At 32.6% G+C, this 72,089-nt stretch overlaps 2 protein-coding genes across 3 annotated transcripts; one reads left to right on the top strand and one right to left on the bottom strand.

Moving 5' to 3' along the window:
- Positions 1–19,552: 19,552 nt before the first annotated feature.
- LOC127707704 (telomere length regulation protein TEL2 homolog) lies at positions 19,553–71,043 on the bottom strand. Of its 2 annotated transcripts, none has more exons than XM_052212389.1 (20): positions 70,851–71,043; positions 59,893–60,084; positions 58,809–58,963; positions 58,264–58,411; positions 57,381–57,483; positions 56,461–56,529; positions 54,845–54,986; positions 48,259–48,395; positions 47,751–47,830; positions 47,366–47,479; positions 46,396–46,484; positions 44,787–44,878; positions 43,414–43,530; positions 42,492–42,563; positions 26,956–27,197; positions 26,249–26,348; positions 23,582–23,646; positions 21,823–21,938; positions 21,322–21,404; positions 19,553–20,154 (listed from the first exon to the last, which is right to left on the bottom strand). In XM_052212389.1, the coding sequence occupies exons 1-20, from the start codon at positions 70,871–70,873 to the stop codon at positions 20,128–20,130; spliced, it is 2,166 nt and encodes a 721-aa protein (XP_052068349.1). In that variant the 5' UTR covers positions 70,874–71,043; the 3' UTR covers positions 19,553–20,127. The 2 variants fall into 2 exon arrangements, with proteins under 2 accessions (XP_052068349.1, XP_052068348.1); XM_052212388.1 differs by lacking the exon at positions 70,851–71,043 and adding an exon at positions 62,447–62,879.
- Positions 63,102–69,608, top strand: LOC127707746 (dynein axonemal light chain 4-like). Its single transcript, XM_052212481.1, has 3 exons — positions 63,102–63,263; positions 65,453–65,536; positions 68,963–69,608. The coding sequence occupies exons 1-3, from the start codon at positions 63,189–63,191 to the stop codon at positions 69,125–69,127; spliced, it is 324 nt and encodes a 107-aa protein (XP_052068441.1). The 5' UTR covers positions 63,102–63,188; the 3' UTR covers positions 69,128–69,608.
- Positions 71,044–72,089: the final 1,046 nt, after the last annotated feature.

The following is a 72,089-nucleotide window of genomic DNA, read 5'->3' as shown; positions in this document are numbered from 1 at the left end:
TAGAACAACCGCCTGTAAAACAAACTAAAGCAGTGGAAGGAAGACCAAATCTAAAAGAAAAAGAGCTAAGACAAAAGGAGCTCCGATTAAAGAAATGGGAAGAAGAGCTTTAACAACAAAATGCCACCAACTCAGAAGTTTCAAATGAAAATGCTAAACTTCAAGCATATATCATGAAATTAGAAGCTAAAATCAAAGAACTAGAGAATAGCAATAGAATTCTTAGAATTAAAGTAGCTGGACCTGTAGATAGTACACCAACTAAAGATATTCCAAACCCAGACTCGCTCCACCACCATACAGAGCATATCACAGGAGGTTCTCCAATGCACATAGAAACTCAACACCTACAGTCTAAAATACAAAGTATGGAAAACATCTATAACCTTAATAGAAGAGTTCTGACCTTGAGTACTACTCCTTAAAGCAAAGACTAGATGCACTGGAATTGTCAAAACAACATTGGCCATCTCCCCAAAGTAATAATCTATACCATGGGTACCAGAATCATATACCAGGTCCACATGTAAATGGGTATCAAAATCATATACCAAATCCACATGTAAATGGGTACCAGAACCATATACCAGGTCTACACGTAACTGGGAACCAGAATCATATACCAGGTCCAAATGGAAATGGATTCCAGAATCATATACCAGGTCCACATGCAAATGGGTACCAGAATCATACACAAGTCCTAGTGTAAATAGTTACTACAACAAATTACCAAGTCCACAAGTAAATGGGTACCAAAATCTTATACCTGATATGTATATGAGAAATGTACAGCCAATGCCAAACGTACCATTTAGTGACTCACACCCACCAGGACAAATACCTCTGAAGGTGAACATGCCACATATGCATAACTATAGATGATAGTTAGGCAATGTGTATAAAGACAACTGTTCAGCCATTACATTTTATATACAACTAACGTATTTCCGCCCAAGGCGACGTCACTGACAATACGACGTCGACAATGGACAAGTACAATAGTACGGACGTTATGTTCCCGCGACAATCTCAACATACTGGGGCCGCGAAAAGTAAAAAATATCACAATTTTCTAAATAATCTCAATTATCCATTGATCAATCGTTTCACTGATAAATTACTGTCCATCAATAAATAATAATACTTTGAAATTGTCTCTCGCGTTGTGTTTTTCTTTGAAATACTTAGTACATGAAATCATTTAAAACGGAAATTACATTTAGCAATTAAATTCAATTAATGTCACTCATGAAATAAGAATAAAATTCAACTTTGCACTAAAACGCGTAATTGTCTATCAATTACATCACTAATGGTCGTCTTTCACATCATTGGTGTATCCACTTCCGTATGGTCTCGCGGGCTTTAAGACTTGCTTTTCGTCTCGGTCTGTTCTCCATATTTTCCTGCTGATCATCTATTGGAACGTTAGAATTGTTTGTCATCGTTTGTGTAACTTCTAATGGATATAGTTTTGCGATCGGTCTAGTTGTTTCCCCATTGTTGGTCCTTATTCGTGCAGATCTTACAAGTCCGTCGTTACCTCTCGCCAGTTCGGTTACGATCCCAATTTTCCAGTTTATACGCGGAGATTCGTTGTGAATTTGCACGATGTCTCCTGTATTTATTAATTGTTCATTTTTTCCGGTAGTCCTATGAAATTCACGTAACGACGTAAGGTATTCGGATTTCCATCTTTTCCAGAAATGTTGAATCAATTGCGTTTGTCTTTGTACACTTTTATTAAGATCGTAATGTCCCATGTAAGTCGGGTCGGTGATGTTATCGATTTCTGGTTGTGGGTACGGTAATGTTGAAATGCGCCTTCCGTATAGTAGATGAGACGGTGTTAAAGCTTCACAGTCTTTGATATCGGACGATGGATAAGTAAGCGGTCTGTCGTTTAAGATAGTTTCTATTTCCGCAACAATTGTTTGTAATGTTTCCATGTTAACTTGCGATCGTCCAAGCACTTTTTTCAAACTTGTCTTCGTAAGAGCAATCAAGCGCTCCCAGAATCCACCATACCATGGTGCACGTTTCGGTATGAATCTCCACTCTACACCGTGTGTTGATAAAGTATCTTTTACTATATCCGATTCACATAATCTTTTTATTTCCTCAGATCCTGCAATGAATGTAGATGCATTGTCAGATACTAGAATTTTAGGCAGAGATTTACGGCTAACAAAGCGTCGAAATGCCTGAATAAATGAATGTTCGCTCATGTTTGGAACTACTTCGAGATGAACTGCTCTAGTCGATGCGCACGTAAATAAGCATATATACGCTTTCTTTAAAGTTCCTTCTTGATCCCTTACGTATAAAGCGCCTGTATAATCGACCCCTGTGACGGTAAATGGCGAGGCTTCCTGTACTCTTATTTTCGGAAGCGGTGGCGGGTCCGGTTTGCTGTAAGATTTTCCCATAACTTTGCGGCAAGTTACACACTTATTCAATAACTTCTTAATAAATTGTCGAAATGTCGGTACCCAATACGATTGTCGTACAAAAGTCAGCGTAGCATTAAGTCCAGAATGGAGTGAACGTTCGTGTGCGTCTATCACAATCAGTTTGGTAAGTGGATGATTCGCAGGTATAAGGTACGGAAATTTGGTATTCTCTGAAATCGGTGCATTGTGAATTCTTCCATTGCATCTCACAAGACCATCGTCATCTATGAAGAGTCCTAATTGTCTTATTCTTGGAAATTTCATTGTGTTTTTATTTTGTGTGTCCTTTAAACTTTTTATTTCGGCTGAATATGAAGATTCTTGGCAATCTAATATCCATGAACGCACCGCGGTATTTATATCATATGTCGTCAAAATTCCACCTTTTCTCCGATGTTTGGTATATAGGCAGTTAGATATGAACCGCTGAACGTAAGCAGTTACTCGAATCAATTTCCTGAAAGTCCCATATTTCGAAATGTCTATAACGTTACTAATACCATAGTGATCAGTATGAACTTCATTGTTTAGAAATTCCTCTTCGTCGTTTTCTCCTGTAATTGTCATTACCATTTTACTTGTGGGAGTTATTTCTGGCCATTTTGTGCGATCCGTTAACCAATTTGGTCCTTTTTTCCAAATGACACTATCGATGTATTGATCGGCGTTAATTCCTCGTGTTAAGAGATCGGCTGGATTGCATTCTGTTGGACAATATCTCCATTCATGTTGATTTGTAGATTCCGTTATTTCTCTCACTCGATTCGCAATAAATCGTTTTAACGGTTTCACTGATTTTAACCAGTGCAATACTATGCAGCTATCCGACCAGAAAACCACGTTTTTACATTCGAAAGTCGATTGTACATGTGACGCTAGTCTAGTTCCAATAACTGTGGCCATAAGTTCTAGTTGCGGTAATGTTAGGTTTTTCACTGGCGCTACTCTGCTTTTTGCCATCAGTAACGCAGTTTCGGTTCCGTTGTTCAGATATGCGGTCGCTCCATACGCCTTTGGACTGGCATCGCAAAATACGTGTAGTTCAAGTTGTTCCGAAGTAGAATTACCGGAGAAATAATATCTCGGAAAGACGATTTGTGTCGCTTTCTCTAAGTCGCTTGCTACATTAATCCAAGTAGCCTTAAAGTTTTCCGGAACTTGTTCATCCCAATCCAGTCCACTTTTCCATAGATCCTGTATTAGTGTCTTTGCTCTTATTGTTACCGGGCTGATTATTCCAAGTGGATCGTATATTTTCGACGAATGTTTCAAAATCTCCCTTTTTGTTACAATGTCTCGTATTGGAATATCACATTTCTGGTACATCAGATCATCGGATTTGCTATTCCATAACATACCAAGTACTTTTGTGTTTATGTCCATATCTAGTACATTTTCCGTCTTGGCTAGCTTGCGTATATTCTGACTGTTTGACGTCCACGATCGTAGGTTGAATCCGGCGTCTTTCATCATTGTTCTCGCTTCCTTATAATACGTATCAGCCTCATCCTCGTTCTGTAAACTTGTCAGAATGTTGTCCACGTACAAGTCTCTTTCCATCAATGTAGCTGTTTTACTGTTGTAACGTTGTAAATGTTTCAGTATTGTGGCGTTTAGTATAAACGGTGAACAAGTCGCTCCAAAAAAAGACGGATTTGAACCTGTAAGTCTGTAAATAACTTGTTGGGTCGGATGGGTTACTTAGCCACAAGAAACGTGTAGCGTCTCGGTCATCCTCGTTTAATCCTACATGTAAAAAGGCTTTCTCAATATCCGTTGTTATGGCGACAGGGTTGGCTCTAAATCTCATCAGAATTTTTGTCAGGTCGTTTAGCTTCGGCGGTGTATCCAAGAGGCAGTCATTCAAGCTTTGCGAATTAGGCGACTGGCGACAACTGCAGTCGTAAACAATTCTGATAGGCGTAGTGCTTGATTCCTTCTGTACTGGATGATGAGGAATGTAGTGTAGTTTTTCGAAAGTTTCTGCTGTTTCATCCACCTTCTCTATGAATCCCCTACGTTCCTGTTCTTGTATGATGTTCCCGTACTTCTTTAACATATCTGGGTTTTGAGTAAGTCTTTTAATGACGTTTTCTGTCCTTCTCTTCGTGACTGCTAAATTTGTAGGCAATTCATCATGATCCTGTTTCCATGGTAACCTAGCGAAATATTTATTTTCTCGGAACTCAATTGATCTGTCCTGATAGGCTTTAATATATGCATCACCGTCTTCGTCTACCTCCTTACTATTTATGCCTATTGATTCTAAATTCCAAAATCTCTCTAGATTGTATTCTTCAACTTTGTGTGATATTAGAACATTAAACATGCTAGTTTTCGACGTGTTAGTTTTCTTACCGTATGTAGGTCCCGAAAGCAAATATCCGATCTTGGATTTCACGGCGGTCGGACCGTTTCCCCGTACTATATGGTCTTCTACAATGTCCCAATAGTGATCTGCGCCTACTAACAACGATATTTCGAATGAATCTTGCTGTGTCATCGTGTGCGCTAACTTTAAACCACGCAAATAACCATTTTGTGTATCAATATTACGTATGTGATTCTGTAGAGGCATGGCTATCATCGGTACTATCAGTACTTTGATTGGCAATACGTGTCCTGCATCGGTTTTCAGATAGATTGTTGTCTTTTCTAGGTGTCTCGCGTTTTTCTCTTCACCTCCAAATGCCGATAAATGTATTATCTCTGTTCCCTCTATCTGTAATTTGAGTTTATTCGCTAAGTTCTGCGTTAAAAACGATCTTTGCGCTCCTTCGTCAAAAAGAATGTTTGTCTCGGTGTAGAGCTGATTCGACCCTACTTGTGCTACGGCGGTTTTCAAAAGTACATTTGATCGCGATTCTGTCGATTGTGAATACAAAATGGTAGTATCTTGTTCCGTTGTATGACTATCATTTACGAGGTGAACGTTTGTCGAATTTGAAGATAGTGGGTTTTGCGGGTTGCTGCTCTGATTATCTTTCGCGCGGAAATTCGTATGTGCTGAGTTACTACCCCCGTTTCTATGGCTTACCTCATGGACTGGTTTTATGCTATTTGTTAGACGTACATTACACAAGCTTGTATGGTGTTTCTTATTACAATGTCTACATGTGTGTTTAGATTTACATTCGTTTAGTCTGTGTTTACCAAGGCAATTAAAGCATAACTTATCACGTTTTACTATGTTCATACGGGATTCTGTGTCGGTTATTTTACTGCAATGGGTAGGTGCGTGTATTTCGTGACAGAAAACGCAAGGTCTAGTCTCAATATTCTTGTAAGATTTGGACTTCGGCGATTTCGCTCCGGCAAAGAAAGACGATGTTGTGGGCAAATTGTGTGTTGACTCTATCTCTTGTCCTGCGTCCATTATATCTATCTCGTCTAATATGCTTTTACGGAGGTCCCGTAATACCCAAGTTTTTGTTCTGTGTTCTCGCGCGAGATGTTTTCTGACTTCCCCGGGTAATTTGTTCATAATAATGGGAACAAGTAACGTGCCGTATGTTTCCTGTGTTTGACCCAAAGCTTCTAATCCCCTGACGTAACCTTCCATTTTATCGTAAAAACTTCGTAAGCTTGTTAACTGATTTCTAGGCGAAGGAATTTCTAATAATGCCTGCATGTATGCATTTATGATTTTATCTTGTTGACCGAACCTCTCTTTTAACAAATTTACGGCTTCATCGTAGTTTACATTTGTTAGTGCGAAACCTGCTATTGATCCTAGTGCTTCATGTTCTAGCTGTGCTTTCAAGTAATTAAATTTTTGTACATTTGTAAGTGACAGATTAAGATGTACGGCCGACTCATATGAGTCCCAGAAAGTTTGCCATTCTAAAATGTTGCCTGAGAAGGTTGGAAGCGAAAGTTTTGGTAGGCGGTGACTCTGATTACTAGTTGACGAAAATGTACTTTGTTGCGTGTTAAATGTGTGACTGGCTTGTACAGACGGGTTTTCAAAGGACTGTGCGTTGTGTGGGTTGGTTATGTTGTGCGTTGGAACAAACGGTATAGTTTCTGGATTTAACGTGTGAGTTGTAGTATGTGATTCAATATGACGGGACTGCGGGGTTTGGACATTTTGTATGAACTTACGTATGTGTCGAATCTTCGTTTCCATAGTCACTGAATATTCATCTGAATCAATAATCTCATTTTCCACATCTTCCGGTTCTGTTAACTTAAGAATTTGTTCATTTAAGTCCTCAAACAATGTTTGTTTTTGCACAAGTTTTCCGAGCGTTGCAAAGACTTCTTCTTCATCGAAATTCGTATTCTCCTTTGCTTCATCTAACCTGCGGAATAGTCTGGTAACAGCGCTTCTGTTCCCAGATCGAACTGATTTCAATTTTTCGAGATCCATTGGTCACGGTACCATAAATATAGATGATAGTTAGGCAATGTGTATAAAGACAACTGTTCAGCCATTACATTTTATATACAACTAACGTATTTCCGCCCAAGGCGACGTCACTGACAATACGACGTCGACAATGGACAAGTACAATAGTACGGACGTTATGTTCCCGCGACAATCTCAACAATAACTCCATAATTCACACTTATCCATGGAATTTACCACCACCTTGCTACATGAATACGCAAGCAAAGTCTGGCACAAGCTCTGATATGGAAACAAGGTTCTACCAGAAACCACCGACAATGAAATGTAATGCAAGTTCAATGAAAAATCTTGTAACAGGCCTCCCTCTTCATCTTAATTCCGCCATGCCTAACAAGCTTACAACTGATCCACAACCTACAAATGATGCTGGATGTTCCAATATGATAACACAAGAATTAGATTATGCAACTGTAGAAACTAAAGAAATAGCTATGTATCATGAAAAAATGATTCAGAAACCGAGAACAGCCATGAATTGAAATCCATATCTAACCAATCTGTGATAAGTAGTTCTACCTTAATTACTGCTGCTAACATAGACCCGTCCTCACAAGACCTGATGAGAAATAATAATCTTCGCATTCAGGAGGAACATTTTTTAGGAGTAACAAAGCCTCAGATGGACCATGGATAGATCCTCAACCATTACAAACTTTTCATATTGTGTCTTTCAATTGTAAAAATGTGCGTAATAATATGGACTGTATAAAAGATATTTTATTTAAGGAAAATGCTAACATTATCTGTCTACAAGAACACTGGCTTTTTTTAATTTTGAACAAAATAGCTTCGACGAATTATTTCCGGAGTGTGATTGGACCGCAAAATCAGTTGATGAGCTCAACCCAATTGAACCAACTCAGCGACCACGTGGATATGGTGGAGTTGCCATACTCTGGAGAGAAGATATCAAACATTCAATAGAGAAACTGGAGGAGGGCAGTGAGAGAATCGTTTGTGTCAAAGCGGATGTAACTCCAAAACCCTACATCCTGATTTGTGTATACATGCCATGCAGAGGTTCCAAGTACGTCAATTCCGAGTTCAGTGATATATTAGACCAATTAAGAGAAATAATAAATAAGTACTCGCCAAAATATCAGTTTGTCTTGTGTGGTAACTGGAACTGTGATATATCTAGTAGATCTCAAAATAACAAATTGACAGGTAGGCAAGAAGCCCTGAAGAATTTTCTCCAAGAGACACATCTTACTTTCAATGAGACTGATGTAACCTTTATACATCCGAATGGCCAAGAAGTCTCCACAATTGATTATATCTTCAGGAGCCATGATATAGACCCAGGACTAAATCCAACAAAACGCCTAGTTATGTTACCTTCAAATACCTCAGATCACCACCCCATCCATACCATGCTACACTGCCATTTTAAATCAAAAAATCAAAAAACAGGGAAAAAACAGTATCCATCAAAAGTAAATTGGTCTAAAATAGATGTGGGAAAGTATCAAACTGAAATTACAAATAAAATCAATGAGATGGAAGCTAAAGAAAAAATATTGACGTCAAAGATCTCATCCATGCGTTAACTATAGTGCAAAAAATCCAAACCTTACAAGCGGTAGCAAGGAAAGTCGACTATAACTATAAACTATAACTTACTGTACAAGGAAAAGTATATGATAACTCTGCAGAAGAAATAATAAAGGGGAGGAATGAACCCTTTGCAAATCTGGCTACACCTACTGCTACTCCTGAGGATGACTATACCAACAGGGAGGCTGACATTGATGTTATCATGGAATCCTGTCTTGATGACTAAATCCCAATTTCTTTCTCAACCTTAGAAGTCCAAAATGCCATTAACAAGTTAAATAAAAATAAAGCTCCTGAAATTTATGGAATAACAACGGAACATTTCAGCCATGGAGGACCAGACCTGGTAGGTGCATTGACAAAAATAATTAACAACATCTGTATATCATGTGATATCCCAGATTACATCAAGATGGGAATTTTATCACCAATTTTCAAAAAGAAAGATTGACCTTCAGATCCTAAAAAATACAGAGGAATTACAGTTCTTCCAGTTATTGGCAAAATCCTAGAAATACTCCTTAAGGAACACCTATGGCAAATTATTGCAGCCATCCAAAATCAATTTCAGAGAGGATTCACGTCTAAAATATCACCATTATTTTGCGCTCTTCTACTTAATGAAGTGATTATCGATGCAGTATACAGGAAAACACCTTTATATGTAGCACTGCTTGATGCAAAATCAGCTTTTGACGTCGTAAACCACAGTAGTCTATATAGAAAGTTATACCTAGCAGGGATTTCTGGCTCATTATGGCTACTTTTGCATGATCTGAGTGTTGGTGCACAAACTTCAGTTCGATGGGAAAATCTGGTCTCTGAACACTTCGATATTAAGCAAGGAGTTAGGCAGGGTAGAATACTAAGCACAGAATTATACAAACTATATATTAATGACATTCTTAACCAAGTAGAGGACAGTACACTTGGATCCTATATTGGACACATATAAGACTGTCCTACAAGTGAGAGGTTTAGCGCTATAAAACCAGGTTCAATCCACCATTTTCTACATTTGAAAATGCCTGTACCAAGTCAGGAATATGACAGTTGTTGTCCATTCGTTTGATGTGTTTTGTCATTTGATTTTGCCATGTGATTAGGGACTTTCCGATTGAATTTTCCTCGGAGTTCAGTATTTTTGTGATTTTACTTTTCACTGTGCTATACCAACTTGCGCAGATGATGTCACACTGGTTGTGAATGACCCCACCAATATGCAAACCCTATTAACAACAGTGGAGAATTACAGTCAACAGGAAAAATATTCTTTACAGCCTACAAAATAAAATTATCAAAACAGAAAATCCTAAATTAGAGGATAACTTCAATTTCACATTAAATGATACACCTATTCAAAATGTTGAAACCGCTGTACATTTAGGAATTACTCACAGCAGAAACCCTCGGTAAACCATCCCAATACATATCCAGGAAAACATCAACAAAGCAAGGAGAACAATGTACAGCTTGATGGGGATAGGCTTGCATGGTAAGAATGGCCCTAATCCTGTGGCATGCTTGCAATTATTCCAAGTTTATGTGTTACCAGTACTCATTTATGGCTTAGAAATACTATTACCAAATTCTGCACAATTGGAACCAATTGAAGTATTCTATCGAAAAAGCACCAAACAAATTCTATCTATTCACAATAACACAACAGACATGGCCGTATATATACTTTCAGGTACAATTCCAGTAATCAGTAAAATCCATAAATTAGCTTTAGGAACTTTCGCTAACATTTCAAGATAGGAAAACTCTATAGAAAGACAAGTTGCCGAAAGACAAATCCTCATTTCAACAGCCGTAAAAGACAGTTGGTTCACAAAAATCAGATCGTTATTAATTAAATACAGCTTACTATCAATTTTTAACATTTTAGATGAACCACCCTCGAAATTAAAATGGAAAAATTCTATCAGGAAAGCGATTGACTCCTTCTGGGTCGAACATGTTGTTACCATGTCTGTCTACTTCAAGAGTATTTCATTTATTTCAACATCTAATTATAAAACTGGTCATCTACACAATGCTCCGGCAATTGTCCAGACTTCTGTTAAAGACATCCAGCGTCTCCCCATCAAACTTCGACTCCTTACTGGTACATATATTCTCCAATGTAATAGGGCAGCTTTAAACCAAGTTGACGTCAACCCCTCATGTCCTGCTTTAGCTTCTGCTAGAAACTATCACTTGTATGAACTTTCACACATTATCAATAACAGTGAGCTCTGCGCGAAATGTAGAACATTAGAGAAATAAATGTGGATTGTGTCCATGCATGGACACAGATGATGCCCCTGCTTGCATATCATATAAAGATATAAAGGGACATAACTGAAGAACGGTAAAAGTGACTCTACCTAAATGTGTACTTGATCTGAGTTTTGTGGTAATAAGCATTGTGTGTAAGTCTTATAACATTTGGTTGAGGTAAACTAAAGTTAGAGAACGGAAACAAACAATTCAGCAATTTTTATGTTTATAAAGGGGCATAACTCAAGAACAGTTAAAGTGACACCACCCAATTTCTAACTAGATCTGTATTAAGTGGTAATAAGCATTGTGTATAAGTTTCATAACATTTGGTTGAGGCAAACTAAAGTTAGAGAACGGAAACGGAAAATTCAGCAATTTTTATGTTTATAAAGGGGCATAACTAAAGAACGGTAAAAGTTACACCACCCAATTTCAAACTTGATCTGTATTATGTGGTAATAAGCATTGTGTATAAGTCTCATAACATTTGGTTGAGGCAAACTAAAGTTAGAAAACGGAAACAAATTAAACTGAGTTTTGTGGTAAAAAACCTTATATATATTCAATTTTTTCATTTGTAAATGGGCATAACTCTAGGACAGTAATCAAAGTGCTTGTAAGCACTGAATGGTAGTAAAGATTGCTTTAATTTATCAGTAGGAAGTAAAATTGAATATTGCATTGTATAAAGCATTGATTGTAGTTGATTCAACTATAATCATGGACAAAGAAAGATAACTCCAATTTTAAAAATATTTGATATTTAGAAGAAAAAATGAAAAATTGCTGCATTTGTAAAGGGCACAAGTCTAGAACAGTAAAAGTGACACCACCAAAATTCAAACTTCATCTGTATATTGTGGTAATAAGCATTGTGTATAAGTTTCATAACATTTGGTTGAGGCAAACTTAAGTTAGAGAACGGAAACGAAAAATTTAGCAATTTTTCCATTTGTAAAGGGGCATAACTCTAGAACGGTAAAAGTGACGCCACCAAAATTCAAACTTGATCTGCATTTAGTGGTGGTAATAAGCATTGTGTATAAGTTTCATAACATTTGGTTGAGGCAAACTAAAGTTAGAGAACGGAAACCAGCTTTGGGACGTACGTACGGACGGACGTACGTACGTACGTACGTACAGACGGACAAGGGTAAAACTTAATGCCCCCTCCGCTACGGCGGGGGCATAATTAGAAATTAGTACACAACTAATATTGGATGCTAGTGCCTTGCTCTGTAACTGTCAATGTAAATGTGGATGTACAGACTTTCTTCATCTTGTAGAATACATCAGTAGAAAACTCTGCTTTGCTCTGCACATTAGACGTAATACGATATTATTAACATTACTGGTGAATAAAAAGAAAGGGTTGCTTGCAACCACTCAGTCAAAGGCGTGAATATTTAAAGTCTAAATTATCTTTTTTTTAAGGTTTTAAAAGCGTAATAAACTTTTTAGTGGGTGTTAAATACATTGTTCTATAGTTTTCGTAAAATTAGACACTGTTACCATTTGCCATTGAACCGATGATAATTAGCGAATATCTTACCAGAACTACTTTACAATATGGATTTCTCGAAGGCAAAATCCCAGTAAACGATCATGATTGCTGTTATAGGCTTCTACAAATACAATTTGGCATAGTAAACTCGAAACAACATTGAATAAAATGGACATTAATGATATGATTCAGACATACAGGTAATTATTTTAATGGCATTCTAGGCTATAATAGCGTTACTAAACTACCTCTTTGGAACAGCATCTGAACATATCATGGGGGTGGAAAGATTTTAACGGATGCAAAATTGACAATAGTACCGTCATAGTGTATAATTGGAAAACATACCATAGGATTTACAACATATTGATAGAAACGGAAAGCAGCCTTCGACGAAGAAAATTTAGACTACAAATCAAAAATGAAGAACAGCAAATACTAAGAAGGAAATTGCAATCATTCTAATGTAGTAGCTAGATATGATCGGAGGTTCATTTCGAATATGTCACCTAAACACATGAGTTTAACTTTAAATGGGGTTCGTTTTCTGTGTAGTGTTTGGTGGACTGCCGTTTGTCGTTTTAGTTTTTTTTTCAATTATTAGTGTTGACCGTCTTTATCGACTTACGGTTTTTAAATGCTCATTTGATATCTTCTTCCGAGTTATGTGTTTACTTTAAACTCTCATTTTCATAAGTCTGTTCAGGGAATAATTGTGTTTGAATACAAAATTTTAAAGAGAGGAAATTACCAATTGCTTGACCGAGTAAGGAAGTATAACCAGGGAGAGGTATAACAGTTTCATACTAATGGAATATTTTGCTTTATTATTTGCAATGAAGAAGTTCAAGAAGTATGGAATTTATTTTGCACGTCGAATATAAGTCTCTTTGATATATTTAGAAAGTCACGCGATGGTCATTAAAAAGTAGTTGTGCCGACAATGAACAAGTTTGTTGATAAATTGGACAAAAAGATAACCGTAAGTCGAAGAAATAATGACGCCGCGGTGAAATCGACGAAAAGACTAAAAAGTCTACAAAGAAATACACAGAATACTGTTTTTTTTCAAACCAGGGACCACGACTTCTGCAAAATTCGCTCGACTGAAAACAAAACTCAAAGTTGATCTGTAACACCTGATGTTTAAACTATAAACAAAACACCTTATCAAATGATTCAGCATTAATAAACTAGATGTTTCGTTTACCTGGCCTTTTTTGCATTAAATGATACAATGCAAAAAGAGTATTCGTGTTGAAATGAATGGTGTGGGCTTTTGCTGGACCGAATTTCTGTCTATACATCATAGTTTACAAGTTGATACGTCAGAATGAAAAAAAAGGTGATAATTGTGATTTAGCGGAACTAATCATGTAAGGAGTCGATTTCATTCATGGGGACTTAATTGAAGATCTTGTGTTGCTAATTATTGCTATTAAAGTTTCATTTTATTTATATAGTTCCAATAAAATTAAAGGTATGGATGTTATTGCACCAGGTTTGCATTTGACAGTTAATGTCTCTTCCGTGATGCTCGCGGTCAGAATATTTGAAAGTCCAAAGCCGGATACAAATGTTGAAGAGCTGATAAAACCAAAAAGGGCCATAAGTAAATCCAAACCAGGACAAGGAATCAGGGCTATGCATGAGGGAGATTTATTCCATGATTCAACATAATTTAGTCGAAATTTCTGCAATAAAATTGAAACACAACAATATCCGTAATTTCCTGCCAGTACCGAAGAACTGGCTACTGGGTTGGTGATACCTTCGGACACTTACAGTCATCCAGCAGAGGCATTGACCCAGTGGTAGTAATAACATTTCTGGTATCAATTTTATTGACCAGATGCGACATAAAGTTGAAACATTAAAATTCGTCAACAATCAGCACTTGGAGTCAATAACTCCTATAATGAGTCTACTGACTATTTCAGTCATTTGAACTTTTTTGCAGATCTTATCTTGCTGATTACGTTTGGTAGCTAGGGGAGTTTAATGTCCTACACAACAATTGAAAACTCTTAATCACACGTTTTTTTTCTTCTTTTTTCTTTGTTATTTACTTACTTAGTTTAACGTCATACACAACTTATTGCTCTTAGTCGCACAGTTTGTTATTTACAATTTCTCTATATCTTCTATGGATTCAAAATAAAAGAAAGAAACAGGTAAAAACTCTTATAAGGAGCTGACTGATGGTTTCGGGTTTTTTTTACTAATTGAACAACTTATTTTTGCTGGTTATTTTGTAATTTACAGTTTCCATATATCTACTAAAGTGTCCACAAAAACACAAAAAGGATAAAATCATATTTCATAGCTAATAGCACCTATACGGAGTGAAATGATGATTCCAGCCATTTGACCTACTTGTAGATCTTGTCCTGCAGATCATTTTTGCTATTTACAGTTTCGCTCTATCTTTTATAGTTTTTAAGATAATAATAGTAGCAAAAATCACAGTAAATTGGTGAAAACATCATTTAAAGGCATTAACCCCAATAAGGAGACATCTTACAGTTTTGGGTCTAAATAGAGAAGAAAGTAGGTTGATCTTGGCAATTTGAACAGATTTTCATTATTCATAACGTTTTGCAAGGTAAAAGACAATACTTGCATTTCATCCTTTGTTCAATTTTTAGCCTTGGTGGCCATGCTGGTTAGCAGATGGGACCAAAGGACACATTCTTTTTAAAAAAATACCCAAGGATGATTGTGGCCAACTTTGGTTCCAATTGGTCTATTACTTTGTTGTAAAAGTTAACAGGCAACAGATGCCAAGTGATCAGAATAACTCACACTGGCACCTTTGGCAAGTTAAAAGTGCAGAAACATTGTGGAATGTTCTATGCCAAGGGCCACAACTTCTGAAAAGTAGAATGCACATGCTGAAATGTCTCACCTGTGAAACTGATTATGAATGAACCATTACAATGAGATCAAGGTTAAATAAAAAGTACAAGATTGACATGAATACATAACAACCATTATACTCATAAAATAGAGCTTGCAATATCTGAGAAACAGACCTCATCGCGAAAACCTTAATGTTGACAAATGAAACAAGAAAATGAAGTCAAGGTCAGAAGAACCCCTCTAGAGAGAAATGTACACATTAAAATCATTCCATGAACAAAATATAGTTTATCTACTGCTTATAGCATCAGAGAAATATACCTTTTGAACACTAAATGTTGATCACTTATCCATGAAATGAGGCAAAGGTCAGGCGAACCCTAACTTGACAGGTATATCTTACTTGTATCGTATATACCTAATATAGTCATGATAACAGAAATAAACTGCTTCGCCAAGCGCAGCTGGATACGACCGCAGAGGTCCAACCCTGAACAGTTGGGGCAAAAATGGACACAATATTCAAGCTTGATACAGGTCTGAATTTGGATTGTAATTAAATATTTGACACATTATAGGTTTCTGACACAGAATAAATGTAGTCAAAGAACTTAAAATTGGTTATATGATCAATTGAAGATTTCTTGCTTTTGTGGAATACACTGTGCTGTTGCGCAATACTTAGTAAATCTGTTTTCAGACTATATACAAAGAATTAGCAATTGTGACCCCCAATTTTTCTTTGGAAATTTGACAATTTCTTAAATCTTGAAGAAAAAAAATTAACACCCCCCCCCCCCCTCTCCCAACCCCCAATAATTTTTTTTTATCCCCCCCTTTTTCCAAAAATAAATATTTTTGAAGAAATTTTCTTAATTTTTTAAATTTTGCAGATAAAAAATTGTCCCCCCCAAACAATTTTTTTTAACCCCTCCCCCCCCCCTTTTCCAAAAAAACATAACTTTTGAAGAAAATTTTCTTTTTGTAAAATGTAAAATGTGGTACATTTTAAAAGACATCAATACACTTAAACACAAGTTATTGTCTGAAAACTAGAAAAATGCTTGTTTTAGACCTTTTTTGGCCCCTAATTCCTGAATGGTTTGGACAATTACCCCCAAAATGATTCCCAACCTTCGACTTGTGGTATTGAACCTTGTGGTACAATTTAAGAGCAATCAATATACTTGTACACAAGTTATTGTCCTAAAACTAGAAAAATGCTTGTTTTGGGCTCCTTTTTGGCCCCTAATTCCTAAACGGTTGGGACCATCACCCCCAAAAACAATCCTAACCTTTCTTTAGTGGTATTGAACCTTTGGTAAAATTTCATAGAGATCCATACACTTAAACTTAAGTTATTGTCCGGAAACCAAATGTCTTTGGACAACGACGACGACAACGACGACATGATAGCAATATATGAGCCCAAAATTTTTTTGCGGACGTATAAAAATCAGTTCACAAAAAGACTATTTTTTTAAGCACTTGCAGAACCATGAAAATTAGGTAGAAGACAACCAACATATGCCAGATGGAAACTTCAGGACATGCTCATCCCTGAGGCATCAAGGCTTCATGTTTTTTCTAATAAACTGTTATCACAGAGATATGTCTTGCTTTTTTGTAATTTCAATAATGCAAATGTTGAAATTAAAATAGCAACACTTTAACATGTAAGTTTTGCAAATATTCAAAGTCAATGAACCATGACTGAAGGTACATGGCTAAAAAATCTCCATGGAAATGAGATGTGCCAATGCTAATACAACTGCATACCAAATACCATTGACTTGTCATTAGAAGTTCCCTTTAAACAAACCTAAACACAAACTAATACATGTAAACTAAGCAAAATTTCAAAGTCAATAAACCATAACTGAGGGGGCAGGGTCAAATAATCTCCATGGTAATGAGATGTGCCAATGCTAATACAACTGCATACTAAATATCATTGACCTACCACTAGTGGATCCCCATAACCGACCTAATCACAAACTAATACATGAAAACTAAGTGAAAGTTTCAAAGTCAATAGACCATGACTGAGGGGGCGGGGCCAAATAATCTCCATGGAAATGAGATATGCCAATGCTTATACAACTGCATACCAATTATCATTAACTTACTACTAGTGGTTCCCCATAAACTGACCTAATCACAAACTAATACATGAAAACTAAGCAAAAGTTTCAAAGTCAATAGACCATAACTGAGGGGGCGGGGCCAAATAATCTCCATGGTAATGAGATGTGCCAATACTAATACAACTGCATACCAAATATCATTGACTTACCACTAGTGAATCACCATAAACTAGACCTAATCACAAACTAATACATTGTTGACGCCGCCGCCGCCGTCACCGACGCCTGAAACAGCATACCTATGTCTCACTTTTTGACTCCGTCAAGTGAGACAAAAATGGATATTTTCAATGTTCATGATGTTTTAGCGATATAAATTTCACAAAAAGTTAATCTAGAACGTAACTCAAACTTGTTCTGTAACTTCTCATAGCACAATTTTATATACCAATTATCAAAACTGACATTTAAAGCAATGTACTATGTTCTAGGTAAAACATCCACAAATCTTCGCTTAAACTATATCTGTAACTTCTTATGATATAACTTCATACCAACCATCTAAACAGTTAGTTCTGGCATTACAGAACTAGAGGCTCTAAAGAGCCTGTGTCGCTCACCTTGGTCTATGTGCATATTAAACAAAGGACACAGATGGATTCATGACAAAATTGTGTTTTGATGATGGTGATGTGTTTGTAGATCTTACTTTACTGAACATTCTTGCTGCTTACAATTATCTCGATCTATAATGAACTTGGCCCAGTAGTTACAGTGGAAAATATTTTGTAAAAATTTACAAAAATTTACAAAATTTACGAAAATTGTAAAAAATTGACTATAAAGGGCAATAACTCCTTAAGGGGTCAATTGACAATTTTGGTCATGTTGACTTATTTGTAGCTCTTAATTTGCTGTACATTATTGCTGTTTACAGTTTATCTCTATCTATAATAATATTCAAGATAATAACCAAAAGCTGCAAAATTTTCTTAAAATTACAAATTCAGGGGCAGCAACCCAACAACGTGTTGCCTGATTGGTCTGAAAATTTCAGGGCAGATAGATCTTGACCTGATAAACAATTTAACCCAATGTCAGATTTGCTCTTAATGCTTTGGTTTCAGAGATATAAGCCAAAATCTACATTTTACCCCTATGTTCTATTTTTAGCCATGGCGGCCATCTTGGTTGGTTGGCCGGGTCACCGGACATATTTTTTAAACTAGATACCCCAATGATGATTGTAGCCAAGTTTGGTTTAATTTGGCCAAGTAGTTTCAGAAGAGAAGATTTTTGTAAAAGTTAACGACGACGGACGACGAAGACGACGGACGACGACGACGACGGACGCCAAGTGATGAGAAAAGCTCACTTGGCCCTTTGGGCCAGGTGAGCTAAAAAGGTGGAAGAATCTAATATTTTCAAGCAATTTTGTATGTTCAAGTACCACAACGTTAGCAAAAATGGCTCAACCATTATGAAACTCAAACTCTATCAGTAATTTCTTATGAATTTTGTTTGTACCAAATATCTATTCAACAGCTTGAAGCATTACAGAAAATAATGCAAAAAATTACCTGGCTGAATGAAAACAGAGGGACTAATGGATTGACAAAGGGCAAACCTAAAGTCCACTTAGGCTTTCCTGGTAGGGAAGTAATTATGAACATTTCTGAAGTTAATTAAGTAAGTCACCCCAATTCATCGTTTGCGGGGGACATGAGCTCTTTTTTAATATAAATGTTAAATTTTCTAGGAAAAATAATTTTTTTTGGAAGAGAAATAAAAAAAATAGTTTATTTATTTTGAAAATTAGTAAAAAGAATATTGATTTAAAAAAAAATCTTATTCCTGTATCTCCCAATCTGTTCTGGTACTCATTTAATGTTAGATCTAGTAAGATGTAAATCCAATGTGCATCTGTTTCAATGCTTACGAAATATCATCTAATTGCATGAATATAACTGATCGATTGATTGATTGTTGGTGCTTAACGCCACTATTGGCTATATTGTGGCATTCAGTTTTTATTGATGGAGGAAGCTGGAGTGACTAGAGAGAACCACTGACCTTCAGCATTTAAAATGACAGTCCTAGTCAATTAAGATTGGAGTTGAACACACCTGCAAAGTGTGGGGTTCGAAATCACAACCTCAGTGTTGAAAGGCTAGTGATACAGAAGATAAACTACTTAGACCACTGGGCTACCAAGGCCCCTGAATAGAACTGGATGTACATGAAAAGTGCAGCCTACTTTATGTTTTTACTTTGTAAACAACAGTTTGATAGACAGATGAACAAACATTAGCGTTCACCCTTTAAGTGGAGTTTGTAGGGATGTGAGAATTAACATATAAGCAAAGTACAGTAAGCAAATACATTTTATTACAAAACTCTCTTATTGAAACTTAACAATATTCTTTAATTCCATTCTTATCATTAAACAACAGTCAGATAGTAGATTTAAAATCAAATACCAGTACTTGCAAATCATTCCCAACTTCAGAATTTTAAGCATTCTAGGTAAAATTTTCATAAACTGCTAACACAAATAGATATATCATGCCTGTGTAAACTAATCCCAAATTTTTATCATTTGTTGATGTCGCTTAGGCTGGAAGCTGTAAGCCTTAGTCTAGCTTCCACAACTTTTGTTGCAGACCAGGAAAAAAACCTATACTAAAATGTTGTGATTAGTTAAAAATATTGGAAATTCAACCAACAGCATGATACTACTTTCATTTCTGGGAATAAACAATGGAATAAATTACCCATAGTCAGATGGAATTTGAAATGGCAAATAACATTAGAAAGCAACAAAATCCATCTATTCCTTTAACTCTAAAAGCTTCATATTCTAGATTATAGTTGTCCAGTTTATTGTCCTGCATAAAATTCATAAACAATATCGTCCTTCAAACTTTCAGAAGTTGTTTGCAGTCTTGGTACCTATTAACTTTTCCTTTTTTTTTGCATACATCAGGCAGGTTCCTCACCTGTAAACTCCTACAATATGAAATCATTACGTTTGTTGAATGCAACAATATAATATTTCATGTTATAATATAAAATAAAATATTTCATGTAGATTTCTTTCTAAAATAAATATGCAATATTTGCCTATATTTTTACTGGTCAACCTTTATATATTTACCTAAAAAAGTAGAACATTTCTGAAGATTTAAAAATATTGCATATTGACCAATATTGCATTCCATTTTCTATATGTAAGGTACAATTAATATTTCCTTAAAGTAAGCGTATTTTCAGCATTTTGTTGAAAAAACCTATGCGCATCAAGTATGCAAAAAAAAATTTCCATGGAGAAAAGGGTTAAAGTTTGGTACCCATTGGAGAGGTTCACAGTAAAACGATATTTACACCCAAGCAGACGATAGATAAACATGATGGTTGAAATTAGCATTGCCTCTATACTGAAAGCATCAGATCTGCAGAATGTTAATGAAATATTTAAAACTATATCAATCATAAATATTGCACTAATATTGATCTTCGGCTCAGAACAATATTCTTCAATATTAGTGCAATAACCCTATTTCTCTAATTCTTTGGAAATTTAACCCTTTCTGGACCCATTGTATAAAAAAATTTAACTAGACATCATTGAGATGGGAGCCATCTCTGTGGGCCCCACTGTGAATAACGTGTGGTAAAAAAATTGTATCTTTACCATAGGACATGGGGTTGTCATCTGAAACCAAAGTTTTTTACCTTGACCTTTGACCTAGGAAGCTGTACATACATTATGACATACCCTCTGGTGTTGGTTAATATACATGTCAAGTATAAAGTATGAAATCATAACGGTTCTCAAGATATAGATGGGACACAATTTGTTACGAACGGACGGACAGACGGACAGACATATACAATGTATATACCTTTCTCACCAGGTTTAAATTCATGCATCAAACATAAGTTCTTCCTTAACATCATTATTATTTATCTGTACAAACTATTTGCACATGTGTTATTTTCGCTCATATTAGGTGATCACGAGATATTCAAGTAATTATTACTCATGCGCAAAATATTTTCACGTTTACAGTAATCTGTAATCAAAATTTTCAAGGATCAAAGAAAATAACAAAATAAAAACCAGTTTAGAAAAAGAATAAGTTTTCTGTGACTATTTGGTTGTTAACTAATTACCTGCTTAATGGTATTTTCTAATAAAACAAGACACTGGAGAGCAAGTCTTTTAGATTCTGTGTCAGGATCTTTCTGGACGACATCTGAAAAACCAATATATATTAACTATGTGAACAGTAAATCAATAAGAATGAAAAAGGATGTGTGGTATACATTTTTTTGTATATTAATGAGGCAGCAAGTGGACCGTAGATGAATTTGGCTTTTTTTTTAAGGTCCCTTTTGGTCATTTGGCTCTACACATGTTTAGGTCTTATACATCCTTAGCTTTCAAATGTTTAGGTTCCTGGTGAAGACAAATCCAGAAAAGCATTTGAATGCACGAAATTAATAGTGTTTTTGTGTTATTTTCATTGAACTAAAAAAATCAGAAATTATATGTATGGTTTTTCCAAAGTTAGTCAGCAGTATCACAGGATTTAATAAAAATTTATAGTAATGATTGACAGGTGGGAGACCTTTGATCTTCGTTAAAAGAAGGCCACTGAAGAATCATTTTACCTTCCAGCCACTGTTTTGCTTCCATTATTTCTGACTGAAGTTGAGACAGTAAAACATGGCCTGGTACTGACAGCATCACCATTGACAAACAGAACAATATAGAATGTCTCACACTTCTAAAAATAAAATATTTATCTTATTTCATATAACATAAGAAAAGTTAAATAAAAGAAGAGAGTTCCAATGTCCCCCCTGTTGCACATATTTTATTTGTCCAAGGCAATAACAACAAAATACCCCAAAAAAACCTTTTACTTTGTTCTTTAAATTTTTTTATAAATATCTTAGAGAAACAAAGGCTTGAGAGCAAATGCATGGCAATTTCCGATATAATTAATATTTCCAAGGGGCATAATTCTTTAAAAAATATTTGAATAGCACTGATTTTAAAAGATGTCGAAGACATTGCTGATATAAACCTTTAATATAAATTTCATATAAATCTGGCAAAAATTGTACACATGAGAGTGCTTGCAATGCACTTTTCCATGTAATTAATATTTCCAAGCAGCATAACTCTTTAAAATATAATTGATCGGCACTGATTTTCGAATTTATCCAAGACATTGCTGATATAAACCTATGATATAAGTTTTATAAAAATCTGACAAGATTGTACACATGAGAGCCCTAACACAACTGGAAGCAAGGATGTAAAGACACCCTGACAGACACTCAGCATTTCGATTTCTCCAGCAATGTGTTACGCAAGTTGGGCAAAAATTTTAAAACTTTAAAAATAATCTATTAAAGAATGAGTTACAGATTTTCATGCACACAACACATACTTCTAGAATAAATTTCCTCCATTATCTCAAAGCCAAAAAGTTTAAAAAGCCAAAAATATAAAAATTTCAGAGCTTAAAAAACCAATAGCACCTAAATAGAACAAACAGAACTGTCTCAGAACAACTTTGCCTGCATGATATGCAAGTGTAGATTGTAAAAATTACATAACTTTATGAACTGGATAAATACAAACAAAATGTATCATTTAAATTCTGCAAATATTATAGCATTGTCTACTGGGTGGAATTTACCCTATGTGACAGATAGTCCATCAGCAGTTGTATCAATCTAGTGGACAGGCAGTAAAAACTTTCTTTTTTCAAATAAAATACAAAAAGACCTATTACACTGTTATTTCATCAAATATGTCACAATAACTTGATATGGTGTTCAGTATTTCAGTATGTACTGGATAAATATGCAAAAAAAACATTTAAGACTAGGTACCCCCATAAGCCTGGTAATCTTATAACTAGTCACATATATTTATAGTTTTATGCTTTTTTTGCATTAAATGTATATGTTTGTACAACATCCATTTGAATGTGCCTTGGTGGTGTAATTCAAAATTTGCTGTAGACAATTTTATTTTATTAGATATTCTTCCCTTGTACTTCAATAGCCTAGCTTCACATATAAAAAGTATTACCATGTTCCAATGACATATACAGTTAAAACAAATTTAGATTGGTAGGTTAGGAACTTTTTCACACAGCAATGTTTTAAACTACTTTCACACAAAATTCCTACATTACCCTGCGTTCTCTAAAGAAATTGTACTTTGAGAAAAAACAATTACTCTATTTTTATTGTTAATTGTTTGGATAACATATATTTTCCAGAAAATTTTTGCAGAGAGCATGCCAAACATGAAGAGTCTCATTTGGAAGGGAGATAATTTGTCACCAGTTTTTCAACTGTATATACTTAATAATTTAAAGTAAATTTTGTTACTTTTAAATAAACTTACTGATCCTGATGAAAACGTAAGATCCAGAGGAATTCTAACAAAACAGTCGCCATCTGTTTGACTGTCTGTAGGAAAAAGAAAAGAAAAACATTAATTATAAAACCTTAAAATAGTTTGGCAAAAAGAAAAGTACAAATTTCCAGTAGCTTTCATCAATTTTCTTAATTTGTCTTTAAATTGTTCAGGCTTACCTGAAAAATAATGGCAATGTCTTGAGCTTTGGGTTGGTTAGAAAAGTGACCACCCTTGTCTAATAGAGATATTGAAATTTCAAAATTAAGTATGTCCACACAAAAATTGTTTATTGTATAAGAAAAATCAATTTCCATGTCATACTTTGGGAAAACATAACTAAAATGCTTGTGCTAGTTTAATCATGAGTGCCACTAGTGGAGCAGAAACTGCTTATCCTTCTGAAGCACCTGACATCACCCCATATTTTTTGGTAAGGATTGTATTGCACTATCTTTTAAGTATTCGTGTGGTGTTTCCTGGACTGTTGTTTGTCTTTTTGACAATTCTCTTTTTTGCCATGGTAATGTCTGTTTTTATCAAGTTGGTTTTTTGATTGCCCATTTGTTTATCTTCTCCATCTTCTTTCTCCTATGAACTGTTGACCTTAGAACAAAATAATGTTATTTATGTAGAACAAACTCTTACTCCTCAGTTAAATAATGAGCCAGAAAAGTATCTTCAAGGAAGGCTGAAAACAAAGAAAATAAATTACCAGGGTCCTCATTAGATCAATCATGTTCTATGTTTGTTTGAAAGCATAAAAACTGAACTTGGCATTTAATGACACATGAAAATTTACAAAAGTGAACATGCTGAAATGTCTCACCTGCTTTACTTATGATTAAATTTAGAGTGAAAGTCCGTAAAATGAAGATTTTACTATAAGTATCACATGAACTTAATGATATCAATGGTCATAAAAATGAAGTCAAGAAGTCAAGATCAGATCAACCATGCCAGACAGACATGTACACATTACAATCATTCCATACACCAAATAAAGAGGTCCTTTTGCTTATAGTACCGGTATCTGGAAAACAGAACAAACCACAAAAAATTTACATTTACCAATGAACCATGACAATGATGCCAAGGTTATCTGAATCCTACCTGATAGAAATGTACACCTTCCAATCATTCCATACACCAAATATAGTTGACCTATTGCTTACAGTTTCTTATAAACTGACAAAACCATGAAAACTTAACATTGACCAATGAACCATAAAAATGAGATCAAGGTCATGTGGACCCTGCCAGACAGACATGCATACCTTACAATCATTCCATAACCATATATAATTGACTTATTGCTTACTGGTATAGTATCTGATAAACTGACAAAATCATGAAAACTTAACATAGACCAATGAACCTTAAATTAGGTCAAGGTCATATGAGAACTGCCAGACATGTACACTTTACAATCATTCCATACACAAAATATAGTGGCCCTATTGCTTATGGTATCTGAGGAATTGACCAAACCACAAAAACTTTGTCTAGTGAACCATGAAAATGAGGTCAAGGTCAGATGAAACCTTCCAGCTGGACATGTACACCTTACAACCATTCCATACATGACTGGTTTTAGTATCTGAGATATGGACTTGACCATTTAAACTTAACCTTGATCACTAATCCATGAAATGAGGTTGAGATCAGGTGAACCCTGTCTGAAAGACATGTAGACCTTGCAATGAACCCATATATCACATAAAGTTATCCTATTACTCGTAATAAGTGAGTATTTTACATGAAAAGAAACCTTTTTTTTTTTTTTGCAAGCAATCACGTAACTATGAAAATCAGGTCATGGTCGTGTGACTGACGGAAACTTCGTAACATTAAGTATCTGCATACAAGGTATGAGGCATCCATCCTCTGAAATATAAAGCTTTATACTAATAGTTGACGCTGACGACAGATTGTAATCCCTGTCTTGCATTCTCAGACTTTTTTTGCAGGCAAATTTATTCCATCAAAAGTGGACCACCTAATATTCAACACACCATATAAAAGGATAATTTTCAACCCTTTTGATCCCTTATAGATAAAAATGATAACACCTACTACAATAAGTACATTAATGATTACTACCAACAAAGCCCTGATAGCAGGGACTAATATTGATCAGTAAGTCTTGACACTCTAGTTCTCTGCAAGTGAGAAACCATATAGTGTTGTGTCTTGATTAACCCCCATTTGACTGTTTGTCCATTTGTCCACCTCCAGGTTAATTTTTTTTAGTAAAGTGTCAAGCTTAAAATGATGTAAAGCCAATGTCATATCATGAAATAATTCACCAGATTGAGAAAAATAATTCATCCAGTTATAATTTTCAACTTTGAAACTTTCCCTGCACTTGTACTGAAACCTACCAATACTTAGTGCACTAACAAGATTTCTTTTTATATTTCAGTTGTCATATTATAATCGGGTGTTTTTACACAGAAATTCAAAATTCCCTTTGCAATATTATAAATATTATTCAGGTACAAGAGACAGTGTTGTCTAAAATATATGTACAATATGGCTAAGTTAATGTGAAAAAAATATTCTTAAATTTGTCTTTACTTTTATATCAAATGCCCAAGCAACAATGAAATGGAGAGAAAACAATTAAGAAATAAATATATCTATTCTACTCACAGGTGAGTTAATAGCAGAATACATGACTACTCCTAAAGTGTAGATTAGTCTGCCTAGTACAAGGCTATCTTCTCCTAACATGTCAAACGTGTTCTCCTTTCTACAAAATACAAATTTAAATAAGGAATTGCAACATTTTGTTTTCTTTATAACTATTTTAAGCCAATATCTTTCCCCCAAATATTCTTCTGAAGCACAGGTAAAATCTGAGACTCCAATCTCATGTGCAATCATTCCACATCTCCTTATTCATTTATTGAGTTAATATGAGGTGCTCGTTGAATTTTTCTCTGTTAATTTCATGTAAATCTGGAAAGACAAACCTTAAATATGTCAAAATTAATGCAATCCTCTTTTCATGGAATTAAACACTGTGTATGTTTGATATATTTTATCATTATTAAGATACAACTTAAAATTGTATCTCCAAATTTTCATATTCACTAAAATCTCATGAGTGACGATGACTCGTACAGTATCAACAGATACCAACAAGTTCTTGCCTCAATGTAGCATTTAAATGCTAAGGTGGCATTAAGAAACAATCAATCTTTCATTAAATGTTCTGTTAGAGGTAAGCATTTATGTTAATGGTACAATTTTCAAGAAAGCATACCAGTATGTTTGAGTTGATTTCAAAGAGAAAAATCAATGCAACAATATTTTCATTCATAGAAATATCCTCAAACAGGAAAAAACCTCTGTACCTGTCAAATCTTGTCATTAGTGGATAGAAAAAATGACCAGCCACTGGAGCAAATCTATTCATAGTTTTCTGTAGTTCTGGCTTACTTTTCCCCTTACTGAACTTCCTAGTTTTACTTTCTATCCTCTTCTGTACAATACTCTGCCAGGTATCTTCCTCAACCTCTACAATCTTTTTATCAGAGGTATTTATGACTGGTTGTTCTGCAGGCTGTGATAGTTCTTGTGCTGCTGATGCTAAAACCTGCAAAAAAAAATTTGATACATATACAATATATGTACATTGTAAGAAAATATAAAATTGATTGTACTCGCTATGAAACAGGACAAAATCTCAACCAGCCTTGCTTTTCTTCCTGTTTCATAGCAAGTACAAATAAATCTTTATTCAACAATGTATGTGTATTGTTTTACCCTGCAATTTTATGCTTTCGCATTCATGGTCACTTTTTTTCCTGACGTCACAATAGCAAAATCAGAGGTAAGCAAGAAAATTTGAGGTCATAATTGAATGTTGACCAATGAAGAACTGAGATCATAAACCATAGGTTGATTATGAAAAAAAAAGTAAAAATCAGCTAAGATTTCGGGAAAATTTAATCAAACACCAGTGTTTATAAATTCATACAAGTACACAGCAGTCATATGTGTACTGATTGATATTTTAGTCTTAGATACATGATTTTTTGTATAATTGTTATTGGCTTTTGAACTAGCTGTCAATAACTGTGAGTATTCTCAGTCTTTTTTATTGTTAGGGATACATGTATATAAATACCCTGCCACGTTTTTGTGAGATTTTTTTCTGCTTTGTATCCATCTGATGAGCTCAGCACTTTTCAACTGATTTTTATAGCTTGTTCTTATGCTATGCTGTAACACCACTGTCCCAGGTTAGGGGAGGAATGAGCACTCACAAGCATGTTTAACCCTGCCACATTCAGGAGCCTGTAGTTCAGTGGTTTGTCGTTGGTTCATGTCTGTCATATTTGTTTTTCGTAAAATATTTTGTTATAAGTAAGGTTGTTAGATTTCTCAATTGAATTGTTTCATATTTTTCATGTCAGGGCCTTTAATAGCCAACTATACTGTATGGGTTATTCTCATTGTTGAAGGCCGTACGGTTGCCAATAATTGCTTACAACCACTTCATTTGAACATTGGTGGATAGTTGTCTCATTGGCAATCATACCACATCTCTTTATTTTTATATATATATGTACTGATAAACTTTATCATATACTTAGTACAGGCGATAGATGATATAAGAGTACTAGTGAAGGAGGGAATGATTTCATAAAAGCAGATTAAGCTATGTTTTTCTCTAGATATTATTTGCTTTTGTTTTGTAGGGTAACTGTCTCATTAATGTATACCCAACAACTTTTATTCACACAAAATGAATGAAACCAGTAATGTTATAGCTGCCAGAAACAACAAATCTTATCAAGCATAAGATGGATTATTTCATATGTTCAACCTTCTCCAACTTGAAAATTGTGGGTCGTCATTTAGATAAAACAAAGGAATTACAATAAAAATTCAATTTTTCTACTTTTTTATTAGCATCAATAACAATTCATAAAAAGTAAGAAGTTATCTACAATTATTATCACAGTAATTAGCACTATAACAGTTCAAAGTTCATTTGGATTTATAAATTGTTTATAACATTGCAAGGGTACGTAAATCAGTTGTACCATTCTTCTTTTTAAAACTTTCTCTGAATTTTAAAAGTTTTTTGACAACAGAATTTTTCCTTTCAACACAAACTTTTTCATCGCTGGAAGTAACAACAGGTTTCTTGAATACTTTATCATCTGCACTAGCTTTTGTTCTACAGCTCTGCATATTGACTCTTGTGCTACTACGTGGAATTGTTTTGGATGAATTGTACAGCGAGTTTTCTATGTTTAAACTGTCAGCAAATATTTCGTTCTTGTTGGTGGATTTCCTTGTTATCATAGACATTCCATTAATAGTCTCATTTGGAAGTAGTTTTGGTCTGGATGCCATCTTATAAGACATGACAGTGACCTTTGACATATGTTTTAAAGAATGGGATGGCCTGTTTGACCTTTTCTTCACAGTTCTCAAGTAAGATTCCTCTAAAGGCACATCAGTTGAGGAATGTTGAAGAGACCATGTAAACACACTTTCAGTATTGGTGTTTGTAACAGATGTTTCCTTTTCGTTCGATACACTTGAAGATATTGGCTTCATCTGAATGTCTTTTATCTTGATTACAGGTGAAAAAGATTGCTTCCCTTTTCTCTCGGGAAACGGAATGTACAGCAACGTGGATGAAGCTTTTGGAATAGATACTCCCCTACATATTGGTTTACATCTCTTTTCAGTTGGTTCTTCAATCATAGTGGAAGAGGCCAGAGGATTTGACCCTTGACCCTTTGATGATCCAAATGATTGTTTCTTCTCTTGGTTTCCATTAACAAAATTCCCAGCAATAAATGAGGTAGAAAACTGTAATGAATCATCAAGATTGTAAACATCCTCATCTTCACATCCTTCAACCTCCCTCTCAAAAAAGACAGTTTCATCCTCCTCATCAGATAGCTCAGTATCAGTGGACATTGGAGAGTGTTCTGCATGACTGCATCCATCAGATTGAAGTTGGTCTCTGTACGATGTGGAGTCATTTAAAGTGTTGATAAGCAGGCATTTCTGGATGTCTAAATCTGTTAATCCTTTAGGTGTAAGCATAAAAGTTGGGGTCATTTGGTCAACTGCTGCAAGATTTTTATTTGGTGTTACAGGAAACTGTGACTGGTTTATCCCAGCAGTGGACAGGATATCTTTGAATTGTTGTCGTAACTCTTCAAAATCGGTTAAGAATTCTTGTTCTTGTCTTTTGATAGCAAGCTGAATAAGAAAAAAAAAAATGTTTTTAAAAAAAGTTGAAGTTACAAAATTTATATGGCTATATCTAATTTCATCATTCACACATAAAATATCTAACTTTATTGTTAACACAGAAAAAATTTCTGATTTCATTGTTATCACAGAAAATATCTAATTTCATTGTTGACACGGATATTATTTGGGTACATTTTGTTTTTATTCCTGGTATGACAAGGAAATTTCATAAGAAATATTGAAAAGTAAAAATATGCAAACAAATCCATTATATAACTCACCATATTGGCTTCTAACATTTGATAATTTTCATTTTGGAAGTCATTCTGCACATCTGCATCTTTCAAAGTCCAATCTAAAAATAGAGAAGAAAATAAAATATGATAACAATTTGTTGTTTTAATGCACATTTAATTCATAAAAAAAAACTGTTATTTACCATGGACTATTTTCTGAACAGTAAAAATTGTAAATACTTATTTCTTAATAAATTTGAAAGATAAATCATTTTTTTTTTTAACCAATTAAATTTCAAGGGAGATCTAAAAAGATCCTACATTTTCAATAAAAGATAAAACTCACCATTTAAATCATTCAAGTTCTTCATGACTAAATCTTCTCAGATATTGTTACTTGTAAGTAGTGAATATGTATAACTTGTAGATTATCAGATAAAGAGAAGAAATTGCAATTGATGAAATATGTAGATTTTAGATAACATTTATACCAAGGCTATAAAACTGTGTGAAAATTACTTACAAGTAATTATTACACATTACATATCAATTAGTACTTAATGCAGTCATCAAGTACTTGTTAATTGTGTATCTTTAGGTAAAATTAACAAGTACTTAATTTAATGAATCAAGTACTTGTAATTTGTACCTTATGGCCAATTGATATTAAATTTTGTGTTAATTAACAATTCTGTTAGTGTTAATTAGCTATAAGAAAGTTGACACATTTTTTTAAGTAAAAAAATAAGTTAGATGTAATTGCATGATTAATTAACAAAAGTGCTTTTAATTTGTATTGTTCAAAAGTAAACATTAACAAAGAAATTGGTCACATTTTGATTTCATTCCTAGCAATACAAGGAAATTTCATAAGAAATGTTTAATCTCTTTGAAAGGTCTTTAATCCAACCATCCCTATTCATGTTTAATAGGAATTGGAAATCAGATAATATTTTGATTCATTTCCTTTCCTCCATCAAGATGTCCTGTCATTTCTTCTTTTAAAGTAAATTTTTTTAATTGATTGAAAAAAGCTTGTTTGTCATGATTTCTCAGATCTCAGCAAGTGTTATACATTCAACTTGCAGTATTTCATAAATTGAGTCTCCAAGGAGTCTGAATAATTCATCTGGATAATTTGGTTGGAAAGAAATGTAACAACATTAACATGACTTATTTCTTAAATGAGATGTTTAAAGTAGGACATTAAAGGGATATAAAAAAAATACTGGCAACTATATAAACAAAAAATTGTGCAAGTTTTGAAAATTTCAAGATTTTAAGATGAAAAGAATTTCACTGGTTATGCTGTGCCACCTCTGTCACAAAGTTTGCCAAAAGAAAAATATTAAAGCAATACTGAAAACTGGGATTTTTCACTGCTATCATGTTTGCTCTTATTTTGTACTGAGTGTGAAAATTGTACATACAAATAAAACATTCAACAAAAAGATTAATGCAAGATTTAAAAAAATAACAAAAGATGAGTAATGAAATTCATCAATAATATTAGCTCATAAATGAAATGAGCATTAGCTACAAGTGAGACAAAAAATTAAAATAGGATTTTTTTCTTTCAAACATTAATAAAAGTTGAATATAGCAATTAAAGTTGGTTAAGGAAGTTTGCTGATCTCATTTTTGACTATTCAGAATACTTTGGGTTTCTCCATGTAGTGCCATTAAAAATTTTGCCCGCTAACCACTATCTTTCTTTTCATAATTTTATTACATATTGTTTAAAAAGCCCTTTTTTAAAAATCTTATAAAATCCTTGTTATTTTTCAGTTTTTGAAAGAAAAATGTCCTATGTTAGATGTTTGAAAAATCTAGAGATAATAATTTGCCGCCAAATTTTCAATGGCTTAAATATCAAAAACCAGGACACAGACCTTTCATTTTATACTGCTTTTTTAGTTCCGTTATTTATATAATATCAATTTATAACAGTCTTTAAAAAGCTTACTATTTTGAAACAAAGGAGCAAACATTCTTTAAGTTTGAACTAGCAATTTCAAATAACTTAAAGAAGTCAAAAATGGGACTTTCCATAGAGGTTTAATGGAAAACTATGTGCAACCAATGCCACCATGATTTCAACCCAAACAACATTGAACAAGGATCACTTGTAAAGGCTCTCCAAATCATCAATCCTGAAAAGTTTCACACAAATTTACCATCAAGTTTCAGAGAAAAAGATTCTTTAATTTGACCAATGCAAATCAAGTATTGAATCTAATGGCCAAGTTTTTAATTTGATCAGACCCAAATGGTGATTTATTGTAAAGAATCTCTCATACATAATTCAGGTAGAGGAATTGTCCTTTATTCTTTCATTTTGGCTTTACAGACTTATTGATGAAGGTTATTATTATACTGTTGTGGTTTCAATCAGTGATTCTGTTAGGTTATTTTTTTTTTTTGGTGGGGGGGGGGGGGGGGGGAGATGAGCACCAATTTGCTAATTTTTAAATTGAAACAAGATTTAAATGATTGTTTTAATTTTTTTTACATTGCAATTGTGTACAAATACATTCAGCATATTTCTCACGATTGTATTTATGACATTACTGTATAAAATCTATTCTGTAGCATTGCTAACGTTTATAGATGGCATGATTTCATATTAGCAGGTTAAGTACTTTGAGTATGTCATCGATAATTAGTGGAGATAACAGGAAAACTGGAAACCCTGGTTAATTAAGATCAGAGAAGAATGTACCTGCAACATGCAGGGTTCAAGCTCACAACCTCAGAATTGACATGTTTGTGATTGCTGTAAATGAACTACTTAGGCCACTTGGCCACCAAAGGCTCCTAAATATTAATCCAAGGACAATAGCTACTAATAGCTCTTTTATAAATTGATCTGTTATTATTATACTGTGTTTTATATCAAATGTTTTAAAGAGGTGAGACTCTAATTAATAAAGTATTTGTTTGATTGTTTGTTTGTTTACTAAAATGTGTGATCAATATCTTTCATTAATTGTCCCGATAAACCAACTCACAAAGATTTTAGATCCCAATGAATCTTTATCATACCCGAACCAATTGTCCCTATATCGTACTTGAACAGGTTCCAGTAGTGTATAAGAGTACATAATTCCAATGGGAAAATGTTTAAGGAGTAAATAGGTTAAGAGTCGGTTCTGAAAAAAACCGACATATTGGCATGTTATGAAGTAAAGTAAATACATGTGTGACTCTCTAATCGTTACTTTTATATTTGTTGCTTTTTTAGTTGTTTTTTTTAGCTTTATATGAATCTGATGAGTCAATCCCTGTTTTTACAGTTAGTTCTTAGATAATAGAATGCCTATGATGTGCCCATTCTGAAATTACTCTTGGAGAATGTGCTCTATAATGCACAGTACACAAGCCCAGACATTCAAAATGAACTGATAAACTTATATATTTACTTGCAAATTAAAGATACAATTATTAAAAAGGTACAGGAGATAACTTTGGAACTTGACATATTGTAAGGACACACTTCTATTGTTTGAATCTGTATGTCGACCTAAAGAAGACTTTTAATTTTGTTGTATTGTTGGCTTGTTGTGTCATTATCGTATACCCCATATCCATCTCCTTTTATTCGTAAAGAATTCAAAATCTTGGAAGTTCACTGAAAGGATTCGATTTGAAAAAGTGATAAATGTTTTTGAGAGCATTTATGTATTTATCTGAACATTTAAAATGACGTAGGTACCAGTAATAAACTAATAATTCTGTAGTATAAGTTAGTGTAAGGCATATTAACCTTATTATGATGAAATGAAATAAAACAACCGCTATTATCTTAAATAGATTTTTCTTGTTCAAATTGCAAAACTTTGATAGCTCCTGTAGTATAAGTTAGTGTAAGGCATAGTAACCTAATTATAATAAAATGAAATAAAACAGCCATCTTGGTTGGCAAGCAGCATCACTGGACACATGTTTTAAACTATAAATCCCAATGATGATTGTGGGCTAGTAGTATCAGAGTATCAGAGGAGAAAATATTGGTAAAAGTTAACGGATGATGACAATGACAGAAGATGGATGCCAAATGATGAGAAAAGCTTAAAAGAATTATTCATTGACATATAAAGGCAATATCAATTGACAATTTTAGTAATGACCATATCTTGTCTTGCTGATCAATATAAAAGGAGAAGATTTGAATTAAAATAATGGATAACAACAGACACCAAGTGATGGCGATAGTTCAAATGGATCTTATGTTCAAGATCGCCTTAAAACTAGTAACTCAAGTTATAGTAAATGGCTAATGTCACAGACTTTGCATACAACTGCCATATGTTAAATAAATGACTTTTTTCAAAATAAATGTACATTTGAATAGAAAGCATTTAAAATCAGTGAAATTCATTCTTAAAATCATCTAAAGCCAATGCATAGATTTTCTTGAAAAATAATATGTTGCTGCTACATTAATAAAAGAACAGAGTTCCAATGTCACCTGTGTTGCACAAATTTTTTCTATCCAAGGGCAATAACTAAAAAAAGTACTTTTTTTGGTTCTTTAAAACAATTTATAAATAACTTATTGAAATGAAGGCCTCAGAGCAAATGCAATGCGATTTCCTTTATAACTAATTTTTCCAAGGGGCACAACTCATTAAAAATATTTGATCAGCACTTATTTTAGAAAGTGTCAAAGACGTTGCTGATATAAACCTAAGACATAAATTTCATAAAATTCTGGCAAGAATTGTACACATGAGAGCGCTAACAATACAATTTTCCATATAAATCAATATTTCCAAGGGACATAACTCTTTTAAAAATAATTGATCGGCACCAATTTTCAATTTGTCTGAGAAATTGATGATATAAACCTATAATATAAATTTTATAGAAATCTGGCAAGAATTGTACACATGAGAGTGCTAAAAATGCAATTTTCCATATAATCTACATTTCCAAGGGGCAAAACTCTTTTAAAAATAATTGATCAGCACCAATTTTCAATTTGTCTGAGAAATTGATGATATAAACCTATAATATAAATTTTATAAAAATCTGGCAAGAATTGTACACATGAGAGTGCTAAAAATGCAATTTTCAATAAAATCAATATTTCCAAGGGGCAAAACTCTTTTAAAAATAACTGATCATCACTGATTTTCGAACTCATCAAAAACACTGATGATATAAACCTATCGTATAAATTTCATAAAAATCTGGCAAGAATTGTACACATAAGAGCACTCATAAGGCAATTTTCCATATAATTAATATTTCCAAGAGCATAACTCTTCTAATAAACAGCTGTGCCATGAGCGCATGATACGCCCATCGTCTTGTGTGTGAATTTTTATGCAATAATCATAAATAGTTTCTGACATACGGCGCGACATGCGAAAACCCCCCTTTTTTTTTACAAAAAACTCGATATCTCTAAAATAAAATTTTGAATCAAAACCAAAAAGTATACAGATCTTTAGATTAATATAACTAAGAAGTGTGTAAAATTTTAAGCAATCATCATAAACCGTTTTTGAGATAAGGCACGACATGTGAAAACCCCCTTTTTTTTAACAAAAAACTCAATATCTCTAAAATAAAATTTTGAATCACAACCAAAAAGTATACAGATCTTGAGATTAATATAACTAAGAAGTGTGTAAAATTTCATCAATCATCATAAATCGTTTTTGAGATATGGCGCGACATGTTTAAACCCCCCTTTTAAAAAAAAAAAAAAATCAATATCTCTAAAATAAAATTTTGAATCAAAACCAAAAAGAATACAGATCTTAAGATTAATATAACTAAGAAGTGTGTAAAATTTTAAGCAATAATCATAAATCGTTTTTGAGATACAGCGCGACATGTGAAAAACCCCTCCCCCTTTTTTTTACAAATACTCAATAACTCAAAAATAAAAATTTTGAATCATCACCAAAAAGTATACAGATCTTAAGATTAATATAACTAAGAAGTGTGTAAAGTTTTAATCAATAATCATAAATTGTTTTTGAGATATGGCGCGACATGTGAAAAAAAACACACACCTGTTTTAGTTACTAAGTCCCGTAACTCAAAAAGTTTTAATCTTATTTTCACCAAAAAGTATAAAGATCGTTTGACCATCATAAGAAACAACTATATTAAGTTTCATGAAATTTGGATAAGTCGTTCTCAAGTTACGGTGCAACATGTTTACGCCTGACAGACAGACGACATTTGTATACCATAATAAGTCCCGTCAAAATTTTGACGGGCGTATAAAAATAATTGATCAGCACTGATTTTTGAACTCATCAAAGACATTGCTGATATAAACCTATGATATAAGTTTTAAAAAAAATCTGGCAAGAATTGTACACATGAGAGTACTAATGATGCAATTTTCCATATAATTAATGTTTCTAAGGGGCATAACTCTTTAAAAAAATAATTCATCTGCACTGATTTTCAAACTCGTCAAAGACAATGCTGATATAAACCTATGAAATAAGTTTCATAAAAATATGGCAAGAACTGCACACCTGAGAGCGCTAACAAGACCAGAGGGACAGACGCCCGGTATTTCAATGTCCCTCGCAACGGGACAATTATGAGATATGCATAGGGTCATCCGCTTCTTTTGATAAATTAACCAATATGTTACCGTTTTGGTAATGAAAAATGTTAAAAATGCAAAGTTTCATGGCTTTATAATGGGATTATGTTACTTATTTTGACATTTTTTGGTACCTTTTCAACAGGAATACCACTGTGAATGATGTATACCCAAAAAACAAAGTCTTGACCCCATATTATTTTTACATCAATCAAAACTAAAATTTATCTGGCAAAATACGTTGTATATCCATTTTTATGAAAAATCTATGTACTTGGTGTAAAGAATGGAGTTTTAAAAGTTAATTTCGACAAAGCTTTTGATAAAGATCTGCAAATGTTGAACTATTCTAAGGATTTTCGTGGAAAAATATTAAGCCATTTCATACGTATTACATTTAAATGAATTCTTTTTTCATTTCCAGTTAGAATTCAATATGTCAAAGTTGTATGCAAAATTTTACCAAAATAAATGGCATAGCCAATTTACTGTTCCTTGACCACAACTATCATCGTATTGATCTATTGGGTTAAGCCACTTGCAACTGATTTTTACAGTTTGCTCTTATGTTAGTCTGTTACACATCTGTCCCAAGTTTAATAAATCTATTATCATTTTAACTAGACTATGGGACATTGAGAGCTTGGTAAAGACACTTGACTGTGAGTGTTGTTTGCAGACAGTATGTTGACTTTGAGATACCTGTTAACAATTCTTGTGGTCAAATTTGGTCCAGACCAGCCTGGTGGTGTTTGAGAATATTTGTTTATCATGATGGACAACAAAAGATTGTTTTTCATTACAAAGTCAGTTTAAAACCAGTTTAACCTGCCAATTGTTTACAGGTCTATCCCAAGAAAGAAGCCTGGGCAATGGCTGTTTTGTTATATCCTAATGTTATTTCATCATTTACAAAATGTGAGACTCAGGACCATTACAGTCTGACATTTGGAAAAGACACTTGTCTATTGTTGAAGAATGCATGTTGTCTTCTAGACAATTTTGTTTTGTTTTTGTTTTGTTGGGTTGCTGTCTCATTTATGTATACGCAATGTCTCCTCTTATTCAATAAAAATATATGTCACTAAAGTCTTAAAGAAACAATAAATTGTATCAATCATATGACAGCTTATATCATATATATGTGTGACCATGACCAACTTAAAAATTGCAAGTTTTCATTTCATTTAAAAAATAAAATAGCGATGAAAATAAAAAAAATTCTACCTTTTAATAGCATCAGTAACAATTCATAAGAGGTAACAAGTTATCTACAATTATTATCACAGTAAATAGCACTAAAGGAGTTCAAAGTTCATTTGAATCTATAAATTGTCATTCTTATTGTTTATAACACTGCAAGGGTACGTAAATCAGTTGTACCATTCTTCTTTTTAAAACTTTCTCTCAATTTTAAAAGTTTTTTGACAACAGAATTTTTCCTTTCAACACAAACTTTTTCATTGTTGGAAGTGACAACAGGTTTCTTGAATATTATATCATCTGCACCACCTTTTGTTCTACAGCTCTGCATATTGACTCTTGTGCTACTACGAGGAATTGATTTGGTTGAATTGTACAGTGGGTTTTCTAAGCACAAACCATCAGCATATATTTCATTCTTGTGTGTGGATTTCCCTGTTATCATAGATATTCCTTTAATAGTCTCATTTGGAAGTAGATTTGGTCTGGAAGCCATCTTGAGAGACCTGACAGTGACCTTTGACATCTGTCTAGATGAATGGGATGGCCTGTTTGACCTTTTCTTCACAGTTCTCAAGTAAGATTCCTCTAAAGGCACATCAGTTGAGGAATGTTGAAGAGACCATGTAAACACACTTTCAGTATTGGTATTTGTAACAGTTGTTTCCTTTTTGTTCGATACACTTGCTGAAATTGGCTTTATCTGGATATCTTTAATCTTGACAACGGGTGAAAAAGATTGCTTTCCTTTTCTCTCGGGAAACGGTTTGTACAGCAATGTTGATGAAGCTTTTGGAATAGACACTCCTCTGCATATTGGTTTACATCTCTTTGGAACAGTTGGTTCTTCAATCATGGTGGAAGAGGCCAAAGGATTTGACCCTTGACCCATGGATGATCCAAATGATTTTTTCTTCTCTTGGTTTCCATTAACAAAATTCCCAGCAATAAACGAAGTAGAAAACTGTAATGAATCGTCTAGATTGTAAACATCTTCATCCTCACATCCTTCCACCTCCCTCTCAAAAAAGACAGTTTCATCCTCATCATCAGATAGCTCAGTATCAGTAGACATTGGAGAGTGTTCTGCATCACTGCATCCATCAGACTGAAGCTGGTCTCTATATGATGTGGAGTCATTTAAAGTGTTGATAAGCAGGCATTTCTGGATGTCTAAATCTGTTAATCCATTAGGTGTCAGCATAAAAGTTGGGGTCATGGGGTCAACTGCTACAACATTTTTATTTGGTGTTTCAGGAAACTGTGATTGGTTTATTCCAGCAGTGGACAGGATATCTTTGAATTGTTGTCGTAACTCTTCAAAATCTGTTAAGAATTCCTGTTCTTGTCTTTTGATAGCAAGCTGAATAAGTATAAAAAAGAAAAATTTAAAATTTATTGAAATTATGAATTTCATATGGCTATATTTGATATATATTTAACTGATTGTTTAAAACAGAAAATTTTTAGGTCATGTTTTGATTTAATTCCAAGTCTTATAATACAAATTTTACATTAAAGAAATCTTTAAAAAGAAATAAAAAAAATCCATTATATAACTTACCATATTGGCTTCTAACATCTGATAATGTTCATTTTGGAAGTTGTTCTGCACATCTGCATCTTTCAAAGTCCAATCTTAAAAGAAAAGAAGATAATATATAATATAAAACATTCAGGTTTAAAAAAAAAGTTAAATAAATTCAAAATGTTCTGCTATTCTCTGCCTGGTGAATTATCAAAATTATGAAAATTGTAATTAATTTATTTCAAAATGAATTTGAAAGAAAATCTATCATCATTCTTGTCAATAAAGAACGAAAACAACAATACAATGAACAACTGCTATTAAAGTCAGAAATAAAACTCACCATTTAAATCATTTAAGTACTTCATGATTATATCTTCTACTGCTTTTAAACTTCTTCAGAAATAAAAATCTTTAATTGTAGGTAGTAAATATGTAAAACTTGTAGATTATCAGATAAAGAGATAAAATTGCAATTGATGACAAATGTAGATTTAAGATAACATTTATACCTAGGCTATACAACTGTGTGAAAATTACTTACAAGTAATTATTACACATTACAAATTAATTAGTACTTAATGCAGTCATCAAGTACTTGTTAATTGTATTTCTTTGGGTTAAATTAACAAGTACTTAATTTAATGAATCAAGTACTTGTCATTTGTACCTTAGGCCAAATGTTATTAAATTTTCTGTTAATTAATAATTCTGCTGGTGTTGATTAGCTATAATAAAGTTGTAATAATTTTTTTGACAGAATATAACTATTATGTAATTAAATGGTTAATTAATAAACATGTTTTATCAATTGTAATTGTTTAAATGCAAATATCACCATATGAATTACAAGAACTGAAAATGTATTGTATTTCAGTGATTCATTTATTTCCACTCTTTCAGAATGATCTTGTAAAAAACATTAACTACATGTACCTATCAATTTTTGGGAAAATATTTGTATTTTACTCATCATTACAATTGTCCGTCTTTTATTGCATAACTGACATAACGGATAGAAAAAAATTGAAGTTCAGTATGGCTATAATCCTACTCAAAATGCATGAAAGTAAAATTAATCAAGGACTCAACCTTTTAATGAAACTATGCAATTTTCTGAAATTATGAAATATTTCAGTTACCAAAAATTGAAATTTACAAAATAGCAGAAAATTAAACACTGATTCCGCACAGTCAAACCTAAATTGTCAATTATCCAGTAATTGTCTATGGTAATTTCAAAATTAATTGAAAGGTAGGCCAACAGCAGATATGTGCATATATTTTAATAAAGATATGTAGACTTTCAAATTATGAAAAATATATCAAAATACACATGTTTATATTTGAATGCCCCGCCATCACCGAAGGGGGGCATTAAGTACTACCCTAGTCTGTCTGTACCTCCGTACATAAGTCCCAAAATTGGTTTCCGTTCTCTAACTTTAGTTTGCCTCAACCAAATGTTATGAAACTTACACACAATGTGTATTACCACAAAACACAGACCGAGTTCGAATTTGGGTGGTGTCACTTCTACGGTTCAGGAGTTATGCCCTTTATATATGGAAAAATTGCTGAATTTTTCGTTTCCGTTCTCCAACTTTAGTTTGCCTCAACCAAATGTTATAAAACTTATACACAATGCTCATTACCACAAAACTCAAATCAAGTTCAAATTTGGGTGGCGTCACTTTTACCGTTCTCGAGCTATGCCTTTTTATAACTTCATATGCAAGAGGGGGCATCATCTGTGTCCCATGGACACATTCTCCATTTATTTTATTTAATGTTATGTGTCATCAAATTTTAAATACTGGTATGTCAATTCATATATTTAGTTTATAGTATTAAATAGTTTATATCATTGTGTGCATAAAGAACAAGGTAGAAGTAAGTTAAGTGAATTCTCTTAAAATCTTTTTTATAATATCACCTATGTTTGACTGCCTTACTTAAAGGAAACTTAATACAAATGTACATATAAACCTTTGCAATACACCACAAATAAAACTGCAGAGTTATACTTGATTGCACTTGTTGAAAGCACAATTCTTTTTAACTTTCCGAAATTAAATTTTAATGCACTTAATTAATTGCATCAGCATTTTGTTTGTTATTTTCACCTGGTAAACACTGAATATTTACAGCTTTTTATTGTTGTTTTCACAATCGGTGAAATTTTCATAATTGAGCTAAACAAACCTTTTTTTCATATCACAAACTGTTATATTGTGATGTCAAATTTAATGTTCTGCTCAACTTTTGACTTCTTGAGAAAAAAATAATAGGAATAACAAGTACCTGTGAGGATGTTTAAAAAGGAACTGACTGTATACATTTAAAACTTTTGCTTATTTATCCTAAAATGCTTGCACAACTTTAAAATTATTCAAACTTCCATATTTTGACTTAAATAATTTATCGTCTATTCAATTTATTTTGTTCGGTATTTAGTGTAGTATCTAAGATACATAGGAAATTAAACAACAACAAAAAAGGAGACTACACCCAAATGCAATGAATCCCCTTTGGAACACACCTCTGAACACATTGGATAAAGATTCCCCTGTACCTCCACCTTTTCAATAGGGCCAAAAGAAAGGTCAATAATATTAAAACTCCTATAGTATCTATAACCATTCATTAAACAATTACATGCCCCAAAAATCAGTTCAAACCTGCTATGAACTCTAGCATCTGTCTTGTTATTATTAAAATAAATAGCTAAATTTTTTACCAAAAAAGCCATAAAACCATGTGATCTAGGGTATCAACAACCAATTTGAAACTACATGCACCACTGAAAAGAACATCTTAATGTAGTTCCAATTGACAAAGTGGCTTCAGAGAAGACGATTTTTTCCAAGTGAATGGCTGATAGAAGGTAGAAGAACAAAAGATGACAATCTCTAAGTGAAGGAAATAGCTATCAATACCCTTTGGATTAGATAAGCTGAAATTTAAAACATATTTGGTATCTCAATGAATCATATATGTAACCAAGCTTTCGTTAAAGAATTGGAGAGTTGGAGTTTAGGCCTCAAATGATATAAATGATAATTGACTGCAGATGAAGGACATAATGACAGTTGAGATATTGGATAAGAACTTTACCTCTAATATATCCATTCTCTGTCTAAGATTATAGTTTCTGTCATAGAACTCTGCTGTCAGATAGTCAGCAACCTGAAAACAAAATATAAAAAATCAAAGAATATCTCCATCTTATATATTAATTTCAATGTAACTAATTTTAATGAACCATGGGTATATGAGAAAGCAAAAAATAGTAAGGAGCTTGAAGGTTGAACAGAAATTATTCATAAAATACAAATTTGTCTTTCTAAGAAGTTAAAATAATGGTATAACATGAATCTGCTGGCTGTTTGTTTCCAAAATCATATTCTTGCAAAGGGACTGACTTTTTCACTAATTGGTGCAAATTAAGAAATATGAGCTGTAAACTTGCACTGAATCAGTGAAAAAGACCACATAATTCCTGTTTTATGTATAAATCAATCAAGCTTTGCATAGCTTAGCATATATTGTTAAATTTTAAATTCAAATATGCTGTAAATTTAGAAATTATTGAGATTTTTTAAGAATGGACAACAATGCAAGATTAAATATTGCGATTTCAGGAAAATTTGCATACAGATATATGTATCAGAATGCAATTTCTTATTATTGCAATATGCACCCAGTAACATTATTTACATTAATAAAAACCTTGCTATAATTTCTAATATAAATACAACATCTTAATTTTCAGGAACTCTACCATAACCTTAAGTTCTGGTGTAACAACAATGAGAGAGGGAGTAAGAGGGGTAAATTTATGGAACCTAATTTTACCAGTATGAGAACACTGACTGTAAGTTTGAATCTTTTAACCCAATGACGACAGGAGAGGGACCAGATACTTTTTTACCTATGCATGTTAGCAGCTGGGTGAAGCTGCTATATAAACTTTAAAAGTCAGTTTGGCATATCCTGATGTGAAACAGTGGAGTTAATTCATGGGGTACAATGTTACCTGTATTGGAACACAGACTGTAAGTGACACCATAGCTTTAAATCTCTGTTGTGTATATCCAGGTATAGCATACTTATCTCCCAAGTGTAACAGAACTTTTGTAAATTCAGTAGCTATCTGTAAAACATATAGTTTGGTCTTATATTTCCTTTTTGAATTTCTATTAATATGATAAGATTACGAATAATTATAGAATATTCATTCAAACAAACAATAACAAAAATGTCATAACATAATGCCAGAAATTACACCATAACAGAATGCCAGGAATAACACCATAGCAGAATGCCAGAAATGACACATAACAGAATGCCAGGAATGACACCATAACAGAATGCCAGAAATGACACTATAACATAATGCCAGAAATGACACCATAAAAAATGCCAGGAATGACACCATAATAGAATGCCAGGAATGACACCATAATAGAATACCAGGAATGGCACCATAACAGAATGCCAGGAATGGCACATAACTGAATGCCAGGAATTACACCACAACAAAATGTCAGGAATGACACCATAACAGAATGCCAGGAATGACACCATAACAGAATGTCAGGAATAACACCATAACAGAATGCCAGGAAAGGCACCATAATAGAATGCCAGGAATTACACCACAACAAAATGTCAGGAATGACACCATAACAGAATGCCAGGAATGACACCATAACAGAATGCCAATGCAAGGAATGACACCATATCAGAATGCCAGGAATGAACCTCAGATGGAAGAAAAACAATGTTTCTTTTCCATCTTTTTGTTTTAATGATATCGTCTTCATATTTGTAACTTCCTGTGATTGAAGCCATTAATAATCAGATAGGAATATGAGAATTCCAATGTTATTTCGAATTGTATTTTAATGGATAGTTACTGTTTATTTCTTTATTGTTTCCTTCTTTCTTGAAAACACTTTATGCTTGAAATTACTATATTCTATCACAATTTCCTCAACAATGATCTGCTATTTTTCCATAAAAATCCACTTTTTGCTATTACAACTGTTTTCTTAACTAACTGACAAATATTATGGCCAATGCTACACAACCAGAAATATTTTAGTTCTTTGGACGGGCAATATGATTTTGTTACGGTAAAAAAAGCTTAACAAGACGTTTTTCCTTCAAACAAACTGCTTTCTCTATTGTAAGGTTTTCATTTCCATAAAACCAAGGAGATGGTTGTTAAATAATAAGCCTATTAAAAGTGCTCTTGTAAACATTTCATTGGCAAAGTGTAAACAAGTTAGTAAAAAGTTAAATAGATAATCACTATTTTGTTCAGTGTTAATTGCAATACAACTTGTTTTTCATTCTAGAGAGTTCAAAACCTATATACTTGTGAATTTTAATGATATTTTGTACCTCCTCTAAGCCGTCTGGATGTTTCCTGATCAACCCCTCAGCGCACTTGAGACATATCTCTGTTCTCTCTGGTTCATCATTAGATATCAGCCCTAGAAAAAAAACAAAAAAAATGCTCATGTGTTGAAATTCCAAAAGGGAACATACTTGACCATACACTTGTGTAGTACATACCATTTTTAAGACATTTCAACCACTGGCCTTCTTCAGTTCTTCTGTTTTCTTTTAAACTTCATGGTAGACCAGTCCCCTTTCACAAAGCAGTTTTACCATAATCAAGTTTGTTAAAACATAGGCAATTTAAGTTCTCACTTTTTTGCAAAAAGGTCTACTGTCCCAAATAAATTATCAAAATTTAAATTAAACAACAATGACAGTGTTGTTCCTTTTGTATTTTATTTGTTTTGCAATATCATTCAGAATTTTGTATCATATGTAGTTATCTTTACCCTAAATAATCTCTACTCTTTCAGAATATGTTTTTGCTGTATTGCCATCAAAAAAATTAAATACAAAATTTACAATTTGTAACATCAATAATCAAAACATGGAAGTGCTGGAAAGGCAGTTTCTGTATAATCAAAGTTTTTATGAATTCCAGTTTTTTCTCTTAATTTCATAGGTGAATTCATCAGTTGTGTATAAAATACTACAGATTACTCCCAGAATAAAAATTCATATGGAAGAAATTTTCTGTTTATTTACATAATTGATGAAAAAGAATTATGTTTTTTTCAAGTAGTAAGTTAGCTTTCATTTAAACATGTTAGAATAGATATACTTGTTTTAAGGAGAGACCACTCTAGAAATTTCCTGTTTTTATAGTAGAGAAAATTGGATAAAGGTGAATGTACCCTGAAGTGCTACTTTTTCCAAAGACAAGGTAAAAAATCTTTTAGATTCATACATTCTTTTGACTATTTGAAAAATGTATGCAGTATGCTCACATGGGTTTACATTGTCATACATTGCATCACCTAATTTTGTTTTTTTTCATGTTTGGAGAGGTCACATTTATCATTTTCTTATGCCATGAGAATGAGGTAAATGTTAGGTGAACCGTGACAGATGAACATGTACACCTTACTATCATACCATACACAAAATACAGTTGACCTATTGTTTATTGTATCTGAAAAACAGACCTGATAAAGTAAACTTAACCTTGATCACTGATCAATAAAATGAAGTCGAGTTTAGGTGAACCTTGTCTGGCAGACATGAAAACCTTGCAAGGATCCCTTATACCAAATATTATATTTTGCCATTTACTATTATTTAGTGAGAAACTATACATTATTTTTTCAGCAGTTGCTGAACCATGAAATTGAGGTCAAAGACAATGGACATTTGACAAAGGAAACTTCCTAACATAAGGAATCTGATACAAAGTATGAAGCATCAAGGTCTTCTACCTTTTTAAATAAAAAGCTTTATACAAATAGTTATGCCCTTGCCACCACTGCCGGATTAGCTTCCCTATTTCTCAAATTCTGGAACTTGTATTGTTTTTTGCAAAAGAGGTGGTTTGGTTAGACTGATATTAACAGATTGGTTCCTATTAACTTTGTTACTTTATTGGGAAAGAACAATAAAATGTTTTTCATACCTTCCATACAATCTCTAATATATTTTGGTTCTTTGACCTGTGTAACTTTTACATCATTTGACATATCATATGGCACTAAATCATCATCACTACAAATATAGCTAATTTAATATAAATCACAAGTAATTTTTGTTATATCAAAGTTATAATTAATTGTGTTTAAATTACCTTGAAATTCAAGAATAAATACTATTACCAAGTAAATAGCATTGCAATCATTCTATATACAATTGTATACTTATGTTTGAAGGAGATCAATAGCCAACTGTATATTGTTACAAACTGTATAGATTTATGAATACTTAATTTCTCTTGAAAGGATGTGAATTATTGTGAAATACTTGTAAACCTAATCATTTATTAATATATATAATACAAATTGTAACCATATTAGAGCCATCTAGAGTTTTAACATTTTGTATATCCAATTATCTTTTGTTGAAGACCTTATGGTGACCTCTAGCTGCCTTTTGGTTTTATGTATCATTGGGTTGTTGTGTCATTGATGTGTGTCCCACATCTACTTTTATTTATATTATGTTTTTCTAGTTATCATATAAATTATTAATAAAAAGAATGAAAGGAGGTTGAAACAAAACAAAATACTGAAACTATAATCTCTAATGTAGTAGATACAGATGATAACTTTCAGCTATCTTCATTTGCTATTTCCCACAACCATACCAGATTAACAATTATTTAGTTCATACACCTGTCTTCTGTATATATATACTGTGAATGCATTTATTTTCGTAGGGACTAATTTCGTGGATTGAGGAAAAATTATATTTTCATGGATATTGGATCGTGGTTATCCCAATGTCTGCTTACAAGCCTATGGAAAATATATACTTTGTTGAAAACTTAAATTCGTGGTTGACATAAACCAACGAAATCAGCGAAAATTGGTACCCAACATATAATAATGAATCTACAGTAAGTGATTAAAATTAACCAAGCACATTTTTACCTATCTAAATCAGAATCTACATTTGTTCTAGTTTCCATCTGTTTAGCTGTTTTATGGTCTGTGTCCATCATTTTAGTTTCTGCTTTTTGCTCTAACTGTATTGCTTCAAATTTTCTTGAAAACAAAAAATATTTTCTTAAAAAATAAACAATCAAGCTTCCAGTTAAAACAATGTTTGTTTAAAATTTTAAATCACATTATCCTTTTTGATATATTTTCCACTTTTAAATTTTTTGGATCAGTTTTAAATAAGCCAGTCCTTTCATCCCAACAGTATAAATAAAAGAACAATAATATCTTAAATCCCTTTTACAGTTAATTTATTTAGGATCATGTTGTGAAACAAAAGTATGTGACCATGCATAATAAAATGACAAGCCTTTACTTTTGTAACTGTTCTAAACCAGGATCAGAAGGGGGTATCATCAGATCCAATAATGCCACAGTCTCTTTATCTTTCTCATACTGAAAAGAACAGAGAGAAATATATATGTTAAAATAACATGTTTTTATAGATTCCTTTTTACCCTATTAAAAAAGTTCATCCATTTATTGACCAATAAAATATGATTTTGGCATTTGAAGTTTCTCAATACTTTTTTCAAAACATTAAAATTCAGACCAATGAAGGCTGCATGATCTCTCAAATAAAATGTGTAAAAAAGTGTAGAGGACAATCAAGTGTTCTGCATAAGTCAGATCTGTCTTGATCTTTACAAATTCTCAAGGTGGTCACTGATGACCTTAGCACAACCATCAGGATAGAGAACAGGTATAAATTGCAATTCCTTTGACATATAGGTATTTCAAAAGTAATTCCTTGGTTTTTGTCTCATGTACATCCAAGTTCAAATAAGTGTGTTCTACCAAACCCTCCTATGAACAATATTTACCTCAAACTTCAGTTTAGGACCATTAGGATCTATAACTGAAGCTAAAGTTTCTGCTAAAACCATTCCTTGTTTTCTGATCTTGTGTTCTGAGTTTCCTATGTGGGCTTGTACACCAGGCATGATAAGTCTTATCAATTCTAAAAATTGTTTTAAATTCATTCAATAAAATACACAAAATATACTAAAGATCCTTTTCTACAATTTGGAAATAAGCACTTTAAATTATCAATTAATTTTAAAAAGTGCAAAACTGTATATTTCTTAAGTCTAGTTTCAATGAAACTATGACAAAAGTAAATCTGATACATTATCAATATAGCTATTAAAGACAAGAAAAACTAGATACTATACTTTGTAAATATCTGACAATACATGTATACATTATCCTTATTATTAAGACACAATTAAAACTAACAGTCAACAGACTGCATGAATGTCATATATTCTAAAACCTTTTCCTTCAACTATTCCATTTTTTATTATCTTTCTTATAATTTTTATTACAAACTATGTGTGTAACACTGGTTTGATTCCGCCAGTGTACTTTATCCGGAGGAAGAAAATCCCCAGTGATTTTTATCCACCAACAAAAATTCACTAGGTTTTTCTATCCGGGTCCAGTGTAAAACATCCACCAGTCATTATAAGGTTCTAAAAAGGGTTTTTTGAAGGGGAAACATATATAAAATGTGGCTTTATAGTTTTTAGTGTATTTGAAACTTGCATAAATGATTTATGTAAAAAGTGGAGAGTTTTCATCCAAGGAATGTTCACACTAGTGTTTTTAAACAAGGAATGATTACACTAGTGATTTTGTACCGGAATGATTGCACTAGTTATTTTATACTGGGATTAATTACACTAGTGCTTTAGATCCATACATTGATGAAGTGATTAGTACTCATTTTCAACACACGATAATACAATAATGCTTATTAAAGAATAAGATTTAAATAATTTTTCTATGCAAATCTTTAAAATCATATGCTTTTAAATTGTCACTAATTGTAATATTTATATTTATTGGATTGTCGAAATTGTTCTGTGTATTTGCTTTTCGGTCGACTTCTATAATTGAAACTTTATGTAAGAACAAATCTGCTCTTTAAATTTGGTTTATATCAAGTTCAATGTCCTGATCATTGATAAATTATTTTGAGTTATAAAAACATCCTCCTCATCATCATCAATATTATTTATAATTACTAGATTGACTCAGGTTAATTAAACTAGTTCCTTGAAAATCATTTAAATTTTAACCCATTTATTTATGTAAACAATAAACTGGTATAATATAAACAAAACAACTATATCAAGATCGACGCTTTCACACTATTTACATCCAATATTCTCTAGTGAAAAACAGTTACCCGAAATATATACACGGCGGAATGAAAGTACGCTTACAATTGTACCCTCTTTTGCTATTTCAGCTTAAAGTTTTAACTATCAGACCATGTATCTGGGAAAACTTTTATTCAGCATGACCACTGACAGAAAACAAAAAAATCAATTTGACAATAATACCATTATATTTTGTATCTTCTACATTTTCATAAATATAAATAAAATGCTTCGCTGGGGCGCAGCTTGATACGACCGCAGAGGTCGAACCCTGAACAGTTGGGGCAAGTATGGACACAACATTCAAGCTTGATACAGCTCTGAATTTGGATTGTTATTAAATATTTGACACAGCATAGGTTTCTGACACAGAAAGAATGTGGTCTAAGAACTTGAATTTTTTTAATTTACCTATTATGGTCCAATGTCCAAAATCAAAATACATGGTTAGATTCAGCATATCAAAGAACCCCATATATTCAATTTTTGTTAAAATCAAACAAAGTTTAATTTTGGACCCCAACTTGGACAAACTTGAAAACTGGGCCCATAATCAAAAATCTAAACACATGTTTAGATTCAGCATATCAAAGAACCCCAAGAATTCAATTTTTGCTAAAATCAAACTAAGTTTAATTTTGGACCCTTTGGACCTTAATGTAGACCAATTTAAATAAAATGCTCCGCAGGGCGCAGCTTGATACGACCGCAGAGGTCGAACCCTGAACAGTTGGGGCAAGTATGGACACAACATTCAAGCTTGATACAGCTTTGCATTTGGATTGTGATTAAATATTTGACACAGCATAGGTTTCTGACACAGAATGAATGTGGTCTAAGAACTTAAAAATTTTAAATTGGACATTCACCTATTACGGTCCAATATCCAAAATCTAAATATATGTTTAGATTCAGCATATCAAAGAACCCCAAGAATTCAATTTTTGATGAAATCAAACAAAGTTTAATTTTGGACCCTTTTGACCTCAATGTGGACAAAGTTGATAACGGGGCCCAAAAATCAAAAATCTAAATACATGGTTAGATTCAGCATATCAAAGAACCCCATATATTCAATTTTTGTTGAAATCAAACAAAGTTTAATTTTGGACCCCGATTTGGACCAACTTGAAAACTGGACCCATAATCAAAAATCTAAATACATGTTTAGATTCAGCATATCAAAGAACCCAAAGAATTCAATTTTTGTTAAAATCAAAATAAGTTTAATTTTGGACCCTTTGGACCTTAATGTAGACCAATTTGAAAACAGAACCAAAAATTAAGAATCTAAATACACGGTTAGATTCGGCATATCAAAGAACCCCAATAATTCAATTATTGATGAAATCAAACAAAGTTTAATTTTGGACCCTTTGGACCTCAATGTGGACCAATTTAAAAACGGGGCCTAAAATCCAAAAACTAAATACATGGTTAGATTCAGCATATTAAAGAACCCCAAGAATTCAAGAATAAAACCCCATTGAAATTGGTCAAGAAATAAGCAATTTATACGAAGTATCTTCTTTTGCACAATACTGTGCAATTAAATATTTCTTGCTATTGCGCAATACTGTACAATTGACAATTTCTTGCTATTGCGCAATATTGTGCTATTGGATATTTCTTGCTATTGCGCAATACTGTGCAATTGAAGATTTCTTGCTATTGCGCAATACTGTGCAATTGAAGATTTCTTGCTATTGTGCAATACTGTGCAATTGAAAATTTCTTGCTATTGCACAATACTTGTTTGGTGTGTATCTCCTACAATATCATTATTATTTGCTTTTGAATATAAATCAGAAATAACCAACTCAAAATGGAAAATTTTAAAAGAAAAAAAAAAGGAAAAAAAGAAAAAAAAGGAAAAAAAAAAAATCCCCCCCCCAAATTTTTTGAACCCCCTTATGATTCATCACCCCCAAACTCAATCCCAGCCTTCCCTTTGTGGTATGGTACCTTGCAGTACAATTTCAGAGAGATCCATACACTTGAACACAAGTTATTGTCTGGAAACTAGAAAAATGCTTGTTTTTTGCCCCTTTTTGACCCCTAATTCCTAAAATATTGAGGCAATTACCCCCACCATCAATCCCAGCCTTCCCTTTGTGGTATGGTACCTTGCAGTACAATTTCAGAGAGATCCATACACTTGAACACAAGTTATTGTCTGGAAACTAGAAAAATGCTTATTTTTGGCCCCTTTTTGGCCCCCAATTCCTAAACGTTTCGGCAATTAGCCCCAAACTCAATTCCAGCTTTCCCTTTGTGATATGGAACCTTGTAGTACAATTTCAGAAAGATCCATACACTTACACACAAGTTATTGTCATGAAACTAGAAAAATGCTTGTTTTTTTCACCTTTTTTGGCCCCTAATTCCTAAAATTTTGAAGCAATTACCCCCAAAATCAATCCCAGCATTCCTTTTGTGATATGGAACCTTGTGGTACAATGTCAGAGAGATCCATACACTAACACACAAGTTATGTCTGGAAGTTACAAAAATGCTTATTTTTGGCCCCTTTTTGGCCCCTAATTCCTTTACTGTTGGTACCATAACCCCCAAAATCAATCCCCACCTTCCTTTTGTGGTATTGAACCTTGTGGTAAAATTTCATAGAGATCCATTCACTTAAACTAAAGTTAAGAGTGCGAAAACCAATGTGTCTTCGGACGACGACGACGACGACGCCAACGTCATACCAATATACGACCACAAAAATTTTTTTGCGGTCGTATAAAAACGGGACTTAAAATTAAAAATCTAAATACACGGTTAGATTTGGAATATCAAAGAACCCCAATAATTCAATTTTTGATGAAATCAAACAAAGTTTAATTTTGGACCCTTATGACCTCAATATGAACCAATTTGATAGCGGGGCCCACAAATAAAAAATCTAAATTCATGGTTAGATTCAGCATATCAAAGAACCCCATATATTCAATTTTTGTTGAAATCAAAAAAAGTTTAATTTTGGACCCCAACTTGGACCAACTTGAAAACTGGGCCCATAATCAAAAATCTAAACACATGTTTAGATTCAGCATATCAAAGAACCCCAAGAATTCAATTTTTGTTAAAATCAAACAAAGTTTAATTTTGGACCCTTTGGACCTCAATGAAGACCAATTTAAAAAACAGGACCCAAATTAAACATCTAAAAACACGGTTAGATTTGGCATATCAAAGAACCCCAATAATTCAATTTTTGATGAAATCAAACAAAGTTTAATTTTGGACCCTTTTGACCTCAATATGAACCAATTTGATAGCGGGGCCTACAAATAAAAAATCTAAATACATGGTTAGATTCTGCATATCAAAGAACCTCATATATTCAATTTTTGTTGAAATCAAACAAAAGTTTAATTTTGGACCCCAATTTGGACCAACTTGAAAACTGGGCCCATAATCAAAAATCTAAATACATGTTTAGATTCAGCATATCAAAGAACCCCATATATTCAATTTTTGTTGAACTCAAACAAAGTTTAAATACTGGACCCTATCTTGGACCAACTTGAAAACTGGGCCCATAATCAAAAATCTAAACACATGTTTAGATTCAGCATATCAAAGAACCCCAAGAATTCAATTTTTGTTAAAATCAAACTAAGTTTAATTTTGGACCCTTTAGACCTTAATGTAGACCAATTTAAAAAACAGGACCCAAAATTAAAAATCTAAATACACGGTTAGATTTGGAATATCAAAGAGCCCCAATAATTCAATTTTAGATGAAATCAAACAAAGTTTAATTTTGGACCCTTTTGACCTCAATATGAACCAATTTGATAACGGGGTCCACAAATCAAAAATCTAAATACATGGTTAGATTCAGCATATCAAAGAACCCCATATATTCAATTTTTGTTGAAATCAAACAAAGTTTAATTTTGGACCCCAATTTGGACCAACTTGAAAACTGGGCCAAAAATCTAAAATCTAAATACATGTTTAGATTCAGCATATCAAAGAACCTCATATATTCAATTTTTGCTAAAATCAAACAAAGTTTAATTTTTGACCCTTTGGACCTTAATGTAGACCATTTTGAAAACTGGACCCAAAATTAAAAATCTAAATACACTGTTAGATTCGGCAAATAAATAAATGTGATCAAAGATTTTACAAATCTAATGCGCCATACTGTGCAATTAAAGATTACTTCTTGAAATTTTTCAATATTTGAAATTTGAAAAAAAAATAATATTTGAAGAATAATTCTTTTTAATTTCTGAAATCTGAAATGAGAAAAAATTGACCCCCACAATTTCTTTTTATTCCCCCCCCCCTTTTTTCCCCCAAAAAATTCTTTCCCTCAAGATATGGTCATAATCTCAATTCAAATTTCCAATGGAGTTGGCAACCATAATTACACATTTAAATTTACCATAGTGCTAACTTAATCTATTTTATAACAGAATTAAAAATATAGTGTCAAATCTTTCATATGGATTTTTTTGTAAAAAAAAATGATGCAACATTTGCAGATATTTTTACTGGTCTTCCTTTATAAATATGTATTTCTTTAAACATAATTTAAAAGCAGTGTAAGGGAAGTAACCAAAACGTTGTATTTGGATTACCTCCCTTACACTGTTTTAAATTATCTTTATTGTTCATTAACCATTACTTTATACATAATTTAAAAGCAGTGTAAGGGAGATAATTTCAATGATGTATTTGATTTATCTCCCTTACACTGCTTTAAATTATGTTTTGTACTAAAGTATTTGTCCATTAACCAGGACAACCTTGTTTTTCCCCCTTTTTTGCCCCTAATTCCTAAACGGTTTGAGCCATAACCCCCCAAAGCAAATCCTAACCATCCCTTTGTGGTATGGAAACTTGTAGTATAATTTCAGAGAGATCCATACACCGTTCCACTGTTATTGTCTGGAAACTAGAAAATGCTTATTTTTGGCCCTTTTTGGCCCCTAATTCCTTAACTGTTGGTACCATAACCCCCAAAATCAATCCCAACCTTCCTTTTGTGGTATTTAACCTTATGGTAAAATTTCAAAAAAGATCCATTCACTTAAACTAAAGTTAGAGTGCGAAAACCAATGTGTCTTCGGACGACGACGCCGTACGACAACGACGCCAACGTCATACCAATATACGACCACAAAATTTTTTTGCGGTCGTATAAAAACAGTAAATATATAATATTTTATTAAGTTTGGATAATGAAGACAGCTATTCTTTCTTGTAATTACGAACCTACCATCTTTATGATTTTCTTTGTCTTTTTCTGTAAGGAACCCCAAACTTATGAACAAAGCTCTGGTGAGGTACAGATGTTGCTCTGGTGAGGTGTGTCTTATGGCACTATTGTCTCCCCATACACTCAACAATTCCTTAAAGGACTGTAAAATAACATTACATATTTGTCTCTGACAGTGAACTATGGTTGATTAAAAATAAGTAAAACATAATGTTGTGAGCAGAGTTCACATTTATATTGTATAGTGCTACCCATACTCATTATTAATCCTTCATATGAAATCATAAGTCTATTTTTTACTTTGTTAGATATCAATAAGATGAAAAAATATCATCATTCTATCAAGTGTGTAAAAGTGCCTCAGAGAGCATTTTGTAATTTGAAACAATTCCTAAAAATAGCCATCATGGAAGATATTTGAAACAATTGAGAATAACAAGCAGTTGGCCACAAACCACAATTAAATTCCCCTATTAGTTCTTTATAACGTTTTGTTTCATTAAAAAAATTGCACCATGCATTTTTGTCAAATCTTTTGTGTGTGTAATGTATAGTACTAGCCTAAAACTATATCCAAAATTCAGAAAGATTGAACCAATCACTCTTACAAATTTAGCCAATACACATCCATACCCCTATGAACAAGTCAAGAGATGTTCCAAAAACTGTAAATATCACCTTTTTGCACCTGGCCTAATCACTCTTTCATATCAAAATCAGTTAAAATACAACATCTAAAAGTTTATTTCACCTCTCTTCTTTTATTTCCACCCCAAAAAAACTAAGAAATGAGTGAGGAAGGGAAAGAAAAAAAATTAAGAAAAAATACACTCTAATCAAAAGGAACTATATTCGTGGACAACGAAAAGCGGGATCATTAATTGTGGTCTTGGGCCAATTTGAAGTATCAATAATACAGATATACTGAAAATTCAGAAATTATTATGAATCATTTTATTCATGCGACTGGGTGAGTATCGCTATAATAAGAACTCACATTATCATATCTGATACATATATCTGTATGCTTTTTTTACTGAAATCATAATAACTTAGATTGAATTTTGGTTGGTAATGTAAAGAAATTAACGAGTGTCAGAAAAAGCTCTTGAGTCTTTTAAAAACGCAAGGTGTGCTTAAGAGCCATTTACTGTCAAGATAAATACATAATCATGACTGGTTCTATTTTCTCACAATTTATTATGGATTAACAACAGTTTCTTGATAAAATAATCATCAAGGTTCATCATTGATCTGATAACAAGAAAACATTTCTGAATCCCTCTGGAACAGTTTTAAAGCTGCCAGGACAAGTTGTGATGCTAGTACTATTTTATGCTAAGACTTGAAACTTATTACTCCAATGACTGCCATAGAATAAATAGGATGCATGTTTAATATGGGAAATGCCCGATTCTTTAAAAAATAATCATACTGTGTTGAACTAGTGCAAGTTTCTGTGAAGGATAAATATTTTTAAAAATATATTATCATTATGCAACAACTTTTTGTCACAATTTCAAAGACAAAGTTTTGTTTTTGTATGTACATCCTGCAAGATTTTAAAACATACCATCACTGAAAATTAGTAAAATATTATTCAATACATAATGTACCTTTATGAGTAGATGTCTTCTTGTATGTGATGTTCCTAAATAACCCAGTACATTTTGTAAGATATGAATCTGCAGTGAAAAATAGAAATGTCTTTAATGGATCAAGAGTGTACTACATAGTTATGTAAATGAATTTATATTGCTCTAATTCTTACAAACATTTAATTTCCCTGACCGATTATTTTATAATCAACATGTGGTTCACTTGATCTCAGTTCTTCATCGGTTTTTTATTGAATTATGACAAGGACTTCAAATTTTGCAGATCATTGAAAAAGAAAGATGAAGTTTGCCAACATGTTGTTTCATAAACTGTTGAAACAGAGCCTGTATGTAAATTTGACAGTACAAAGCAGATATTGAAATCAAATTGACTATGCAAATTATTCAAAGTCAATGAACCATGACTGAAAGTGCATGGCCAAATAATCTCCATGGAAATGAGAAATGCCAATGCTCATACCACTACCAAATATCAGTGACTTACCATTAGTGTTCCCCTTAAACTGACCTATAAATCACAAACTAGTAGATTGTTGACACTGCCACTGCTCTAAATGATGAACAGATAAAATAATAATACTGACAGATTGAAAATAAGTTTTACATAACTTTTAAACTTTCAAAAAAAGTAACAAGGTGTGAACCTGTGAAACTTTGCTTTGCTTGTTTGTGCTATGCTTTTATTTATGAACATGTTTGCTTATGAAATATAGCTGTCTTACTTTGTATGTCTAATGTGTATGCTTTACATGTCTTAATATTGTATGTGTTGTTATTGTTATTAATGTCAGCAAAAAGCTTATGTTTGTAATGTTTCATGTAAACCCGACTTAAAATAAAATTGTGTCTATTATATTCTATTCTATGACTCATTACCTAGTATGACCTTCAATGTAACATCCTTCATAGGTACAAACCTTTTCAGAGTGTCTAAAGAGCAGTACTTTTGTACACAGCAAGTACTGAATTTTTTGTTTCTTTAAAATGCTGTCACCTAGAAATTTGTCCATTAAACCATACCTGAAATGGAGTTAAACTTCTTAATTAAATCATAACTAGGACTTTCAACAAATTAGTCCTTTGAAATTAGAACACATAGACTCTTCAATGATCAAATATTATGAATTAGTAGCTCAACTTAATTTTCTTGGTGAAATTTCTAAGTTGATTCCTTTTATGGTATACACTTTTAAAGATTTATTGGGTAAATCAATAAGTGTCCTTCAGTCTTTCACATAGAATTTGGAAATTTGTCAAAAATTAAAGTTCTTCATATATTAGAGTAAAAAAACATAGGAAGTCATGGTCAATAACAAAACATTATTTTGAACAAATATTTTTTCCTGATTTTATCTTTTAAAACACATGTTGTTCAAATAAAGCAAAGTTCAAAATTGACAAATTCATCTAGAATATTATTATTTCTCATGACATTTATTTTTGGGAGAAAAGAAAACTTGACAAATAATCCTAGTTATTTCATTCTTAATCTAAAACAAGTACTGATATAAAGATTTTTAGTTTAAATTTTAGCATGTGGTCTATTTTGGCCTAGAGGGCACCTTCAAGCAATGTAAGATAGTCATGTCAACATGTTTGTTCTGCCTAACAGAAGTTCCCCTGGAACCTTTGTTATAAACAATGCCATAATATATGTTCCAGTTGGAACAAATATTCTATACCCTTTATTCCATTAATACTGCAATAGTTGTTCCAGTGGAAATTGTATTACAGAATATTTCTTCCACTTGGAACTTATATTATGAAGGAACTTCTATTTCATGACAGTCAGACACTAACCATGGTAACTTGTCTATCATTGATAATAAAACACTTTCGAGACATCTATCTGGTACCCCAGTGATGATCCTCTCACAGATTCTACACCATATAAAATCTTCTTTTAAAACAGGAGCAAGAGAACCAACCATAACTTCCATCAACATATCTACAAAATAATGTTAAAGTACTTTCTTTGTCTAAACATGAAATAATAAATATAATTTAACCTTAAAAGTGGTAACACTGACCTTTAAGTACAGCAAGGTACCCTGTACTTAGTAGCAGGGTTCATATTCATTTAACATCAATATGATATTGGCCTGATAAACATGTCATATTTGCCATTGGACATTGAACACCAATCCATCCATTTAAGTCACTTCTTAAACTTCTTTTTTAATCAAACTATTAAATCTAATTACGCAAAGAACTCTTATTTGACAGACTTATCTCTTGAATACTAAGAAGTAGATACAGTATTTGAAAATGAATATATGAAGATATATAATTATATAAAGTGTATCAGAACTAACCCCAGATTTAATATTAAAGAATGTTCTTACCAGCATAACCTGTTATACAGAGTTTCCCAATAAGTCGACTTATAAATTCTAGGTGGATATCTTTATTAGCTTTGACCGATGTGACCATATCTTCCAGTACTGTTATAATATCTTTAGTCACCAGTGTTATGTAACATTTAGGGTAAAATAATTCACTGAAATACAGAAGTACATTTCCAAAAAACCAAACAAAAATCCAATTATGATGTTTTACAAAGACATACACATATAATATGATAAATAAAGTTACATTTTTAAACTAAAACATAAAATGGGATAGTCCAGAGTTTGACACACTGTATAAGCACATGTCTATTGTTGAAGGTGGTATATTTACCTCTAGATGTAACCTCATGTTGCTTTGTTTTTCCTTGTCATCAGGTTACTGCCTCATTGACATACCCCTTACATCTTCTTTTATCCATATCATTTTGTATATTAGTTCTTGTTTCCTTAGAGGTTGCTGTCTCAATGACATGTACCCCCACATCTCCTTTTATTTCTATTCACTTTGTATTTGTTTTTTTTCTGTTCCCTTAGAGGTTGCTGTCACATTTACATGTCCCCACAATATCCTTTAATTCATATTCACTTTGTATTTGTTTTTTTCTGTTTCCTTAGAGGTTGCTGTCTCATTGACATGTATACCACATCTCCTTTTATTCCTATTCACTTTGTATTCTGCTTCTTGTTTCCTTTGAGGTTGCTGTCTCATTGACATGTACCCTCTATCTCCTTTTATTCATATTCAACTTTGTATTTTGGTTTTTCTGTTTCCTTAAGAGGTTGCTGTCTCTTTAAATTATGCCCCTATCTCCTTTCATTCCTATTCACTTTGTATTTTGATTTTTCTGTTTCATTAGAGGTTGCTGTCTCATTGAATTATTCACTCACTAATACCGTTTGCTTGGTTTTGTAAGTTTTCCACAAACTCGTTGAATTATGAATCAATCATTGTCAATTGTTACAAGAGTATAGTTCCTACATTAATACAAAAATAAGCCTTGGTTTCTTCATATAAAGCATTAGTAGAAAAAATATGACAGTAATGCATATAACTTAAACTAAACAATGGCAAGCCTACCTATTTTGTGATTGCAGTTTATTTGCTGTTTTATCAGGCAAACTTGTAATAGCATTAATCAACTCATCCCAAACATAAGTCTGTTCCGCTTGACTGGTGACTGAACACTGCTGCTTGAAAATCTTGCACAGAACATGAGAACTGAGAAACTCCTCCAACAGAGATACACATTTATTCAGTCTATAAGATGGTCTGGAATATACATGTACATGTATGTTCTATTGTATCCATTCAAAGGTAAGGGCATATAATAGATCTTTTTTAAAGTGGACACATAGAAATGTCTTGGTCTTGTCAGCATATTAATATATAAATATACAATTAAATCATATTTATATGCATGTATATATACATTGTATATACATGCATATAAATATGATTTAATTATATGCTTTATAGTCAGTTTGAGTTCTACAGTCTGCCAAAAAAATCTAATCAAAAATTTTGTATCATATTGATTTCTTTTGACAATACCTTTTGTCAATTAAAAACTCTTGACAATTAATTCCTGAATTTCTGCTCAAGTACAAATATAATTTAACAGATGTCTATTAGGTCAAATATAAAAGATTCGTTTACAAGGCAAATAACAGATAATGGAATGAATGATTTTTCTGTGACTTTTGGTGACAGCTGCTGGTAGATTTTTGTTCACAATTTTTTACAATGCAATTTAAATTTCAAAGGAGTTCACTTAGTGACTTTTGAATGGATATTATGATCATAAAAAATGTTATCCCTAGCATGCAATGAATTGTGAAATAGACATTTTCTAGAGACCTAACGGGCAACTTTCTTATTGAATTTTAAGTTGTTTTTTTTTTAAATTGTCAGAGTTCATATGATAGCAAGAAAACGAAGGATATAAAATTAGCTACCACACTTTTTAAAACGGATATATAAAACATCTAATTTAACCCTGCTACATGCTCATGTGTCTCAGTGTCAAAACAGATATCTTATTAATGTTGTTAGTGGCTGTCTTTAGTATATCCATACCTACATGTACCATGCCTACCAACTTTTCAAAATCTCCATAGGGGACTTTAAGCGCAAGAGGACCCAATGCTCCTCTTATAGTCATAAGTATTTCTAATCCACTACTGTGTTGTTTGAATGAGTATGTTTGTGTTTAAATACCCTTTAAATCTGAATGGCTGTTTTGAGGTGTTCAGTATGTATAATAAAGAATTTCAAAATTCAGAACAACACCTCTCATGGGGGAAATCCCCCATAAATCGTGAAGGTTGGCAGGTCTTTATATCTTATTGATTTTGTTTTTGTCATTTGAGGAATTTGGAACAGATGGCAGATAATTGATAGTCTCTGTTATATTTATCCATAACTTGTTTAAACTTCAGATTTAAAGCTTACCATATCATGTAGACATCTCTTTATTTTTGAAAACCTAATTTTGAGCTCTTGATGTCATTGGATTGCCATCTTATTGACATATGTGTATACCCCATATCTCCGTTTATTAAGATCTGCCTTATCCAGTATTGCAGCACTAATCGAATTGTATATATTTACCCAAGGCCAACTGCAATGTGAATTTGCATTTTGCTATTTCTAAGACTACACAATGTAAGTAAAATTTTGTGTATTCATGCATACTCACTTCTTGGATTCTTTGATACACAAAAAAATGTGATAATTTTTTCAATCTCTGTCTAATACTGCATCAGGCAAACTTTACCCTCTTACATGTACATAAAATAAATAGCTAACAGAAGTGACCAACTAGAGTCTTCCAGGAGTCATCATTATGGCCCACCTTGATAAACTACCCCTTGAATCCTATCAGGCATATTAATACACATGAAAATAAGAGGTACTGTGATAGAGGTCACAAAATGATACAGCATGGACTCTATATATCTAATTGTAAATGATTTTGTTCATCTCTTCCTTTTTAATAGATTTTTAAATTAGCCCCAATTAACCCTATTTAGCATGTTTAGAAATGTATAACCCTATTGGATTGATACATTGTATAATTTTATTTGTCGTAACCTAAATTATAAAACTAACCCTCAAATCCTATCAAGAACTGCAGTTGAAACTAGATACGTCTGTAAGAAAGGTCACAAAATGATGCAGACTGAACTCTATCATATATACAAATATATGAAGCTGTGTAATTTTATATGTATAATAATTTTCACACATTTACTCAAACTTAAGATATTGTTGAGGTAATTTGAATGATGCCAATACTATATGAATTTGTAATTTTTACCTGTTTTGAAAATTGTATATTTCATAACAAATTTTTATTTCATTTTTTCATATATGTGTGTTTGTTTGATATTTTGTAATTGTTTGTTATATTTCGTTGTATTTCATGAGGGCCTCAGGGAAGATTAGTTTTATAGCTAACTGTGTAACCCTTTTTAAATAAAGAATTATTATTATTATTATATCAAAATGCAAATGATTTTATTCATCTCTACGTTTTAATTTTCAATTTTTTAAAATTCAGCTGAAATTGACCCTTTACAGGACTCTTATATAAGCACTATTGGATTGTCATTATTTTAAGTGTAATTACCTGAATTCATTAATTCCCCATGCTAATGTTAAGAGAGAATCCTTGTAGTTTCCATTCAAAAATAGGAACTGTAAAAAGGCACTCAGTGCATGGACTGATAAATGTTTCGGGGTGTCTGTTGAAATGTTATTAAGAGCACTTTTCAGAACTGACATATAAAAATTTCTTATAAAACATGCTCTTGATTCTGAATAATTTGAAAATGAAAAACATTTGAGTTCTGTTTCATTTTCATATTTTATAAGTTTTTCAATGTCTGCACATATAATTTTAAGATTAGCACTATCGTTGGTGTTTCGAATAGTATTATCAAATTGTTTAACAAACACACGGACTTCATTTGATGCATACATATATGATATGTTTGATAATTGTTTCCTGTGCTTTGCTTTTGAGTATATTTGTTTACAAGTTTTCTACACGTGGAAGCGGTGTGTAGTGTTCATTTACTACCAAGTATTATTAAACGTTACATTTTACACTTTTAGTATCAAAAAGATAGACGATATTACCTTTCAATAATATATTTTTATTAAAACTTCAACCTTTCAAAATTAAAGAACAAACAATTACAAAAACAGTAACAATGGATAGAATCAAATAAAATCAGCACTTCATTTTACACGACAGGAAGTAAAAGAAATTCTTTTGCGCTTGCGTTCTAGACTTAGTAACCGCTCAGTCTGTTGTGCTTCATTGTCAACGTGTTTTTCCTTAAAAAGACCAATTTTCTGCATTAGAAATGGCTGAACAAACCGAAGAAAAGAAAGTTGATACATCAGAGTCAAAGCGTATTCATACATATCCATTGATCAGAGTATGTTAATTTGTTATATTGTTGTGTTGATTTTATATTTGTCTAAATTTTGAATGTACATACCAAAATGATGCTTAAATAAATAACAATATTAATGCACAGGCACTTGTTGCATGAAAACACAGACCACTCTTTTCTTTAATGAGTCAGGTCCTACCTGTTGAGCTGAAGGTTTTTGGGTTTAAAAGTTTTAACTAGTGGATAATTTGTGCTTGTTTAATCTGTTAGTGTTAATCTTCTACTTCTACTTCTACCAATACGCGGCCACCATCAATAAGTTGATTATTTTGCCACTTTTTGGATGCGCATTTAAAATTTAGACGAAAAAAATAAATATTGAATTGATTTGAATTTGTGCTATACATCATATATACAGTGAATTTAAAAACATCTTGGCTTGATCTAGTTCATCTCATGCAGGTAAATGTTAACTTGGAATCCTTTCTATACCTAGCCTGAATAACTAGTCCCTCCCTGTGACGATCATCTATCCCACTCAGGAGGGCCTAAACTCTTAATACAAGAAAAACGCATCAAGAATCCTGATTTTGAGTGGCGTTTGAACATGAGAACCAATTAGCTGGTAGCTTAATGTAATTGAGATAGGTAAATCCAGATCTAAATCCCTGTTTAATTGATGATTTTTCATAGATTAGGCTGTAAGGAATTATAGTTATCTCGTACCATTTTAAATTGTACCAATGTAAACTCGTACCACTAAAAAAATACTCGTACCAATGCAAACTCGTACCACTGCTAACTCGTACCACGGTAAATTCATACCATTGTAAACTCGTACCAACTTATTTAAATGCATTCAAATGGTGTTTTATGATGAATATATACTTTAATTTCACTCAATACCTCTTAAGTCTGTAAAATGTATATAATTTGAAATTACAATGACCAATTTGTAGCTAATTTTCCTTTCCTTGTCTAATTGGATAGAGAAAACCGTGGCAGAATGGCTCTGTTGTCTCCCTTGAATAGACTCTTTTTTAAACTTTTACTGACAACTATTTGATTTAATTTTCATTCCAAATCAGTAACATTGAATAGATTTGGGTATTTTTCTATTGTTTCTAAAAGGAATTTTATTTAAAGAAAGAATTTATTTATTGTGTTTTAAAGGATTAAAATTGTTTATGACCAACAGTCAGAAAGTATGAAATTTATTTTTATACAATATTCAGCACATTTTAGCAGAATACCGACCGTGCAAGGGCTGTATAGCCAGTCAAGGTCGTTAAAAACTTCCATTTGTTGTTAGCAGAAAATGACCATGCTAAAATGATTAAACAAGTTAATTAGTTAATAATCAACCAATAATCACACAATCAAAGGAATTAATTAAGTAATTAAATTCGTATTTTTGTCTAAGTTTTCATTAAAATCTGGTATAAAATTCAGATATTTTAATTTTTTGTATAAAGCTTAAACAAAAATAATCAAAAAACACTGATTCGTATTTTTGTCTAAGTTTTCATTAAAATCTAGTATAAAATTCAAGTAATTCAACTTTTTTTATTTAGTTTACCCAAAAAAAAATTATAAAACATTCGTATTTTTTAATATACTTTTAATGGTACGAGTTTGCAGTGGTACGAGTTCTGATTGGTACGACTTCCCAGTGGTACGAGTTTACGTTGGTACGAGTTAACTTTTTTGGTACGAGTTTACAATGGTACGAGTTAACTTGCTTCCGGCTGTAAGGCATTAATGTAGTCATCATAGAGCAGCAGAATGTGATGACTGAATCAATCAAGTTATTTGATTATCAGATATCTAGAGATCTTGAAAACTAATTTTTTAGCTCAAAGTCCAAAAACATGATTTGACTTTTCGATACATGATGTAGCCTAATAAAGATTTAAAAAAAAAACATAATACAACATTCTTATCCTCATAGAAACATCAACTCAAATCAAAGGTAGAATGTTGAATGACCTGATGGAGTATGTCTGGAATTCAAGCTGTTCACCCTTAATGATAGTTTGTTTTGTTGAATAAGAACAGTCATTATTTTTATTGTTATTTCCTTGATTTTTGTTTACTATTTTTATGATATCTTTAAGTAAGCAGCTATATACAACAAGTATCCCTCTAATGAGATTTTTTTAACAGCCAGCAAATACAAATGTATATATGCAAAGTGGTAAACTTTTTATTATTATTTTTATTTTTTGTAGCATTCAGACATGAATGATGAAATGAAGACTGAAGCTATGGAATTGTGTGTTACTGCATGTGAAAAATTTTCTAATAATAACGAGGTAATTAGATAAACTTTAATTATTAAGGGCTGGGACAGCAACATTATTTCAAAATTTGTACAGTAAAAAAGTTTACAGGGCATAAAAGTGAGTATCTCATTCCTATACCTTATTAGTCCCCTACCGACGAAGTCGAAGGTAGCTTTAGGTTTGCACTCTGTCCATCTGTCTGTCCGTCCGTCTGTCAGTCCGGCAAATCAGTTTTCCACACTTTTTTTCTTCGTTCTTGAAGATATTGATTTGATATTTGGTATATAGTTTTGCCATGACAAGTTAAAGATCAAGTTCGAATTTTGTTCAGGTTTGATGATTTAGTCCAGAGTTATGGACCATAACTTTGGACCATATCTAATGTTAGAGTACTATGTTAAACCATATTTCTGTACAAAGGGAGATAACTCATTTTTTTAAAGACATTCTTTGGGGTAAATTATTTGAAGATTTTTTTTGGCAGGTTTGTTTGTTATTTTGTATAAACTAATTTTCTGAATGCTATGTATATATTAAAAAAAATTATGAAGTGAAATCCTTTAATTAGAAAATAATCTATTTTTATTAATGTATATTTTACATTACATTGTGTAGATAAAAATTGTTGACATTTTATAGATAAGTTACAAATCTATATTAGTTTGTGACAAATAAAAGAAAAAATATTTGGAACTATTAACATGATTAATTTTATTTGATTACAATTTGAAAATAGAACTATTAATCATATCTAATGTTAAAGTGTTTTCCACACTTTTTTTCATCATGCTTGAAGATATTGATTGATAATATGTATATAGTTTTATCATGACAAGTCATGCAAGTTATACAGATCAAGTTCGAAATTTTGTTTCCGTCTGATAATTTTGTGCAGAGTTATGGTCCTTGGACTTGAAAAATTCACTCATTTAATCAGTTTTCCACACTGTTTTTAGTCATGCTTGAAGATATTGACTTGATATTTTTTTTTTTTTTTTACACCATGATAAGTTATAGAACAAATTAGCTTTTTGTTCCAGTATAATGAATTTTTATCCGGTAGGGGACTATGTATTGCCATGCAATACTCTCAGAACGCTTGTTTTCCATAACAGATCCACTTTAGTCTGTATAATTTGATTTTGCTTTTCAATAATTGGATCATTAACATGATTAAGTTTATGGGGTTTTATATTTTAAATATAGAAAATTTAATGATGCATCAACAATTCTAATTTGTAGATTGAGAAAATCTACCAGTGTGAAAAATTTTCTTTCTCAGAGTCTCTAGTTGAGTGCATTGGAACAAATACCAAGTGTAGTTTCACTCGTCAATAAATGCAATAAATACTTTCAAAAACTTTTTTTTTAAATTCCATATTCCCTTTCCAGCACTAACAATTTTGTATGCTTTATCACATTGTCAGGTAGCCTTTTCCATGTTTTTGCAAATTCTTACAGCATACATGTAGCTGTTTATTCTGATTCTTGTTTTAAATTTGTGGTGAACAATTTTGTTACTATTTAAATAATTCTCTGCTATGCATGTTTTCTGTATTTTTCCAATAATTATAGAAATGTACTAGCTTCTGGGTCATATTTCCATAGGAAATTTTGTATGTAATACCTCACATCCATATTGCCGCAGCCTGTTATTCTTCTATAGGCTAATGTTGGTGATTTTAGTTTTTTAATGCCCCTGCCGTAGGCAACAGGGGCATTAAGTGTTACCCTTGACTGTCCTTATGTCCGTCTTTCTGTCTGTCCCATTTTTTGTTTCGGCACTCTAAAGTTATCTTCATCCAAATTTTATGAAACTCATACACAATGCTAAGAACCAAAACTCGCAGACAGATTTCAAATTTTGGCAGTGAGTCACTTACTGTTCTAGAGTTAAGCTCCTTTATAACTTGGAAAATTGTGAATTTTTTCATTTCCACACTCTAACTTGAGTTTTCCTCATCCAAATTTTCTGAAACTCATACACAATGCTTAGAACCAAAACTAGCAGCCAGAGTTCGAATTTGGGTAGTGAGTCACTTTCGGTTCTAGAGTAATGCCCTTTTATAACTTGGAAAATTGCAATTTTTTTCGTTTCCGCACTCTAACTTAAGTTTGTCTCATCCAAATTTTCTGAAACTCATGCACAATGCTAAGAACAACAACACGCATACAGAGTGTGAATTTGGGTTGTGAGTCATTGACGATTCTAGAGATATGCCTCTTTTTGAATTGGTAAATTGCAAAGCTTGAGCTGGGACATTCGTGATCTCAGACACATTCTTCTTTTATTAATCTCAGAACAGCTTAATTTATTTATATTTTACATGAGGCCAAGACTTTACTAGCATCACTAAATGTGTCCTCACAATGGTCTTATAAAGTTGAAGACAGATTTTTTTCTTTAAGATTCTTAAAAGACCTTAAGGAAGTTTGCTCGTCTTGTTTTTGACTTTTTGTCAGATAATCAGAATCCTCTGGTTTTATCCATGTGGTGCCATTAAAAATTTTGCTCGCTAACCCCTACTTTTCTTTTCATCACTTTATAACATATAGTTTAAAAAGCCATTTTTGAAAATCTTTTCAAATCCTTATTTTTTCATAGTTTTTGAAAGAAAAAAGGTGTCAGTGTTAAATGTATAAAACATCTACAGAGAATCATTTCCCACCAAATTTTCAATGGCATATATCTCAAAAACATGCACAAGCACCTTGCATTTTACTGCTTTTTAGCTCACCTCGCCCAAAGGGCCAAGTGAGCTTTTCTCATCACTTGGCGTGCGTAGTCAGTCCATTTAAATTTTAACTCCATTAGTTGTAGAGTAGTAGACATTGGCGGATCCAGGGGGAGGGGGGTCCCCCTTTTTTTACGATCAATGCTTTTGAAAGGGGACATATGGTTGGAACATCCCTTTTAAAAATGGCTGGATTCGCCCCTGGTAGATCTCCCAAAATACAACCATCTTGTTTGCTGGAAGACAATAGTGTATTTAGCGTCATATGTGTAATTATGAGGGGCCTGATGGGGGGGTCTCATCACGATTCACGAGTTGATTTTTTTGTCAATCACGATTCACAGAAAATAAATTTCCATGATCACGGATCACGAAAATATAAAAAAAAAAATCTGTAGAAAAACGGATCACGATAGCGAAAATGCGCCGATCACGAAGAACGAAAATAACCCATCAGGCCCCTCAATTATGTGTTCTCTTATGGTTTTAATATTGATTTACTATAGGAATCAGTACCTTTTATTACAACAGGAGAAAATCTTTTCAAAAAGCAACGTGAAATATTACAAAAACAAATCTGTTAACTTCATGTTCATCTAATACCGTCTTTTTGTGGCTTTGCATAAATCACATATGGCACACTTAGAAAAGAGTTGGTCTTTTCTTCAATAAAAAAATGACAAACAAATCTGTTTGATGACATGTTTCTTTTGTTTGACAGACTGCAGCAAGAATGATCAAAGAAACAATGGACAAGAAATTTGGTGCTTCATGGCATGCAGTGGTTGGTGAAGGATTTGGTTTTGAAATCACACATGAAGTTAAAAACTTATTATACATGTTTTTTGGTGGAAATATGGCCATCATAATATGGAAATGTTCGTAGAAAATAATCTTTGATACTGAATTGTAAATAAGTATATACAGAATGAGAGAACTGGATGTGTGATATCAGTTGTGATATTATATGTTTGTTATAAACGTTTTAAACCACATTCCATCATTATCAATTAAATAGGCAATATCAGTGTTGATATGTCATGCCAAACTAGGACATTTTATTTTGTGGATATACCATGAAAAAGAAATGATGAAGATTTCAGTCTACCTGAAATATATAGACGATGAAGCATTTTTAAATTGATCTGGTCTTTTTAAGTTAAATTATATTCCATACACTAGTTCTTTGCCTGTTATTTTCAAGCTGTGATAAAAGTTGTCAGAAATACACATTTCATGTAGTTGTTATTTTACTGCATTTGTCATGATACATGTACATTTACCTGATTTCAGATCTGTAAACATTATTTTATTCAATTGTACATGATAAAACTTTTTTTATTCTAATTTATAAAATATGAAACTTCCTTTGCCTTTATTATTGTTGTATCTAAATAAAAAAAAATGTATATTGCCACTAAAATTACAATGTAGAATGATATCTAATATTGCCAGATGACAGATCATTTACATGTAGTAATCCAATATGATTTGACTCAGGCTTTACTAGCATATTAGATTATTTAAATGGTAAATATATTGAATATGCAAATTTCCTATTTCTTATGGGGAAAAATGTTAAGAAGATGATGTGGTTAAACTCTTAATTGCTTGGGGCTATGTTCTCCCCAGGGCCTAATTTAGCACCATGGTTCTATCGTGCTATCTGGAAAGATTGCAATATAAAAATAGTGCTCTAATTAAGAGGGAAATGCACTTTTTCAAATTTCATGATGCTATTTCCTTACATATAAAAGATAGAAGATAACAAGACGGCAAACAAAACATCAGAAGTCAAATAAAAATGGACAACACCATATGACAAAAACCCCAAAGAAATGACAAACAACAATTAAAATAAAACAATACACAGAAAACTAAAGATGAACCCCAAAAATAAGGGATAACTCAGGTTCTCAAGAAGGGGTAAGCAGTTCCTGCTATACTAATGGCACTTATCATGGTACTGCAAAAAATACAGTCATAAGTGGCATTTTGTAGTGTCACCCTTGAAGAAAACAGGATTGGATTGTGGTTACAATAAGTGATTATATCTTGTCATCTGTAACTAAGATATTCCATAAAACTTTCAAAGGTATGACTTCAACTTTACCATTTGGAACCTTTGATGCAATAGATTCCTTGTAAGAAGTAACTCTACCAAGGAAATCCTGATAAGAAATTCAGTATCAACTAGAACCTGTAATCCAGTAGTTTTCGTTGGTAGCTGTATGCCATATATATAAATATGAGAAGATGTGGTATGATTGCAAATGAGACAACTCCCCACAAGAGACCAAATGACACAGAAATTAACAAATATAGGTCACCGTACAGTCTTCAACCGTGAGTAAAACCCATACCGCATAGTCAGCTATAAAAGGCCCGAAATGACAAATGTAAAACAAAATAATAAACGAAAAACAAATATGATTTTTTTTTTTGTTCACTGTTGTTATTCAAATCAGGCTGTTGGTTTTCTCTTTTGTAATGTTTTACATTTTGTTATTCATTAGCTTTTACCAGCTTTTCTATACAGTGTGGGTTTTGTTCATTGTTGAAAGCCGTGATTGTTCATATTCATATGTTTCCTTTAGTTTTAAGCTCACCTGTCCCTGTGATCTGTGAACATTTGCCATCAATTATTGTCATTCATCCGTAAACTTTTTTTTAAAACTTCTCTGAAACTGCTCAATGGATTGAAACCCAAGTTTGTCTACTTCATTTAAAGGATGTCAACTACTTAGATTGTAACTTTTGTCCAGGTTGGGCAACCAACATGGCTGCCCTGTCTAAAAATAGAACATAGAGGTAAACTACAGTTTAGACTAATACTTCTAACACTATAGCAGTTAGAGAAAAAATAAAAGGATAACAATTATAATCACTGCAGATTCTGAGTATCCTGAAAATTGAAAAATCTGCCTACCTGTTTTGGAGTTATTGCCCCTTAAATGTTGATTTTTAATTTTTTTCGCATTTCCTTGCCATTGTTTCAAAAACTGAAGGAGTTTGGTTAAAAGTATAATTGCAAAAATGATCAGCATGGCATGATGTATTCATCCTAAACATTTGAGGTAAATCTAGTTTCCAGTTTTTGAGTGAGCTTTTCTCATCACTTGGCGTCAGTCATCTGTCGTCGTCCGTTAACTTTTACAAAAATCTTCTCCTCTGAAACTACTGGGCCAAATTTAACCAAACTTGGCCACAATCATCGTTAGGGTATCTAGTTTAAAAATGTGTCCGATGACCCTGCCTGCCAACCAACATGGCTGACATGGCTAAAAATAGGGGTAAAATGCAGTTTTTGGCTTATATCTCTGAAACTAAAGCATTTAGAGCAATTCTGACATGGGGTAGAAATGTTTATCAGTTGAGATCTATCCTCCCTGGAATTTTCAGACGAATCAGACAACCCGTTGTTGGGTTGCTGCCCCTTAATTGGTAATTTTTAAGGATATTTTGCAGTTTTTATACGCCCGGGATGTATTATGGTATACAAATGTCGTCTGTCCCGCATAAACATGTCGCACCGTAACTTGAGAACGACTTATCCAAATTTCATGAAACTTAACATAGTTGTTTCTTATGATGGTCAAACGATCTGTATACTTTTTGGTGAAAATAAGATTAAAACTTTTTGAGTTACTGGACTTAGTAACTAAAACAGGTGTGTGGTTTTTGTCTTGCCTTGACGGAGTCAAAAAGCGAGACATAGGTATGCTGTTTCCGGCATTGGCGGCGGCAGTGTCAATAATGTATTAGTTTGTGATTAGGTCTAGTTCATGGTGAACCACTAGTGGTAGGTCAATGATATTTGGTATGCAGTTGTATCAGCATTGGCACAT

Source organism: Mytilus californianus, unplaced genomic scaffold (genome assembly GCF_021869535.1).
Source record: "Mytilus californianus isolate M0D057914Y unplaced genomic scaffold, xbMytCali1.0.p SCAF_7, whole genome shotgun sequence".
NCBI lineage: Eukaryota > Metazoa > Mollusca > Bivalvia > Mytilida > Mytilidae > Mytilus > Mytilus californianus.
The sequence above is the reverse complement of the archived record's forward strand: the minus strand, read 5'-3'. Positions and strand labels throughout refer to the sequence as shown.

What these genes read in the sequence shown, in the direction of transcription:
- LOC127707704 (XM_052212388.1), bottom strand. Translation starts at nt 62,799, where the DNA reads ATGTATGCATCAAATGAAGTCCGTGTGTTTGTTAAACAATTTGATAAT. An exon ending in ATGATAGACAAGTTACCATG is followed by an intron (nt 57,484 to 58,263) that starts GTTAGTGTCTGA and finishes ACTCCATTTCAG; the next exon opens with GTATGGTTTAATGGACAAAT. An exon ending in TCTTTAGACACTCTGAAAAG is followed by an intron (nt 56,530 to 57,380) that starts GTTTGTACCTAT and finishes TTTTCACTGCAG; the next exon opens with ATTCATATCTTACAAAATGT.
- LOC127707746 (XM_052212481.1), top strand. Translation starts at nt 63,189, where the DNA reads ATGGCTGAACAAACCGAAGAAAAGAAAGTTGATACATCAGAGTCAAAG. An exon ending in ATACATATCCATTGATCAGA is followed by an intron (nt 63,264 to 65,452) that starts GTATGTTAATTT and finishes TATTTTTTGTAG; the next exon opens with CATTCAGACATGAATGATGA. An exon ending in AATTTTCTAATAATAACGAG is followed by an intron (nt 65,537 to 68,962) that starts GTAATTAGATAA and finishes TTTGTTTGACAG; the next exon opens with ACTGCAGCAAGAATGATCAA.